At 42.5% G+C, this 71,827-nt stretch overlaps 3 protein-coding genes and 1 long non-coding RNA gene across 6 annotated transcripts in view; 3 read left to right on the top strand and 1 right to left on the bottom strand.

Annotated features, from left to right (window-relative positions):
• Positions 1–14,625, top strand: part of LOC121714220 (sodium-dependent lysophosphatidylcholine symporter 1) — a 24,314-nt gene extending 9,689 nt beyond the window's left edge. Inside the window, exons 9-15 of the mRNA XM_042099492.1 lie at positions 2,311–2,394; positions 3,792–3,875; positions 5,451–5,563; positions 6,756–6,899; positions 7,567–7,743; positions 12,884–13,740; positions 14,322–14,625. Coding sequence (XP_041955426.1) covers positions 2,311–2,394; positions 3,792–3,875; positions 5,451–5,563; positions 6,756–6,899; positions 7,567–7,743; positions 12,884–12,920 — 639 coding nt within the window. The 3' untranslated portion in view covers positions 12,921–13,740; positions 14,322–14,625. The remainder of the gene's footprint in view (positions 1–2,310; positions 2,395–3,791; positions 3,876–5,450; positions 5,564–6,755; positions 6,900–7,566; positions 7,744–12,883; positions 13,741–14,321) is intronic.
• Positions 14,626–30,622: 15,997 nt separating this feature from the next.
• Positions 30,623–41,913, bottom strand: LOC121714251. 2 transcript variants are annotated; one of them, XR_006033061.1, is made up of 3 exons: positions 41,571–41,913; positions 33,506–33,602; positions 30,623–30,672 (listed from the first exon to the last, which is right to left on the bottom strand). It is a non-coding gene; the product is annotated as an uncharacterized LOC121714251 (long non-coding RNA). The 2 variants fall into 2 exon arrangements; XR_006033060.1 differs by lacking the exon at positions 41,571–41,913 and adding an exon at positions 33,849–33,940.
• On the top strand, positions 33,887–40,565 carry fkbp1ab (FKBP prolyl isomerase 1Ab). Its single transcript, XM_042099529.1, has 5 exons — positions 33,887–34,042; positions 34,187–34,234; positions 37,534–37,646; positions 38,631–38,800; positions 38,917–40,565. Exons 1-4 carry the CDS (start codon positions 34,006–34,008, stop codon positions 38,757–38,759), a joined length of 327 nt encoding a protein of 108 aa, XP_041955463.1. The 5' UTR covers positions 33,887–34,005; the 3' UTR covers positions 38,760–38,800; positions 38,917–40,565.
• A 124-nt stretch (positions 41,914–42,037) lies between the features above and the next one.
• sdcbp2 (syndecan binding protein (syntenin) 2) lies at positions 42,038–71,183 on the top strand. 2 transcript variants are annotated; one of them, XM_042099511.1, is made up of 10 exons: positions 42,038–42,203; positions 55,879–55,930; positions 56,893–56,989; positions 63,333–63,433; positions 65,787–65,951; positions 66,554–66,729; positions 69,639–69,810; positions 70,033–70,124; positions 70,311–70,369; positions 70,410–71,183. In XM_042099511.1, the coding sequence occupies exons 2-9, from the start codon at positions 55,880–55,882 to the stop codon at positions 70,363–70,365; spliced, it is 909 nt and encodes a 302-aa protein (XP_041955445.1). In that variant the 5' UTR covers positions 42,038–42,203; position 55,879; the 3' UTR covers positions 70,366–70,369; positions 70,410–71,183. The 2 variants fall into 2 exon arrangements, with proteins under 2 accessions (XP_041955445.1, XP_041955446.1); XM_042099512.1 differs by having other exon boundaries at positions 65,790–65,951; positions 70,311–71,183.
• Positions 71,184–71,827: the final 644 nt, after the last annotated feature.

Below are 71,827 nucleotides of genomic sequence, written 5' to 3'. Positions count from 1 at the left end.
GTTATGCTAACTAACATGCTAACTATGCTAACATGCTAACTATGCTAACCATGTGACTTAGCTAACCTAGCTAATCATTTTTAGCAGTTTTGCTAAAAATTCTAACAATGCTAGGAATGCTAACCATGCTAACTAGCTACAGTGGGTAGGAGTCATAGTTGATGAAAAGTGTTGACGTAGTTGATGACAAGTTAAAAGTTGTTGATAGACAGCTAGTGAATGTATATAGTTTAAAAGTTTAAAAGTTGAATGTAGATAGTTTAAAAGTTGTTGATAGACAGCTAGTTTAATAGATAGATAGTTTAATGATAGTTTAAAAGTAGACCGTTTAAAAGTTGAATGTAAAAAGTTCAGTAGTTTAATGGGTTACATTGTTTAACAGTGGATTATTGTAGTGAGGACTTTTATTTTGAAACAGTTTTTGGCAGAGGAAACAGTTGAATAGGATGTGTAGTCTTAATTGACCCAGATTGTATGCTTAAAGCCTGAGGCTGCAGGTGGCCTGAACACCTGCCATAGGATTCTAATTGCTTAATGGCCGTATTATGATGTCACAATCGGCAATGTTAAGTCTATGGGGATTTTTAAAAAGTTTTTCTTTAATAGTTTAAAAAGTATAAAAGTTTCAAAGTTGAAAAGACATAGCAGCTTGGTCCGTTTGAAGACCTACGTTACAAAGTTTGAACGAAGTTCCTAAGTTAAACTGCTCAAGAGAAATTGCGTACGGAAAAAGTGGTAAGTGGAATAATAATAAGAAGTTGTTGTTGATGTTGTTGCCTTGGAAGAACAGTACAGTGCATTTTCATTCTCCGGATGAAGTCTCCGGATTTCAATAGAGGGGATGCATCCCCTCTAATGATAATTACATTACATTACATTACATTACATTTGGCTGATGCTTTTTTAACCAAAGCGACTAACAACATTGTAAACAGTAAGTGTTAGAACAATTCTCACAATTTTAGGACAGTTTAAAAAAAACATTAGAGTACAGTAAGAATCGGTGAGTGCTGTTTTTAACAGTTACTTGTCAGTTTAAAACGGCTGGTGAGTGCTAGGATCAGTAAGACTTGTTGTAAGTGTTGCTATGAGAGTAGATGTTCTCTAAAGAGCTGGGTCTTCAGGAGTTTTTTGAAAATGATTAACTAATTATGATAAAAGAAGATACGTTTATTAAAACTACTACTACTATAGGCCCAGATCAAAATGTACAGTAAAGTTAAATATGGCAGTTCATATTTTGCTGAAAAGAAATATAAATGAGATAAATAAACAAACAAGGGGGGAATTAATGGACATCAAAGGCCAAAGAAAATAGATAGAAAGAAAAAAGCCACTGATGGTGGGATAGGACTTCATGTCTATAAGGATGGATTCCACGCATGTGGTTAGAGCTCCGGACTGTCATGCTGGAGACCTGGGTTCATTCCCCAGGTTGGCCAATGACAAAAATGGCTTACTGAATTTTTCTTGAATTTCCCCTTGGGGATCAATAAAGTATCTATCTATCTATCTATCTTCCAGAATCAAGGGGTAGCAACAGAAAAAGCCCTATAACTGCTCTTTGTTTTGGGAAGTATTTCTCATGCAAGCATCATGCAAACATGCTGAGTAAAGCAATGACACAATTGTAATTATATTTTACTTTATTAGTAAAGCAGTCCTCTGAGTCTGATGTGAAACTATTGTAATAGTCCCTTACCCATGTTGCTAGTGAAAATAAATCAGCGAGAAAAAAAGATTTTTTACAGTGTTGTGCATGCAAATATGACACTATGGACGTGCATACCATACACCATCTGATGACAATCGATGTATTTGATGTTCACTTTGATAGACACTAAAAATGATCGCAGTCTAGATTACGCTATCGCTCATTAATGCAGAAGTAATTGTGTTTTAATATAGGTGGTCAAGTGCGTCTCCACGTTTCACGATTGGCCAACATCCCAACACCGAGAACGTGCACAGATCTGAGCTGAAAGCCTAATTTGTCAAATATATCACATAACTGCTATCGTAATATCACTTAACAGTTATACATATACCCCTGTCAAGGCTTTGTGTAGCCTCGATATGTGTAGATAGCCTAGATATGTCTAACGTGCTTGGTAGTATACCCCAAAGGTCTCATTTGGTGATTAGTCATAAGGAAGATCAATGTGATGGCAGAGCAAGTTAATGTGGTGAACTGTTGGTTGAACTGTTGTTGCAGCATTATGCTAAATCCCCAAAACAAAGAATGTCAATAGCAGGGGCTGTGGCATAATGAAACTGCATTATTGGCGTCTGTCTGTTTTTGATGTGCAGCTGTCTCAGGGTAACCTTGCTCTCTTCTGCACCCATGCTGCCGGGATGGGCAGGTACTTCCAGCACCTCGTACTCATTCTCCTGGTGAGTGGGCAGGTACTTCCAGCACCTCGTACTCATTCTCCTGGTGAGTGGGCAGGTACTTCCAGCACCTCGTACTCATTCTCCTGGTGAGTGGGCAGGTATTTCCAGCACCTCGTACTCATTCTCCTGGTGAGTGGGCAGGTATTTCCAGCACCTCACTCATTCTCCTGGTGAGTGGGCAGGTATTTCCAGCACCTCGTACTCATTCTCCTGGTGAGTGGGCAGGTATTTCCAGCACCTCGTACTCATCCTCCTGGTGAGTGATCTGTTTTGCTGTGATGTCAGTGGCAGGCGCTGGACTAGGGCAGATATTGGTTTTGTGGTGTAGAGTCCAGTATGTTTGAGTTGTGTGAAGATAATGATGGACAAGACAGGTGAACAGACGTCATTCTCACTGGCTTTTCACTGTGTACTTCTGTAAAAACAGCAAAGCAAGTACAAAGCCAACGAAATGCAGTTTAAACCAGAAGTGCAAAAAAATGCAGAAAAGTGCAATGTGATATAATATATAAAGTATAGACAGGTGGTGCATAGACAGGTCAAGAAATATAGTGCAGTGTAGACAGTAGTATACAGTTGATTTACAGAAGGAGGTTTAGAGTAATATAAGTTACATATAAATATGTGCAGTGTATTAGCAATTACCTTATAAGAGCAGAATAAATATGGCTATGTAATATGAGTAATGTATGAACGCATGATGCCTGTATGACATGGCCAAATAAATCACCAGAATGTTTGTAAGCAAGCGACTGGACCTTTCATCAGCGTCTGCTCTTGTGCTGCTGTTGCCTGGTCAGATGAGCCTGTGAGCTAGTTTACATAAAACCAAAATATGCCACAAGCATGGAAATGAGGTGCATACAAAACACAGCTAAACAGACCAGAGAAATCCATGTTTCAGTGGTTTCCAGAAATGCTAGTCATAGCTGCCTTAATCCCCGTCTGGGAAATCATTCAGCTGGATTTGAGACACATACCAACAGCAAGTCTCTGTTAATATCACCACTGCATGGTGGATAGTCTGACAGCTGCACGGCAGTTTATTGTGAAAATACAAAACAACTCACTGATATGTTCTGGCAGCAAGTAAATCAATGACAGCATGCTTGTTCAACATCTATATGAGATCTTAATGCGCTCTCTCACACTGCTTCCAGACCAATATCTATATGAGATCTTAATGCCAATATCTATATGAGATCTTAATGCTTCCAGACCAATATCTATATTAGATCTTAATGCTTCCAGACCAATATCTACATGAGATCTTAATGCTTCCAGACCAATATCTACATGAGATCTTAATGCTTCCAGACCAATATCTACTGTATATGAGATCTTAATGCTTCCAGACCAATATCTACATGAGATCTTAATGCTCTTCCTGCTTCCAGACCTCGGCCACGCTGGCCATCCCTCTGTGGCAGTTGGTGCTGGTGAGAGTTGGCAAGAAGACGACCATATTCATCGGCCTATCTGTGAGTCTCTGCCCTCCCAATTGAGTGATGTATTCATCAGCCTATCTGTGAGTCTCTGCCCTCCCAATTGAGTGATGTATTCATCAGCCTATCTGTGAGTCTCTGCCCTCCCAATTGAGTGATGTAAAAGAGTACAGGCCCTATTCAGGACTCCATCATCACGCTGGGTCTTAGCGGCTCACTGATGTTGGTGTGGGCTGAGAGGTGCAGGGACAGCAATGAAAACGATCCCTTTGTTAAGAACATTGGTGTGGGAATATTCAGATTAGTTTGAAATCATCATCACCTGGCCAGAGGAGGCCCTGGCCTCCATTGTGTGTCATTGTAATTGCTAGGACTTCATAGGACGTTTGTTTCAGGGTTGTGGTTCTGGAACTTTTGTTAAGGAAGCAAATGAGAGAGAGAGATGGGGTGGCACTGGGACATGACGGTGGGTAGGACTCGAGTCATGGGTCTCCCTGGTAACTTGGACCTGACTGTGGTGCACCCGTAGATATCTAGGCTTTTATATCTATGGGCTTTTATATCTATGGGCTTTTATATCTATGGGCTTTTATATCTAAGAGCTTTTATATCTAAGAGCTTTTATATCTATGGGCTTTTATATCTATGGGTTTTTATATCTATGGGTTTTCATATCTAAGAGCTTTTATATCTAAGAGCTTTTATATCTAATGGCTTTTATATCTATGGGTTTTTATATCTATGGGTTTTCATATCTAAGAGCTTTTATATCTAAGAGCTTTTATATCTAATGGCTTTTATATCTATGGGTTTTTATATCTATGGGTTTTCATATCTAAGAGCTTTTATATCTAAGAGCTTTTATATCTATGGGCTTTTATATCTATGGGCTTTTATATCTATGGGTTTTTATATCTATGGGTTTTTATATCTATGGCTTTTATATCTAAGAGCTTTTATATCTATGGGCTTTTATATCTATGGGCTTTTATATCTATGGGTTTTTATATCTATGGGTTTTTATATCTATGGGTTTTTATATCTAAGGGTTTTTATATCTATGGCTTTTATATCTAAGAGCTTTTATATCTATGGGCTTTTATATCTATGGGTTTTATATCTATGGGCTTTCATATCTATGGGTTTTTATATCTATGGGTTTTCTATCTATGGGTTTTTATGGGCTTTTATATCTATGGGTTTTATATCTATGGGTTTTTATATCTATGGGTTTTTATATCTAAGGGTTTTTATATCTATGGGTTTTATATCTATGGGTTTTTATGGGCTTTTATATCTATGGGTTTTATATCTATGGGTTTTTATATCTATGGGTTTTTATGGGTTTTCATATCTATGGGCTTTTATGGGTTTTTATATCTATGGGTTTTTATATCTATGGGCTTTTATATCTATGAGTGCTCCCCCAGGGAGTGTACAAGTATTGTATTGTGAAGGAGCACAAATATGTTTCACTACCACTATAATCTTTTCACCACTTTGTATAAATACTGTATTGGTGGCGTCTTAACAACATACTACTACTAATCAGCTCATTTCTTTAGTGACATCATTTCTTAATCTTATCTGCTCTCTCTCCCCCTGTTCCAGTTTTACATGCCAGCCCTGGCGGTGATCGGCACTGTAAACAGTCAGCTGGTGGTCTTCATTCTGATGTCCATGTTGGCTGGCTCTAGTCTTGCTGCACTCTACCTGTTGCCATGGTGAGTAGGTGTGTAGAAGCTTTTTGAGTTGTGCAAGTTCATGGTGCTCACTAAAGGGATAACCTTTGTAGGATAGTTCCTAATATAAATAGTCCCACCTAGAGATTGGCATGGTGTGTTTTTCAGTTAGCCTATTAGCTGGTTTGATGCTCATTGAGTTCAATGCAAATCATGTGGGGCTATTTTAATTCCAAAGGCCAAGGGAACTTTATCAGGATGCATAGTATCCTGGATCCATGAATTAAGTGGCCTTTAAAATGCCTCTATGGGAATTTAACATAGGGGTCAAATACTTATTGCCCCTGTAATTTAATTAAGGCAGATTAGTGAGATGTTGAGCGTGAAGGCAGATTAGTGAGATGTGATACCTTGAGCATGAGGGCAGATTAGTGAGATGTTGAGCATGAAGGCAGATTAGTGAGATGTTGAGCATGAAGCCTGAAGTGTGTTCAAATTCGACAGAGACAAACGTTCCTTTCAGACATTTTTTCTTTGAACTTTTCAATCTGAATATTGTTGTGTAAAAATGTTAAAACTAAAGTCATTATCTTTTGTCACTGATTGGCCTGCCATACTGGTGGCTCAGGGAAAAGCACACACATGCCAGACTAGTGTCTCAGTGAGATGAACACATGCCAGACGAGTGTCTCAGTGAGATGAACACATGCCAGACTAGTGTCTCAGTGAGATGAACACATGCCAGACGAGTATCTCAGTGAGATGAACACATGCCAGACTAGTGTCTCAGTGAGATGAACACGTCAGACGAGTATCTCAGTGAGATGAACACATGCCAGACGAGTGTCTCAGTGAGATGAACATGAGCTGAACAGGAGCTGAGGTCCAGGCTCGTAGGTCCAGCCTCCTCTTATTCCAGCACTACGTAACAGTTCTGAGGATTGGGGACAGTCTCCTTGCAAATATGTGCATATTGAGATAAAAGCGTGACACCAATGCAGTTTTAGTGACCACTCAAGTACATGCATGTGTCTGGGCAAAGCAAGAGGAAAAACGCCGGTTCCCTATTAGCTTGTTTTCTGGCATGAGGGAGAGCTCAAGAGAGCTTCAATATGCTTTTCATTAGACACTTGTCACTTGTCACATTTGTCATGAGTCATCACATTGCGATGTGATGCTTTCCTTTGGTCACAGGTCAGTGCATTGCATTCCAATTTGTTTCTGTTTTCACCAGGTCAATGCTGCCAGATGTGGTGGACGACTTTAAGCTGAAAAACCCGTCCTGCTCAGACCTGGAACCCATGTTCTATTCCTTCTTCGTCTTCTTCAACAAGTTTGGAGGAGGCATGGCGGCAGGAGTCTCCACGCTGGCTCTTTAGTGAGTACTGCACACAGCACTGACTGGCTCTTTAGTGAGTACTGCACACAGCACTGACTGGCTCTTTAGTGAGTATTGCACACAGCAGCTCTTTAGTGAGTACTGCACACAGCACTGACTGGTTCTTTAGTGAGTACTACATGCAGCACTGACTGGCTCTTTAGTGAGTACTGCACAAGCTAGCTCTTTAGTGAGTACTGCACACAGCACTGACTGGTTCTTTAGTGAGTACTACAGGCAGCACTGACTTCAATATGTGGTGTTATTTTGATACACATACGTTTCTTTTTATTTATAAAACGTATGTTTACTGCAGATGTTCCTTTTTATTTATAAAACGTATGTGTACTGCAAATGTTTCTCATTTTGAATCATGGTCTGTTAGAACAAACATACACAGAGTTCAAATAAGACTTAAATTGAGTTTAACCCGTAGAGTTCCACCCTATTAGTTAATAAAGTTAAACCGTAGACTGTATAAAATAGATTCACCCCTATTAGTTAATAAAGTTAAACCAAAAACACCAACAAAAATGACAAACAGGTTTTTGATTGTGTGAAATGGCTTTGTTTGCTACCATGGTTACCACCATTCATGATCAGTCTTCTGTGACTCTAAGCCTCTCTGTCAGCTTCATCGTTTCACAGTGTTGTTCCTCATGCTTAGTTTTGCAGGCTACAAGCCGGGGGCGTGCAAACACAATGAGGTGGTGATCACCACACTGCGGGTGCTCTCTGCCCCCGTGCCCATTGCTCTGATCGTGGTGGGCATGGGACTCTTCTACTTTTACCCCATCAACGAGAAACGGCGGCAGGAAATACAATGTGCCCTCAAGCAGGCTGTGTGAGTACATTTCATATCATATGATACTTTATTATGGCAGAACAGACAGTTAAATATATTACTATGGCAGAACAGACAGTAAAATATATTTATGTTAAATATATTACTATGGCAGAACACACAGTTAAATATATTAATATGGCAGAACACACAGTTAAATATATTACTATGGCAGACACACAGCACTGACTCTTTAGTGAGTGGAAGCAGGCTGTGTGAGTAAGTGCATTACGCAAGTTGCGTCTTCATTACAGACACAGGTCTGTTTTTAATACAGCGCCATCTAATTTGATTTGATTTGATTTATTTGGAATAAAGACATATCCAAGGGATAGAAAAAACATGATAAAGTGCAAGCACTTATTTCCATCATGGTGCCTGATGTTACAAGACAGGACATAAATCCACATAAAACAAAACAATTAAACATCATAGAAAATAGACTATGAGAGGCTTAAAGTGCAACGTGCATACATAGACAACACCAACAGACAACAACTCACATGGAGGACGACATGTTAGTGTCACTAGGGATTTAAATTGTCCATGAGCCAGGATTTTACCTTTTTCCTGAAACGATTGTCAATGCTCTTAATTTCCAAAGGTAATTTATTCCAGGTCACCACACCACTATATTTGAGAGTACACTTCCCAATGTTTGTTTTGAACTTAGGCAAGTACAAGTCTGCATTACTAGCTCTGGTGTGGTACGCATGGGCATCCCTACTCCTTGTGAAGTGATTTTTAAGGTATGCCGGTGCCTTATGATTGCAAACATTATGGACCACCCTGAGCTGGAGCTGTACTGGCCTAGCCTCCAGGGGGAGCCAGCCCAGCTGTTGGAACTGGAGCTTACCCACATGATCGCTTGGTGTGAGCCCCAGCACTACCCTGACTAACCTTAGTTAGACCACCATACCATGAGCCAAGTTCGTAATCAAAGCAGCAGAAGGCCAGTGAATTAGCTAGCAGTCTGAGGCTCACTGCATCAAGGAAAGGAGCTTTCCTAGCTAGGAGTCTGGATCGGCCATTAACCTTGCTCATGACCTTAGAGGCCATGCTCCCCCTATCTAGGTTGCTGTCTAAACAGCATCCTAAATAGGTCACTGAGGGCTTGGCAGGGAAGAGCTGCCCACCAAGGCTGATACTGGACAACTCTTTCTTATACAGTCTTGGCTTAGAGCCAAACACTATGAATTCAGTTTTGGCCACATGAAGAGACAATTTATTGTCTAATAGCACTAAAGATCACCATCATCAGGTCTGTTTTTACAGTTAGAGTTAGGGTTAGGGCCATCTGAAGCACGTCATTTTCTATATTTTTGATATGTTGCTGAGTAGATCATAAACAGCAAAGAAAAGTGATTGATAATGACTGACTGACTATTATTGTGTTACATGCTTCAAATGTAAAGCACTTTGAGCTGCATTCTGTGTATGAAAGGTGCTATACAAATAAAGCTTATTATTATTATTATTATTATTATTAAAGATCCTCGTCATCAAATATTGTTTTCAGCCCTGTGCCTTTCATACAATGATTTCTCTAGATTCTCTGAATATTTTAATCATATTATGAACTATAGATGGTGAAATCACAAAATTCAATTCAATGACTTCTCTAGATTCTCTGAATATTTAAATCATATTATGAACTATAGATGGTGAAAACACAAAATGCAATTAAATGATTTCTCTAGATTCTAGATTCTAGATTCTCTCTCTTTCTAGATTGAGGAGAGTAATTCTTATATTGTTGCATTATTTGCCACAGTTTTTGACAGTGGCAAAGACTAGCTTCTCTGAGATGTTCTTTTTACTTGTATGTTATGTGAGTGGCAGACTATCACATTCTGTATTTATTTACATTTTACACAATGTCCCACCATGTCTGGAAATAAGGTTATAGGTCTAGGGCCATTTTTGACTCCAAAATCTTCACAATCCTCTCGTTAGTCTTCTCCCTCCAGCTAAATGCAAAATATCAACTCTGAAAATGGATCTAAGCCAGAACAAGGAAGAGGCTTGTGACAGGTTGATGTACCACCCATGAATGTGAGGGTATGGAACTTGGGAGAAAATGCCCCATATTTGTGAATGTGACTTGGGAGAAAATGCCCCATATCTGTGAATGTGAGGGTATGGGACTTAGGAGAAAATGCCCCATGTTTGTATACATATATCAAAACAAGAGGAGCTATTTTTGTTTATGTCGACATCTGAACATGTGTTGGCCTTCAGTAGGAATCCTTAGAGGCTGGGAACCACAAATATCTCAATAGATATTCAAAATATCTTCCCCTGGTAGTTTCTGTTTGGTGTAATGACAAGATCTTTGTTTGAACCCATGTGGTCATGGTTACTGTCTCTGTGGTTTTGATATGGAATGTGCGGCTGATTCCACCCGCACCCAAAACAGAGAAATGACCCTTCTTCCTCCCAGCATTCCTTGCATCACAACTTGGGCCTAGGGGCTGCGTTAACTTTGTACTTTTAACAGCTGTGTGTGTGTGTTATATTTGTCATGAAAAATGTCATGTGTCTAAAAACATGGCATGATATGTGTGAAAAGACCACACTAAGAGTAAAGACGCATCCTGCCTGCCCCATGACTGTAGACTGAAAAGGTGCTGTTTCCCGACTCGTGCATTCATGATGAGGTCAAGGGAAATGTGCCAACCATGGAGGGAGATGTGTGCTGGGCAGGGGCGCAGCTACCCATTTTTTGAGGGGTATGTAACAACAAATTGGTGCCCCATAAAAAAATAAAAAAAACGCTATTAGTGTAAATCATTATTTTTTTAAGAAATTCTGCCAATTTGAACTTGAAGTATTGTTAAATGGTGCATTGTCACTTTAAGAGAGTCTAAACGGTTCTCCTAACGTCCTTTTGCCAGCTGTTGCTCACAAAGGATAGGCTGGCCAACTCTAGTCTTTGTTTGCCACATTATCAGCACAATATTAAGCTATTAATATTAGGATTGTTAGGAAATGGAAACATGTAATGAGTTGTTGCTAGCGTGACATTTCTGTTTGCAGTTTGCCATTAAAAGTTCAGTATGAGCATGATAGCCACCTAGCTATCTTACTGTAATGGAATAGGTTATGTTTCAATCGGCATATGCTTAGCAAACGCTAGTTAGTCTGTTAACATGAATATTTGCAAGCCTCCAAGCACAGACGTCACACTTTAAATCCTACCTGTTGCTTTTCACCGTCCACTTATTTAACTACTGTTGCATCCCTTGACATGTCATCTCATTTTCCCTCTTTCTTTTTTTATGTTTAGCCCCCGACAGCTTTTTTGCTGTATCCATCTTTTTCCACAGACGAAAACTCACTACTCGTACCTGCTCACTCAGCGCTCACGGCGCCCCCACTCCCTCTTCTATGTCAAAATTCTATGGAATCTTATGAGATAGGGCGCCTACTCTAGCCTGTTAGTCCTCTAAAATGTTATAGAACATTGAGGAAATGCAGAAATGATTTAGAAACGTACAACAGTAGCTACATATAGAATATACCAAATATATTATCATTATTATTTGGAGCCCCCATGGTGCTGCGCCCCTATGCGCCGCATATAGCGCATACCCACTTTTTGCGCCACTGGTGCTGGGGGAGATGTGTGCCGAGCGATTGATTGGTACTCCCATGTGATTAAGCTCACCTCTGATTGGTACTCCCATGTGATTAAGCTCACCTCTGATTGGTACTCCCATGTGATTAAGCGCACATCTGTTTTGCAATGAAAAATGCCCACTTTTTAAAAGCATGAGTAACCCAGATTCCGGTTGAATAGGTGAACAGGAGGAAGCCAGAAACACTCTGAGCATCTGTAACATGTTAGAAGCCTCATTAAACCTACTTACTGACTGCCTGCTACACTACTGCATTTGTTTGCTATAGTACTGTTTTTTGAGTAGTGTAAAATGAACCCTGTCTACATTCTCTTGGTTTAATGACACATTTTCAGACTGCATATCTGTTTCCTGATTGCAAAACCTCTGGTTCCTTGGTGTCCTTTATTTCACATGATGAAATTATTTCAATTGTTGGCACCGCAAATTACAGTTAGAGTGTGGAGATGTGTACTTGAAATGAAAAGGTAAAACATATACACTCTGCAGACTAGTCACGTTGTGCTTACAGCATGCATTCTCTGCAGACTAGTCAAGGCAATGTTTACGTTGCTCACTAATACAAATATTCAGGTCCATCTGCTCCAGTAATTCTCTGAGAACTTCACTATTAGACATGCAAAAAATGACCCCAGAATCAAACTAGTTTGTTGAAGACTCGTCAAGTATTTCATTACTTTAGCGTATTTTGTCATTTGTATTTTGCAATAAGATGTAGTTTGCAGCAAAAGACTTTGAGGGATTGTATTTTGAGTATTTCTGTAAATCTCAAATAAACCAAAATGCATCAGTTAAATATACTACTTATAACCATGACAACCGTAAGGCTATGCTTATCACCATAGTCAAATATTTTGCCATATTTTCTGATGTTGACAATGGCAATGTCCAGGTTAGATGCATGAAAATCATGTAACACACCCTGTAGACCGACCTCAGTGTTTATAAAAAACAAATGTACCTGCTCCTCCCTTGTGAGTTCATAGTTAGTATTATAGGGTAATGGCACAGTTGGTGCTATGGTGTTGGCACAGGTGGTGCTATGGGGTAATGCGGCCATATTGTAATGCTTATCGGGCATCTATTTCGGTAGAAATGCGTGTGCGCAAGGCTTCACGACACCAACCTTGCGAGATCACAACACATGATTGGCACAATGTCTTCACAACACACCACATGATTGGCTCAGTGTATTCACAACACACCACATGATTGGCTCAATGTATTTACATGTCAACGTTTTGCCGCGGAAGGGGTGGGATATGTGTAGACAACTGCCATATTGACGTTACAAACTAACCCCGTGCATTTCTATGGAGGATTTTTTGAGTGCTGTGGCTCCTCAGTAGAAAGTCTCCTGTTGTGCTGACAGTATGAGCAGCAGCGGAAGAAAAGTCTCAACACTGCTTTACTGGAGGGACATCTAGTGGACATGTGCAAACGAAGGCGCTATCCGATCTACTCCTAATGTAATGAGAATGTTGCTCTTTGTTGCCTAGGAACGGGGACACGGTGAGAGAAGACTTTCCCCTCTGAAGACCAACGAGGAGTATGGACAACACATGGACATTTTCATTAATTAACCTCTTATATACCTTTTGATGAAGTTTCCATTATTTAATCTTTTTCATCTCTTTTTTTTACACTGTAACAGTCAATTAATAGTGACAGCTGGTGTTAGCCCAGTGTTGGCATTGTTAACATTGTCCCATATTTAAGATATCCATGGCTCTCTTTAGATCAGCGTTGGTCTAACGTTGTCCCAGTGTTGGTCTAACGTTGTCCCAGTGTTAGTCTAATGTTGTCCCATATTTAAGATATCCATGACTCTCTTTAGATTAGTGTTTCTCAACCTTTTTTCAATCGTGGCATCCTTTACATGAATGAAACATCTCAATCGCGGCACCCTTTACATGAATAAAACATCTCAAGGTAACCCAAACTTTTTTTTAAAATGTTTTATGTGGATTATCATTAGAATACACACACTGTCTCTGAAGACCAACAAATGCATAACGCATGTAGCATACTACAACACACACACACGCACACAGGAGTGTGACTTGGGCCTGGGATGATGCACATAACCGCTCTATTCTCGCAGGAATGGATGACTGACACACGTAGCTCCTGGTCCACAGCTCTCATATATAGAGTAGTAGTGTAGTAGTAGTGGTAGTGTAGTGTAGTAGTAGTGTAGTAGTAGTGGTAGTGTAGTAGTAGTGGTAGTGTAGTAGTAGAGTAGTAGTAGTGGTAGTGTAGTAGTAGTGGTAGTAGTAGTGGTAGTGTAGTAGTAGAGTAGTAGTAGTGGTAGTGTAGTAGGCTGCTACAACATGGTCAGGCCAGTAGTGTAGTAGTAGTTTAGTGGTTGTAGTGTAGTAGTAGTGGTAGTGTAGTGGTAGTGTAGTAGTAGTAGATAGATAGATAGATAGATAGATAGATACTTTATTGATCCCCAGGGGAAATTCAAGGTCTCAGCAGCATACATACAAGACAAACACATTCTTTAACAGCAGAAGAGTAATTAAAGTATATAATATAAAAACACAACTAAGCAGTAAGGACAGTAGAAGATAAAGAATATGCTAAATATACTAAAATACAAATTATACTAACACTTAATACAATATATACAAATTTACTAAAATACAAATAACAAAATTACAAATTATACTAACACTTAATCTAAATCAATTCTAAACCACATACTGGTGATTAATAAATCAGAGGCGCTTGCAATGACTGAGGCAGGGACTGAGCCTGAGTAGTATAGTAGTAGTGTAGTAGTAGTAGTAGTGTAGTAGTAGTGGTAGTGTAGTAGTAGTGGTAGTGTAGTAGTAGTGTAGTGGTAGTGTAGTAGTAGTGGTAGTAGTAGTGTAGTAGTAGTAGTGTAGTAGCAGTAGTGTAGTTGTAGTGGTAGTGTAGTTGTAGTAGTAGTGGTAGTGTAGTGGTAGTGTAGTAGTAGTGTAGTAGGCGGCTACAACATGGTCAGGCCAGTCATTACTTTTATAATCATGGGGCATCGTAACAATGCAACTGGCATCCTGGTTGAGAAACACTGCTTTAGATGATGGTAAAAAAAGGTATTATTGTGGTCTATTGTGTTCACTAAATGCACAATATAATTTTATATACAAATTACAGTGGCGCATATTCACAGCAGTGCTCAGAGGTGAATGAGAAGGAAAAAACATTGAAATGTTTAAGAATATGAAATTAAAATATAAATTTATTATTTGAATGAGAATCCTGTTTTTTATTCATGTGCTCAGAAAGACGAGCTGAACTCTCTTCTGATTTTCTCTTCTGATTTTCTCAGGCTGTTCGTCAGATCCTGCGTCATTGGCGCCCTACTTATTCCTGTTGAACGCTCTCTCTCCACCTCCTATCTGTTCTCCCCTCATGTGGTGGACGCACCACTTGTACTGAGGTCAGGGGGGGCAGTGAGTGGACGCACCACTTGTACTGAGGTCAGGGGGGGCAGTGAGTACTGAGGTCAGGGGGGGCAGTGAGTACTGAGGTCAGGGGGGCAGTGAGCCACCACAATAACAACATGTACTAGGGCTGGTGACATTCCACCAGAGGTAAAAGTCCCAATACTTTGATGAAATATTACTCAAATACAAGTTAAATTAGCCATCTGAAAATATACTTTAATGAACTCCAGGTTCGCTAACTACGTTGTTGGTGCTTCATTTTATGTGTAGGGACCCTGAGCAAGCTACTGACGAGGTTTGATGCTGTTTTGAATAATATTACTGGTTAAAAAAATGCTATTTGGGAAGCGTTTCGCTCATGGCCCTTAGTTAATTTGCGATTTGGGGCTATAGTGTATACCGGAGTAAGCTCTGTAGTGGTTGATCAACGAAAAATACTGTCTCCACGGCTTATTTGATATGTTTTAATGCAGAAAAACACCATTGGGTCAATTTTCGCTGGAATTACACTTTGAAGACAAGTGTCTAGCCTAATAATTTAAATATCATGATGTATTCAAATGACTAAATATGTTTAGCTATTAGTAATTATGCAGATCATAAAAATACTATAAATAATTAAAACTAGAAAGTTTATATGAATTCAAAAATATGAAATAGAAACCTATGACAACCATCACTTTCTATGTGTGTGTGTGTGTGTGTGGAGGGTAAATCGAATTCTATGGTTGCCACTGATGTGAATGATCACACCAAAGATTATAGAACAGAGCAAGATGGATTACTGGCAGGAGAATACGTTGGATATGTTGAAGTACGTTCTATGACTCTATGGGCGCCATTTTGGTAAGCTCAGGTGTCGTCACAGACGCTGGCTACCGTGGGAATCCTATGGCGCTGATCCTAACATGTTAACAATATTTATTCTGTAAAGCTGTATGTTGAAATTACGTGAAATCCAATAGACCACACCATGTCTAGACCAGTTAAATATATTGTATAAAGACAATGTAGAATTATTTCCGAGGGTAAATTAGGCTAGGGCACTGACATCTGTCCATCATCCACCAAAGTTCAATAGGCCAGTGTTGGGGGTAACGTGTTACTGTAATTTCGTTACTTTATTGGGAAACGAAGTAGTCTAAAGGTAACACATTACAATTTAAATTTCAGTAATTCGTTATAGTTACTAACTGTAACGTCCATTCCTGCATTAGGCCTACTCACAATATCTGTCTCGCCTATTGACATTGTTTCCATGATTGTTTTTAAAATATTTAAAATATGGATTAGTCTAGGCTACATTATTTCATAGAGATGTGCGTTGTGTAGAGCACCCATTCTCTCCCTGCACCTCTCTCCCTCAAGCGGGTTCAGCCCGCATCTCCCCTACGGAAATCAAAACGGTGGCTTGTGCAAGAACTTCATGCAGACTACAACTGGCGCGGTGTAGCCTACACAACTTTGTTCAAAATTGATGCATTCAAGTTGACTTTGCAAAAGTTAGAATGCCTATTTATCACAACGTTGTCAGTCGCGTTGTCAATCGCAAACTTATTCAAACGACTACGGAATTAACTGTAGCTTAATTTGTGGAGGTCGAAGAGAAAGCACCTGTTTGACATAGGCTACGCGTAGCCACGGGCTGGCCTCCTTGTCAGTCTTGCCCGTCCGATTAGAGGGCTTTCCTTCGTATACGCTCATCAAAGACGCGCAAGTCAGCACTGCGCTGAGAGCTCAATAAATCAGTCAAATCGCGGCCACAGCCCTGTTTATTTGTCAGGTGTGATGAAATGCGTTCATATTCCACTTTTTATGTCATAAACGTTCCATGCCTATGGAAAGGTTTTGTGGTAGGATTGTCCAATGGTCAAGCTGTGCGGCTTCAATTTGTGTTTTAATTTATGCGACGCACCGATGCTGGGTTCATCAGTTTTGCGCAAGTTTAAAACGTTTAGCCGACTGCGCAATTTCTCATTTTCGTTCTATAAGTTCCACTTTTCATGTCATGAATATAACATGCCTATGATAAGGCGTTGCAGTTGTACAATATGGTCAATCTATTGTCTCAATTGTGTTTCATGTGACGCGCGCACCGATGCTGGGTTCATGCACTTGGCCAGCCTAGAACAGGAACATTTTAGAGAGGGAATGAGAGAATGAACGCACGCAAGAAACACTTTTTAATTAAACGTAGCCTAATTTACAAAGCCATTTACAAAGACATGTTTTAATTCGGCTCCAGCCTGTATATAGGCTAATGATTTTTGAAAACGAACTTCTGTGGTCATATGCATTTCACATAGGCAAGCAGGACAATTTGGGAGTTTTTGACTGCATGGAAACGATAATAATTATAGTGTCAAGCACGGTTGTGTTTAGCCTAGGCCAACTATTTGCATTTATTTAAGTTACACCAGACGCTTGAGTGAAATCTTGACCTTATTAGTGATTGATAATAATAGCCTAGGCTATGCCTATGCGCTGTGTTTAAGCAGGCCGTGAACAAAGGGTTAACGTATAGCCTACAGGTAGAAAAAAAACAATGGTGATAATATAACGTTAGCTAAGTTAGTTTGCCTGCTAGCTAGCTTATCAGTAGGCTATACAGTCTCTCAATGGGAATTTATGTGATCTATTTACCAGTGCAATAGCTACTTCTGTCTAAATAATAGGCCTATTTACCTCTCCTTATTCAGTGTAAACTTGGAAAAAGATAAATCAGGCCTTTCACATTGTCAGTTCTTGCAGTTCATTACCGAGTAAAAAAAAAACAGCTGGCAACGTTAAAAACAGCTGTTCAGGCATGGGCTCATAGAATTGGAACTGTATATGAAATGTTGCGTTGAGCTTACCAAAATGGCGCCCTGTCGGGCTCAGAGCGTACTTCATGCCTATGACGTAACTGATCTATCTTGCTCTGTTCTAGAATCTTTGGATCACACAAACCAAATCAAATTTTAATAAATCGCAAAAGTATCGAAATCAAGATTCTTCACTTGCTATTGGTATTGAAACAATAATGATGGTATTGTGACAACAGGAGTTGGGGATGTGTCCCCACAAAAGCGGAGACCAAACCTACGCCCTTGGAAAAACAAAAAGGCAAAAACAGGAAAAAGAAAGAGATCAAAATGAGGGAAAGCAAACAACCAGAGAGGGTTAAAGCGGAGCGAGAGGCGCAAACGTTCGACAATTTCCGCGTTCGATTATTGCAAGGGGGAGGGGGGAAAATCCCCCTTTATGCAGACCAGAGTAAACCCTCGCTGCACTAATGTCAATGGAGACTTGTGGAATTTTACCAATAAATTGGTCATTATGTCTTTCTGGATTTGTTGAGGTTTTTTTGGAAAATTTTGTCATAATCTGTAAGTGTTTGGGATCATTTCAAGCCTAAAAGTGTAATTTTTTAGTGTTCGGATTTGTAATAAAATAACCTAATATCAGACCATGCTGCTGCCAGTTACTGTCCAGTTGTTAGCATGCTAGCTAGCCTCTTAGCTAAGGTAACATTTTAAACGGAGAAGTGTAATTTCTTTGCAATGACAACTAGCTGAATAACATTACTGACATTAGTTAAAGTGGATAGTTTATACTCAAGTGAATTTGCAACAGTATATTAAGTTTAAGCGAAGTCCTTCAACTAGTCACTTGTTAGCGCATAGCTGTACTATTGCCATAGCTACTCCCATCCACTTGTATAGCATTTTAAGCTAGCGTTAGCTAGCAAGCTAGCTCGGTTCACATGACTAATTAAATTATTCATATCATGTCCTAAAGAATGATTCATTGGTATCATACACGATTATATACAATAATACTGTGAACACAATTATGTTTATTTGTTCTTATTGCTTATTAAGAGAGAAAGTTTATTTAGTGACGTAGGGTGACACTCCCACTTATGCAGACCAGAACTGTCCCTTTTGCTCCCATAGTAACGAATTACGTTGCTCTATCTTGCTAGTAATCAAGGATCTTTGAAACAACTGCTAATAAACGTCTTTCTAACGTTAAAACAACTGCTAATAAACGTCTTTCTAACGTTAAAACAACTGCTAATAAACGTCTTTCTAACGTTACAACTAGGGCTGTCAACCAATTTAAAAAACATAATTGAATTAATTACATTCTCTGTGATTAATTAATCTAAATTAATCACATGCATCAATGTTTGCCATGAACATCTTAAAAACAAGTTTGGCTGATGAGTGAATCAATGAAGAGCCAAACCAACATTATAGACTTCAACGTCATAAAGTTCAACATCTCTCTTTTATTATCATTTTCCCTTTGGCTCAGGCATCAGCGTAGTGTCTGGTGTCAGATCTTTAGCATGATGAAAACAAATGACTGAAGTTACCACTCACTATCAATGACATGTGCAGAGTAGGCTACCCTAACACCAAGCTAATGTGCAGAGTAGGCTACCCTAACACCAAGGTAATGTGCAGAGTAGGCTACCCTAACACCAAGCTAATGTGCAGAGTATGCTACCCTAACAAGCTAATGTGTGGCCCCCTATGATTTATCCTTTTTTGACCATTCAAACATGTAGATTTTTATTCACATAATCACTAGGTTGTTGCCTTTTCTATCCAGTAGGTGGCAGTCCAGGATAAGAAATAGAGCAGTTCAATAAATTAAACTAAACAGTAGAAAAAACAAGTGCGAACGGAAATGCAGTGTGTGAAGTTATTGGAATGGAAATAATTGTAACCACTTTCAACAAATGTAGGGAAGTACGGTTTAAGTTTAAATTAAGTTGTGCGTAGTGCCGGTGTCATTCATTTCTTTCTGTAGTCAGATATGAGCTACACGTCACTTAGAAATCATGTGAAGCCTACAGTAGATGCGCACTAAATGCAAATGTGCGATTTGATGCAGGCAAAAGAACCGGGACGAATGAAATAGTTTTTAATTAAACATAATTTACAGAGACATTGTAAAACACTGAAAGCTAATATTATGTCACTAGCAACCTATCTGTCGTCTGTCAAATACAGTTGCATTTTTGGCTCTGAACGAAACCGTTTAGGAGTTATTTAAGCAGAAGTAAGCTATGTACACTTCCCACAACTTACTAACAATATTTGACAACATATCATGAATTACGATTACCAATTAGATTAGATTCAACGTTATTTAGCAGAGTACAGGTAAGTAAGTAAGTATATACTCCTATATTCCTTGAGGGAAATTTGGTCTCTGCATTTATGCCAATCCGTGAAACACACTCAGCACACAGTGAAAACACAGTGAGGTGAAGCACACACTAATCCTGGCGCATAAGCTGCCTGCATCAACAGCGGCGCTCGGGGAGCAGTGAGGGGTTAGGTGCCTTGCTCAAGGGCACTTCAGCCGTGGCCTACTGGTCGGGGTTCGAATCGGCATCCCTCCAGTTACAAGTCCGAAGTGCTAACCAGTAGGCCACGGCTGCCCCAATAGGTACATAGCCAATGAAATGCAGTTGACATCCAACCAGAAGTGCAAAAGCAGCATTAAATACCGTGCAGGTTGAGTACAGTATTCTGTGGAGTTATGTAGACGATAGAGATTAATTATGTACAATAGTGTATATTTAGATAAATACAGGTTTTCCAGATGACATGTCATATATATATCTGTTATTTTAATTCAATGATCAAGATGTATATCCCCAACCGCGCACTGCGGTCTTCTGATGAGCGTCTGTTGTGTCGACCAGTCATAAACGCTAGGTCAAATTCAAGACTCTTTTCCTCAGTGGTTTCCATGTTGGTGGAATGAGTTACCCAGTGCTCTCCATTCCTGTTAGGCTCAGGAATACATTAAGACTAATTGTCAAAACAGTTTTGTTTATGGATGAATGCCGTGCAACCCTAGACGGTCCAGGGCCCAGTTTCCCGAAAGCATCTTATGCCTAAGAGCTTCGTGAAGTCCCTCTTACGAACGTCTTAAGATTTGCCGACTGTTTCCCGAAACCATCGTAGCTTAAGAACATTGTGAAAACACTCGTAGATCTACGAGTGCTCCAGAGTTCTCGTTACCGGCTAAGAGCGTCTTAACAGTACTTCTCACTGAGGTCACCAACAGGACATACAGAGGAATTACAACTTAGAATATATAATCCAATTTACGTTCCCTTTCTTTATTGTGTTTACCTGATGAATCAGATTTTAGCGTGCAAAGTAGCATAGCCTACATTTAATGGTCATAATAATGTGAGGAAAAGCGGACCAAAATCCAATCCAGTTATGAAACGAGACGTTGCCAGAATAGTTTGCCATTATCTTTGCTAAGTGAAGGCTATAATTTATTAGGCCTATGAAGTAAAAGCAGAGAAAGGAACATGTGGTTTAGTCTGTACTGCATCAAAATCTAAGCCTACACATTTCCTCACTTTCTTACTCGACTTCTTTCTTATCTTCAAACGTGTTCTTAAGTGACACCGTGGAAAATTATTGCATGGTGCAACAATCTAATCTTAAATAATTACAATTATTTATGTCTGTGGTAACCTAGCCTTGGGTGGTACTTGTGTGGTAACCTAGCCTTGGGATACTTACATGCAGATGTTAAAGTGTTTCTATTTTCGTATTGATGTGAATTAATGTGTAGATACGAAGTTTAAACGGTAGGCCTATAGCTGTGACGTGCAGTCACCTGACATCACCATCAAATTAGAGGACATTTATTAGCTCCCCTTAAGAGCATCTTAAGACCAGTGCACACGCGTTCATGCTACGAGCATGTTCTGGAAACAGTCGGGAAAACCAAACGAACGATCGTAAGATGAATCGTAGAAAACCCTCTTAGGAGTGTGTCTCCGTTATCGGAAAACTGGGCCCTGATGGATGGAGTAATGGATAGTTGGTGAATGGGGTCCTATGTTAACAAGTAACTTGGCCTGTTAAGATGTTTTTGATTGAAATAACTTTTGATTTAATTTCTATGACCTCGTAATGCTGCAAATTCAACAAATGACCAATTTTAGTTCTTTACAACCGATAAAATGTCTTGAAACTCTGTTGTGCATAATAATTTGGAACAGTGCATTTTGAGTTTTTTATTTTTGAAAAAAAAATAAATACTGTTATCATTGGAAGGTTTGTTCAATAAAATTCGAATTATACTCTAATGGTTGTTGACTTGAAAATTATACTGACTGTCATTTACATCAACTATTTAGGAAAATCTGAGAAAAATGTAATTTGCATAATAATTTGGAACGCAGTGTATACAGTGCGTACGGACAGTACTCACAGTGCTTCACTTTTTCCACATTTTATGTTGCAGCCTTTTTCCAAAATGGATTCAATTGATTTTTTTCTCTCAGAATTCTACAGCTAATACCCCATAATGACCACTTTAAAAAGTTGTTTGAGATTTTTGGAAATTTATTAAAAATGAAAAACAAAGAATCACTTACATTTTGTTTCCATTGATCAGGAATATAAAAAATAAATATATTGTGTAGTTTTGGGTGTTACCAGTATTACAATATGCTTGGATACTGCAATAATGTTGAAAGACACCGGGCGTTTCAAGATCAGAACAATGAGTTTTGAGAATTGGCTACTACAGTTCTCAAGACAGTCATGTAACGCCGCTCAAAGTAATCTCTCCCCCAGACCACGGGAGAGCCCTTTTTGTTCAGCCCGGCACACCTCCTACAGGGACTCAACAGGACCAATTAGGGACGGCAGCGTCTGAGGGAAACTGAAAAACAAAACAACCACCAGGGGAAGCAGACGAACCTGCAGAGTTCGCCACACCAGTGCAAAGGCAGTGATGAAACAGCGCAGGACCAAATGTAAACAGGTAAACAGTGCAGTGCAGGACCAAATGTAAAACAGTGCAGTTCAGGACCAAATGTAAACAGGTAAACAGCACAGGACCAAAGGTAAACAGTGCAGCGCAGGACCAAATGTAAACAGGTAAACAGTGCAGTGCAGTCAATGTAGTTGTAACGGGAGTGTTTTGACCCCTTAAATATACTCTGCGTTGTGTTTTGTTGTTAAATTCATACATATCCATACAAGTCCATGTGACAACTGAATTGGATCTTATTTACAGAATTTATTGCTCAGTGTAACATGCGTGCAAGATGCACCATCCAAGGGGGGGGGGGGGGGCCTGAGCCCCACGTCACTTTTACTCTAACCCTAACACAACTGTGGGAAAAATTAACAGAACAGAGAGACACAGATTATCATGGGGGGAAATTCAGGGAAACGCAATCACTCCTGCTACACTCTGCTCCACTGATTTCACTGAATTTTGTAAAAAAAAAAAAAAAAATACAGGAAGGAAAAAAAAAATAAAAAAGGTAAACCCTCAATGACAAGTAGCACAGGTAAGTGCAACGCAAAATCAGGACCACAGGTCCACCAGCTAAAAAGAGCTGTCCGGTGACGGACTAGAGAGGTAAGGGGCTTGCTAGTCCCCAAACTAATCCTGGGTAAGGTGCCATCTACACCTCATAAACAGGGATACACTAAAACTGTGAACACAAAGTCTAGTACAATAGACTGAAAATACTGAAACTTCTCCCCCTTAAAGGGACACCAGGCAACGTTTTCGTGTTAATTAATCATCTTCGTAAGTCGGTATATGGTTAAATGACTCATTACGGGGCGAATAAAGGCTCTCTCGCCCACCCCTACTGCCTGTAGGAAGAATATCCCACTTGCAAGTTCGGTGTATCCTACCCGCCGACCGAAGCAGGATCAGTTTACAGCACAGAGGCAGGCTAACGAAACGCTAGAGATTGTTGCAAACGTGTGTATAATGGCAGAGCCGGCGAAGAAGCATCGAAAACCCTTGACGGAAGACGCAAAGAAAAGGAAAAGAGCTTCAGACCGGAGTTTCGTAGAGAATAAGCATCAGGCTTGCCTGGTGTCCCTTTAAAGGGAAGTAACCAGTGTGATGAGGGATATACTTGTAGAAATGAAACTTATCAAACAGACTGTATAAAGAGATTTTACTGATTAAACATCAAAATTGCCTACACAGTAAATATAAGTAATATACAAAAAAATATCTGAATTTGCCATGTAACACACATTGAATGACCTCAAATGCGCTATATAAATAAACTTGACTTGACTTGAATGTACTCTAGTGACCTCCTCTAAAAAGACTCCGCACCCACTGAGCAGACATAGTCTGTATGAGCCTTCTACCACACCTTGTGCGTACGCCACCCCTATGGCGACCAGGAGAGACAGGAGATGCAGCAATACCAGTGTGGGAGGAAGAATTGAAAATCGAATGGGGATCAACAGGCAGAGACTCGCCAGCACACATGTCCAACACAGCACACGCAGGACTGTCACTGAGGACGCTGAGGCACCCTCTAATTCCACTCTGACCGAGTCTGGAATTATTACATTCCCTCCGTCTACAGTCAGTCAAATCCCCTGAGTCACCACTATGAGTGTCAGAGCAACCAGGAAGACCAACCCAGAGCAACCCATCTAACCGTCCTGTCATCAGTGTCATCGTCCAGGCTAGACTGTAGGCTGTCAGCCACACTAACCTAGCGTTCATGGGCTTCGGAAAACCCTTTTTCCGAGGCAAAACATCATCATTCCACGTCATTCACGTCACGTAATGTGCGAGTCAGAGGTCAGAAACTGGGGCTAGATTTTGCTAACAGAGTTGCCCAGTTAGGGGCTCGTCATCACTTTTGTCGTCACGTTGTAGTTCGTTTGTAGTCGATGTGGCCTTTCATGTCCAACAGTTTTAATGTGAACTTGGGAATTTGCCGTTTTTGTCACTTGAAAGCTGCATATCTTTCTTTCACAAGCGTCTTACACTATATTTTAAGCAAATACAGTTGTTTATTTAGGATTAGTGAGTGTATGTTTTCACCTTTGTTGTGGCATCCTTGTTTGTCACACACTCTGACGGCAAAGCACATGAACACTTGCTGTGGGAAAAACAAAGTAGCCACGGGGGCGGTCCTTGTCATTCCGAAGTGCCTTGAATGCACCCTAATACTGTCTCCAGAGAAAGACAGGTGCTCGTCAGTGTCATTTCTGTCATCAACTGGCAAAAAATTCACTGGCATGATGAGGTTTCTGTGCAATTTTTTTATACGACCAGCTGCTTCAACGGGAGTGTTGACAGGTATGTGTTGGCCCCTATCACCAACATTAACAGGTAGACCCTTTTGCTCTCCTGTTATAGACCTCTGTCTGCCTACGCTGCCGTCTCTCAGTGGTCGACTGCGCTAAACATTTAGCTTTCCAAAAACGGGAGATTTGTTTTTTTCGTCAGTGTTTATACCGGATCTGTGTTTGCATATTTAATACGTTTCATACACGTGTTTCAACACTGCATTTCGGTCGTTGCTTTTACCTTACCGTTACCTTACGCATGCCAGTTATGTATCCACCAGCTGCCTGCCTGCAGCCTACTTGCAAAACTCCAAAGCTGCTTGCTGTCAGATTTGGTTCCGAGGGTACAAGTTCAGTGTATCAACAACACTCAATAACAGTTTATGTGATGTGTTAATCAATTAAATAAATTCCCAACAATTTCACAACAGCTAGTTCTGGAGTAGGCCATTCAACTAGCCCGCTTGCTTACGACGAGACTTAGGCTGCGCAGTCGGCACCCGCTACCTTATTTGGGTTTTGGGTTGCCAGGTTTTAGCCTATGACAAAACGGTTGAAATTGAAACTAAGTGATTGTGTATGTGTAGGGTGTATTTCATACAGAATCTGGCAACCTGAATGGATCAATGATTTTAAAATTAAGTTTGATGGCCATGCAAATTACGGGAGTTTTCCGGGAGAAATAACAAAACGGGAGGGTGCTGGGAGATGACCTTGAAATACGGGAAAAACGGGAGTGTTGACAGGTATGTGTTGGCCACTATCACCAACATTAACAGGTAGACCCTTTTGCTCTCCTGTTATAGACCTCTGTCTGCCTACGCTGCCGTCTCTCAGTGGTCGACTGCGCTAAGGCCATGGCTTCTCTTAAGTCCCTCCCCAAAGACTCAACATATGTGATGAGAAAAAGTCCAAAGGTCTCAGGAATTGCAGAAAAAATTGAAGAATACAAACGTCATTTGAAAAAAGGAGGAAATCCAAGGCACTCTTCGTATCCAAAAATGTATAAAAAGCCTTTATTTTACATGGCTGTCACATTTAAAAAACATAAACTGGGCAGCACCCCACGCGTAGCGGCACAGAACGCCTTTTTCAGGGTATGGTGCTCAAACAAACAATTTTCTCTTAAAAGGTTAGCTAATCACAAACACCTGGATAACACAGGTAATGACTTCACAATAGGTAATTAATTCCCAGGTAAACAATACAAGAAAAGGCCACTAGGTGGTCATATCTCTTAGGCTAAGGACACCAATACAAGAATCCCATTAAACAAAAGAACTATGGTTGCAAAATCCACATTTGTACCCAATATCTGTCTGTGGAGCCAAGTGGTCTTTTTGCTCACGCTGAGATGGCTTGGTACTAGTTTGTATCGAAGGGTGGGGGCCCCCCTAAAAGTAATTTTTGGGGGGACCAGAAACACTTCTCTAAGAATAGGGTCACTTTTCAATAGATTCAAATTCGACAGTATTATCCGTTTTATGGGATTGGCTAGACTGCTATATTTAGTAACAAAATAAACTTGCTCTTGACTGGGTGATTCTTTTTTCGTAATCTTAAAGTGGAGTGGGCTTTTTTCGCTAGCTTTTTTCGGGCTTTTTTGTTAGCAGTCTGTACTATCTATGTTTTGTAGCCCCTCAGTGTAAATCAATTGACATGATTTTGGCCTGCTTTTCATACTCTTGATTTTTTTTTATCACAAATTGGTTCAATTTTATCAAATTGGTGTCTTTAAAAAGAAGGGATCATGGAGAGTGAAGGAAACAATATAAAAATCTTTGTATATTCCCACAAGGTGTTAAGGCGCTCTAAAAATGAGAACCAAAATTATTTTTCAGACTTGTGAGGTCTGCTGTTCAGACCCTGAAGGAATTTATGTTCTGTTCATTGCTTTTTGTGAGAGTGTTTCTACTTATCTCAATAAGGGAAATAAATCAAGAGCCTATGTTGAGTACAAATATGTCTTCTCAAGGCCTAAACAGAGCCCAGCCAAGAACTCCAATAAAATGTTGATCAACTTTGAGGGACAGCTATGACCAAGCAGGATCATCTAGACCAAATGTGACAATTTTGATACCTACTATTCCTATTTATGTACCAGCATGCAAAATTTCAGCCTACATGGTTTAGTTCTTGTGCTATGGGCTTGTGAACTTTGACAAAAAAAAGGCCGAACAAAATCGACACCAACCTCCCCCTGTAAAACTGGCTGTATCTGGGAAAGTATTGATCTTACATAAAAGTAATTTTACAGTGTGTCCTAGATAACATAGGTACACCTGGTAATTTTTTCAGAATTTTTTGAGACCTAAGTGCGTGGCCCTGGTTGAATTGACGTGGAATGACCCAGTTTAAAACGGCCTGACTCCATAAAAAAAACTGATTTCCAGCAGGTTCCTGTTCTGCAGCACATATAACAAGTAACAGGGACAGGGCACATCACACATCACATTTACATACAACACTAGGCAAACATATAGACATCAGACTTAGCACAGACAGTGATATATAGAGGTCAGTGTTTGCAAGTGTATGTATTGAGGAGTAGCAGTTTATAGTTTTTTTTAAATTGTGTGATGAATTGTAATTCTCTGATGTGTTGAGGAATGCCACTCCAAACTCTAGTAGCAGTATGTATGAAGGACCTCTGGCCAAAGCCATTGTTGTATGAGGGCACTGGGTGGAGATCTGTGGAAACTGACCTAGTGGCACGCACTTGAGGCATGTTATGTGTTGGCTAGAGAGAGATGAGTGTTTGTGACGTGCTGTGTTGGAGTTGAAAATAAAAAGAAATCACAGGACTGTAGATAAAATTTTGAAAGGACAGAGCATGCGATTGAGTGAGCGCAGTGCAGTGGTATGTCCATTTGGGAAGATTACCGTGGATTACTGTCAGTAATATAACCGTGCGATGGGTTCAGTAACTTCCTTTGTGGTGAGGGACCATATTGGTAGACCGTATGAGATGGTTGAGAATATAATCGCTTGCAGATAGGTTTTGGAGACAGTAAAGGATAGGTATGATCTGATCTTGTTGTATACATATTGTTTCTGATTTAAATTTTTAGTTAGCTTGGAAGCGTGTTCACGGTATGTAAGGTTTGAGTCAAGTAGTACTCCCAAATACTTATATGATTTGGTGATGACAAGAGTTTGATTTGAAAAGATTACAGAACTGGTGATGGACAGATGCTTTCTGGGTGAGTGGAAATACATGCATTCAGTTTGATTGATTGTTAAGTGATTGTCATTCAACTACTTATGTAAAAATTGAAGGTCAGATGACAGTTTGGAGTTTATCATATCAGAGTTGGGGTCAGATAGAAAGAGCACAGTGTCATCAGCATACATTAGGCATTTAGAGTATTTACACACAGCTGGGAGATCATTAATATAGAAGAAAGAGTAAAGGCCCCAGAATGCTTCCCTGTGGGACACCCATACCACATCCCAAGGGCTGAGATATTGCATGGTCAGTTTTGACAACTTGTTATCTATCAGTTAAATAAGAGGAGATCATGTCTAATACTGAGGGTAATAGGTTAAAAGAGTGAAGTTTGGATAATAAAATCAGGTGGTCTACTGTGTCGGAGCTGGCCATCCCGACCTTTAGAGATGGTTAGGTCTAAGAAGTTAATCGTAGTATTAGAATATTCCATAGACAATTTTACATTCCTATCATTATTATTCAAGAAATCATAGAAAAATAACAATTCATCATGAGAACCAGTCCAAATCAGAAATACATTTTCAATGTACCTCCCCCACCATTTTATCTTGTCACTGTAGATATTACCCTGGATAAAATCCTTCTCCCATAGACCTAGAAAAAGATTGGCATAATTTGGGGCGAAACATGCCCCCATAGCAGTACCACGTATCTGAATACAAATGGTCTTGGAACAGAAAAATATTATTCTTTTATATTATATTTTATATTATATAATATATTTCATTCAGTGAGTTGGATAATAAAATCAGAGGGAGGTAAAGAGTCTGTAGACCTGTTTGTTAAAAATAATGTAAAGCTTTTAGTCCATCATCATGAGCAATATTACATCCATTGTGACTAAAAAGGAATCATCAGAAATGGTCATATAATTTAAGATCTTTAATACACGAGTGTCCTGTAAGAAAGGAGCTGCTGAGCGAGAGGCTGGATATGAAAGTCTGAATTGGGAGGTTCTGTAAGAGGCCTGTTGGAGGATATAATTGGCCTCCGTGGAGGAGATTTGAAATCCATCCAGCCTCCTTAGCTGTGGACAACAGTTCCTTTAGACCCGGTCCGTGTAACGCTTTGCAGTGCTATATTCTATTTGCAGAATTCACATGAAAAAAAATATATATATAAAAATCGGCATAAAAATCTGTTATCCATTCTTTAGGACGGCACAGTAAATGGGTTATTGTTGCTTATTTTGATTTTCAATTGAGCACAGTTACGGTTTTCTGTTCAGAAGTTAAAAATTTAAATGATGCTTCAATTTTCTAATTTTCCTTTTTTGCACTTGTGGTAGGACTGAACCACGAGCAGCGGGGGGAGAACACCATCTAGCTGGGCCAGGCTAGATGGAAGAGAGCGCCGCCTGAAGTTGTTTGTGATTTTGACTCATTACTTTAGAGATTAATAACTAAAACTTTTTTGGAGAAGGCACATTAAACATAACTTTCAGCCTATGTTGAACATATACAGTATTTGAATACCATGGCCATGCCATACCATAGCAAATATTTCCCCAAAGCAGAATGCTTTGCCATCGACGTCAGTCTTGGCTATACCGGATACAGGCTACCCCAAGCACTGTTTGACATGGCATTTTTACTTATTTAACGCTTTACGCTAGACTAGGTTTCATTAGGCTAAACGAAGACACAACCTAAAGTGAGCCTAATTTATCAGTTTATCCATTTATTAATTTCAACAGCAAATTATAGCCTAAATTGGCCTGTAGGCGGCTCAAGTCCATTGGTAATGCTCATGTAGGTCTTCAAAGCCTCCCAGAACATAGGCTAAAACACGTAGGCCTACTCATAAATGTCAGGACGCAGCAATGTCTGGATTATTGAACACATTTTTTATTTGGATCAGATGGATGGAGCGAATAGAACAAAGCACTGCAAAGCGTTACACGGGCCCGTCTCTCTTTTGTGCTGTTTTTCATAGAAATCCGAGTTGTTCAATTGTCGTAAAGCTTCTTCAATGTATTTTTCTTTATCCATCACCACAACTGCTCCTCCTTTATCAGCTGGTTTTATAATTATAGACTTATTTAGCAAAAAATGAGTCTATACCCAGACGGCACACATAAATCTTACCGATGTCGGGCCGAATGCCGTTACAGTCTAGAAGACATTGCATAGGAAGCGTTTGCTCATTGGCAAGACATCGCCGGGATGTCGGCAAATCATCAAAAACGACAATGAGCCAATGTTTCAATGACTCATCGTTTGCTCATTGGCAAGACATCGCCGGGATGTCGGCAAATCATCGAAAACGACAATGAGCCAATGTTTCAACGACTCATCAAAGCTATGCCCACCCCCGGCTTATACGACCTTTATTTATTTAAGTCGGAACTTGAGATTGCACATTTTACACTAGGCTATAAATGATTAGATCTATAAAGACACAAGAAAGATGCCAGAAATATTTTCAATTCATTTTATTTAATGTTTAAAAAAGTCTGATGATGATGAAAAAATGCTGTTAGAAAATGTTCCCCCAAAAATCAGGTTCTTCTCCTGCAAGAGACAAAAACAACAATTAATTCACCGCAACACTTTCATCTTTAAAGTCTAGTGAAGGCCTTCTACACTTCAGCGGTTGAGAGTGTTCTAACTGGTAGCATCATCACCTGGTATGGGAACTCCACAGTTAGAGATTGTAGTACTCTGCAGAGAGTAGTGCGCTCAGCTGAACGTACTATAAGAACTCAACTCCCTGCTCTACAAGATATCTATTCCAGAAGAGTACTCCTAAGAGCCCAAAAGATTCTGAAGGACTCTTCTCATCCTAACAATGGATTATTCCTACCGCTGAAATCAAGAAGACGCCTATGTAGTCACAAAGCCAGAACTGAGAGACTCAGGAGAAGTTTTTATCCCCAGGCCATCCGAACTCTGAACTCACACTATACTGACTTTGCACACATTCACTCCTCAGCACTCTCAAACATTTCCCAACTCTGAACTCACACTATACTGACTTTGCACTCATTCACTCCTCAGCACTCATGACCCCCCCCCCCCCCCACACACACACACACACCCACACACACCTACAAGACTTTTAGCACTTTTACATCCCTCTCCCTATGCTACAGACCTTTTATTTATTTTCTTATTTCATCACACGTCAAAACACACACACACACACACACACACACACACACACACACACACACACACACATATCTGACTTTCTCCAACTTTTGCACACTTTTTATTTATTATTTTTGATTTCTCCTCCATCTACCCATGTCCTTGATTGCCTAGCCTTTCTGCCCCCCCACCCCCATCCCCAACACACACACTTACATCATCACTGTCATCACTTCACATACATACAGCACTCCTCTACATACTTGCTGCACACTGCCCCCCCCCCCCCCCCACATACACAGCACATTGTCTTCAGGATCTTCTCCAACACACATCCTCTACATACTTACAGCACACTGCCCCCACCTACCCACACACACACACTACACACACACACACAGTCACTGCTCCACTCCCGCCCACACACACATCTTCACTGTCATCACTCACATACATTACATACAGTACTCTGCTTGCAATAGTAAGTCCCTGACCCCCCCCCCCCCCAACACACACACTTACATCATCACTGTCATCACTTCACATACATACAGCACACTGCTTGCTACAGTAAGCCTCCTCTACATACTTGCTGCACACTGCCCCCCCCCCCCCCACCCCACATACACAGCACATTGTCTTCAGGATCTTCTCCAACACACATCCTCTACATACTTACAGCACACTGCCCCCACCTACCCACCTACACACTACACACACACACACACACACACAGTCACTGCCCCACTCCCGCCCACACACACATCTTCACTGTCATCACTCACATACATTACATACAGTACTCTGCTTGCAATAGTAAGTCCCTGCCCCCCCCCCCCCCCCCTACATACACAGCACATTATTTCATCAGGAAGCTTCTCCAACACACATCCCCAACATACTTACAGCACACTGCCCCCCCCCCCCCCCCCAATACACAGCACATTGTCTCATGAGGAAGCTTCTCCAACACACATATTGCACACTGCCCTCTCCCCACATACACAGCACACTATCCCATCTCCCCTGTCATCCCCCCAACACACACACCAAGACCCCTGGCAGTTGGGTTAGCCCCTTGAGCCGTGGATCTGCCCAAGGTTTCTTCCTTGGTAAGGGAGTTTTTCCTTGCCCCTGTTGCTCTTGGGTGCTCCTTGTTGGTGCCCCCCACCCAATCCCAATCCTCCCCCACCTTTTTTATGCAGCCCTTGCCACTTAATCTACTAAACCCCTCTTCTACTGCACTTTTTACCCCCCCCCATTAATGCACAAATAGGCTGACACCAGACATAATTTCACTGCATTTCTTACTTCCAGTAACTATATGCATGTGACAATAAACTTCCTTGTATCCTTGTATCCTTGTACCCTTACCGATTGCTGTTAAGGAATTTTCATAGATGCAGAGAACCACTACCGAGCTCGGAGAAATAGATTTCAAACCCATTAGCATTACCTCAGCTGATTTTTCAATCAAGCAGAGGCGAGCTAATGCCGTTACTTGGCTAACGCGCTAACGCCGGCCAAAACACGAACTCTGGAAGTGACTAGAGAAAGTTGGGACTGAAAAGTAGCCTACAGTACATTTGCTTTGGGACCTTCAGCTGATTTATTGCTGATTTATCTGTGCATTTCCTCTGTGCAAAGGCGTTATGATGACACGACCAGCAGGTTAGCTCAGCCAAAGACAGTAACGTTAGCTAATAGCCTAGCTCCCACTCCTCTCCATACAAAAACGACAGCCTTTCCTGGGTTAAGTCTCACGGTCAAATAATAACTTGCTATTCTTACACCCAAGCATATTGCTGTCCTTGTACCGGTAATCATGGATGCTGTTAACATTTCGCCATAGCCGCTAGCTAGGTTTAACATATTTTCCAGTGTTAGCTCAACTAGCTAACGTGAATTAGTTCACAACGAAGTTGTAATTACCCCAAAACAGCTCTTTATAAAGTAATGTACACCAAGTTATGGCTAAGTCTAGCAGGCAAATATATAAACAGTCATACAATTGACACAATGCCTATTTTCTGACAATTTACATGAGTGAATTTACCAACCTGAAAATCGCTGCTCCAGGAGGCTGATCTGACGTGCCTGGCTGCCTGCTACACACGCAGAAAAAGAACAGATAGAGCGGGATCTGCGTCTGGTAGTAGGAACGATCAAAAGCCAACATACATGGAAGCTGGGGTAAAAAAAACAGATAGCGGGATCTGCTTTGGGTAGTAGGAACGATCAAAAGCCAACATACATGGAAGCGACTTCAGGCCGATACCCCTGCGACATTATTATATGGGAGGATTCCATGCTGATCTGAAACCGACATCGGGCAGATGTATGTGTGCTGTCTGGGTATGATGGATAAAGAAAAATACATAAGGATATTACAACACAAAAAGAAAACACAAGAGGCTATTAAAAGAGATTTCCATTTCCTTTTAAAAAAATTCAATAACAAAGACGAAAACATGTCAATAGGGGACTCAATGAGTTTTACATAAAGAGAGAGCCTTGGGTTTTATACATAGATATAGGACTAGGTTATCTTTGCTTCAAACAGATGCATTTTTGTGTTATTTCCTTTTTCGTCTCACCATTTCCGGCGTCGAAGGCCGTACAAGCGTAAACCACACGCTTTGGTACGTCGGTGTCACGTGGTCTTCAACGCTGCATAGAGACAGCTTGGAACAGCCGCCGAGGGAGCAGATTGCGGGAGGGTGTCGTTTTTGGACGGAGATACTGTCGAACAAAATGGGAGTCGAGATTGAGACAATAACCCCGGGCGATGGTAACATAAAACATCTAATATCCATTATGAAAATTTAGTATTTAAATGTTTATATATTTTGATATTATTTGTCTCCTTTTGATCTCATTTTTTTAACCGCGGGCTCTTGCCTGTTTTCCTGTTTTTCTCTGCGCGCTCTAACAGGAAGGACTTTCCCCAAAAAAGGACAGACGTGTGTGGTGCATTATGTCGGTGAGTCTTAAATAGGTTTGAAGTGAATTAGTAGCTTTATTGTTTTCCGATTGAGTACCTTCTATGAAACTGGGCGTTAACTTGGTGTTATATATTCAAGATATCGGTATATCGACCATTTTAGCTATACAAGCAACCTCTATTACGAATCGTATCAAACAAGCCTAGCTGATGGCCCCAGCAATGCCAGTGTGTAGTTAGCTATCTGCTAACTGGGTATGCACCCAACACGGTTTCCCTGTAAAATGACAATAAATGGAAAGGTTTTCTCTGTAAAGATCAGCATGCTTTCGTGTATGTAAGATTGGTCAGTGTAAAGCTGAAACCATGCATATCTTAACGTTATTCGTTAACGTTACACAATCGTGTCAATCTATTATACGAACAGATAGACGTTAACGTTTGTTGCGCTAGGCACTGTTAGCTATAACACACGACACCCCGGCACAACCTCAATGAAACTGGGTGCACTGTATATAGCCATCTTGTACTCTACGCTGGTGTTAAATTAAAACGCAGATTTTTTTTATATTTTATTTTAATCGTGCATCGTTATTGCATGTAGCTCCACTTGAAGTTAATTGAAAAATATTTTTTTTTACTCACGATGTCCAGCCGTCGACAGCCTATTGCATCTGTCTCATTCAGACAAGACAGCTCTGTTTTTAAACCCCGTCTGATTTTTTGCCTTTGTTGGAGCTCGAAGGATTGGCGGCGTTGGATAGAGCGGATTATCAGCGTCTGGGGTGATTGACTCCATGGGATATTGTGACTCGGTGTATTGGCTGTAAGTTAGTGCATTAAGGAGTTCTGAGTGGATAAGTCTTTAATTAAGTTACCGATCAGGTGCACAAGGAATTGTTTTAATTTTCTTAAGATAATGCTTCTACGACGAGCTTCTCACTTCCAAAGCGCTAGACAGTTGCGATCAAGGCAGTGAGGCTGGTGTTTGATTATGTAACTTTGAAATACTACCCACATTCTTTATTAACATTACTATTTTTTTGTGTGGAAAATAAAGGGATTTTATTACAGTTATTATGAATGGGGGGAAACGGGTATTTTAATTTATTATTGATGTTATTTATTATTATTAGGCCTACTATTAATTGTTTTTGTTGTTGTTATTTTACCAATGAATGGACTATATAACACCATAACTAGCCATGCTGACCCATTTGGAAAACTGAGCAAGCGATTCATTTAGTCAGGTTATGTGTGAAGTCAGTTTTGATTTGTGATTAAGTGATATATACTGACACATCCATAGAACGCGTGTCAATGAGTCTTTGCAGCTGTTGAGGTACTTTCAGTACATGTTAAGTGTGCTTGTATGGTCACATCCTAGGCCTATACAGATACTGTTATGGTCACATCCTAGGCCTATACAGATACTGTTATGGTCACATCCTAGCCCTATACAGATACTGCTGAGTGTGAGGATAAGGGGATAGCAGTACGATGCAGGCTTTACCTTGTAGAGGTGATCTGGATAAGGGGATAGCAGTACGATGCAGGCTTTACCTTGTAGAGGTGATCTGTGTGGACAGCAGGTTTTGGCCCCGTTTCCTCTCACTTGAGTACAGGCTAGAGACGAGTGCTGTGGCTGTCTCTGCTGAACGGAGAATCCTCTCCTTGACACAGAAACCTCAGTGCTCCCTCAGGAAGGAATCACAGCAGGAAAACTAAGATGTGGTCGATTTCTTGTGTGTTTGTCACGTATGATTCTCCATCATTTGCCCTACGTGTCACATAAGCACATAGTGTTGCGCGCCCTCACTACTTAGTACACTACATAGTGTTGCGCGCCCTCACTACTTAGTACACTACATAGTGTTGCGCTCCCTTAGTGCACTACATAGTGTTGCGCTCCCTTAGTGCACTACATAGTGTTGCGCTCCCTTAGTGCACTACATAGTGTTGCGCTCCCTCACTACTTAGTGCACTACATAGTGTTGCGCTCCCTTAGTACACTACATAGTGTTGCGCTCCCTTAGTGCACTACATAGTGTTGCGCTCCCTTAGTGCACTACATAGTGTTGCGCTCCCTCACTACTTAGTACACTACATAGTGTTGCGCTCCCTTAGTACACTACATAGTGTTGCGCTCCCTTAGTGCACTACATAGTGTTGCGCTCCCTTAGTGCACTACATAGTGTTGCGCTCCCTTAGTGCACTACACATAGGGTGTGTTCGAAACGGGTAAAGTTGCTGCCTTTTAAGATATCTAACTGGGGAGCAAGGCAGCAAGTGCGTTTCGAAACCGAAAAAACAAATTCTGCTGCCTTTTAAGATATCTTAGAATTCCCAAATAACGGGAATAACATTTTTGGAGGCAGCACCGATGCACACTTCATGCTCCCTCCTACCCATAATCCCTTGCGGCAACGTCAAACAGCTGTAAAAGGTAAACAAACATGGCGGATGACCTCGGTAATGGCTGCTGAATGTGTTTAAAATGTCATTTTTGCTTAGATTTGTAGATCAGAGATGAGAAATAAACAATTTACTATCTGATTATGCCATTGTTGTAACCATTAATAGCGTCTGGTCTGATATATCTGCCGGCCGTAAAACTAATAGTGCTAAAAACAATAGTGTTGCGCTCCCTTAGTACACTACACATAGTGTTGCGCTCCCTTAGTACACTACACATAATGTTGTGCTCCCTTAGTGCACTACACATAGTGTTGCGCTCCCACACCACTTGGCCTACATGTTCCTTTGCAGTGTGGGCTTCTCATGCGTCCCTGTCTGTCTGTAGTTGTGGGCTTCTCATGCGTCCCTGTCTGTCTGTAGTTGTGGGCTTCTCATGCGTCCCTGTCTGTCTGTAGTTGTGGGCTTCTCATGCGTCCCTGTCTGTCTGTAGTTGTGGGCTTCTCATGCGTCCCTGTCTGTCTGTAGTTGTGGGCTTCTCATGTGTCCCTGTCTGTAGTTGTGGGCTTCTCATGCGTCCCTGTCTGTCTGTAGTTGTGGGCTTCTCATGCGTCCCTGTCTGTCTGTAGTTGTGGGCTTCTCATGCGTCCCTGTCTGTCTGTAGTTGTGGGCTTCTCATGCGTCTCTGTCTGTAGTTGTGGGCTTCTCATGTGTCTCTGTCTGTCTAGTTGTGGGCTTCTCATGCGTCTCTGTCTGTAGTTGTGGGCTTCTCATGCGTCTCTGTCTGTAGTTGTGTGCCTCAGAGTGTGAATGTTAAGTGGTGGGGGTGGCGACAGAGACCCATCTGGTGGTCTGCAAGGGCTTCCGGGGAAATGACCGCTCTCTTTCTCTCTCCTCTCTCTCTCTATCTCCCTCCCTTCTAGGCTCCCTCACCGATGGACGCAAGTTTGACTCTTCCCGCGACCGTGAAAAGCCCTTCAGGTTCAAGATTGGCAAACAGGAAGTGATCCGTGGCTGGGAGGAAGGGGTAGTGCAGGTATGCAATGCCGTACGCCTTGTGTGCGTGTGGTAATGAAGGGCGTGTGGTAATGAAGGGCGTGTGGTAATGCGTGTGGTAATGAAGGGCGTGTGGTAATGAAGGCGGAACACAGCGGTTCAGATGCCGGAACCAACAACGGGGCAAAGCAGAGTTGCCTGTCTATGGCGTTACTCTTTGCTTTATGACGCGTGGAGCTGTCTATGGCGTTACTCTTTGCTTTATGACGCGTGGAGCTGTCTATGGCGTTACTCTTTGCTTTATGACGTGTGGAGCTGTCTATGGCGTTACTCTTTGCTTTATGACGTGTGGAGCTTGCCCCAACAAATGATACGGCGCACAGCAGTTTTAACTTGCCTGCCATGTCAGACCTATCTGATGTATCCTGGTCACTGGTTTCCTCCAGCAGTCTCCCTGGGATGTGTTATGTCATTTACTAAAGATGGGTAGAGACTCTATCTGATAAAAGGAAAAATGTGCAACACTTGTGGTGGATGGGGAATAAAATTCAATTATCTTTTCTTTTGCTGGCAAGCAGCTAGATGTCAGCTTCTCAGTCAAAGAGAGACAGTGGCAGGAAACTGAGTTCAACTCAATTATTGCAAAATGTTATTCACTCACAGGTGTTTCAGATCTGGTCACTGACTACACACCACTGTATATCACTGTGGATCATTTTGTCTAAATTAGGATTGTTAGTGACATGTAGCTGGAGGGGGGGGTAGTGGACTGTTCCTGGTGTTGGTGTGCATACATTTGAACAGTCTTTACAACAATTTGTGTTATTTCTCAGTTTAGATGTATAAATATAATGTGTGTATAAATAATGGCTTCTATCAAACACAATCCATCTGCTGCAGTCTGCTGCTACCTTACCTATGAAACACAATCTAGTTTAGGGTTTAGTGAGGAGTCCCTTTCAGGTTTTCTGCACCTGAAACGGCAACTGAATGCGACTCCTTTTGTGCTCTAATGTCCGTTTAGATGAGCGTGGGGCAGCGGGCAAAGCTGACCTGCACTGCTGACTACGCGTATGGCAACAAGGGGCATCCAGGGATCATCCCGCCCAACGCAACCCTAATCTTCGATGTGGAGCTGCTCAGCCTGGAGTGAAAGCGCTTCTCTTCAGCCTCTCTTTTTGTTTGTATTTTTTGGTGGGTGAACATGTGTATGCAATATGCATGTGCAATGTTACATGTTACTGTGGTGTATTGTGTGCAAGTTTGCTCATGTAAAGATGTAATTATTTACCCCTTTCTCTCCTCTGCAGTTGTCTCCTACCTTGGACACTTGTAAAGAAGCTAGGGGAGTCTGCACTTGATTCTTTAAGAGTCCCGAGTCTAATCTTCCACCACTTGGGTCACTATTTTATCCGTATAGATCTGTGTTTTTGTCAGTGACTGTTATTATCCTCCCTCCACACTCTTCCTATAAAACTATGGGCCATAACCTAACAAACCTCGTGATGTTCTTAATCTTAAATACTTAAATTGTGGATTTTTTTATTTTTTTCTGTTCTAGTTTGTGCATGATCAAGTGTAACTACAACATACCAATGAACCATTGAGCAGAGATCTCGTTTACACAGCAATGCACATTCACTCACTGATTTTTCCACTGAAAGGGTTGTCCATGTGCAAGCAACCATGTTTGACTTTGAGTTCAAGATGTAAGGGTAACGAAAAGCACACGTTGGCATTCATACCTCCTCCCATCTGGAGAATAGAACAAAATATGAATTTAGCGTAGGAGCGTGAAGGTCTAGCTTGTACTGTTAGCTTGCATAGAGGTGTAGCTTTGAATCATCATGGTCTATCCTTTATGATGTCAATCAGGAACTCCTTTACAATGTTAATTAGAAATGAAGTTGTATTTTCTTTTTTAATTCTGCCCCTCCTATCTGAATTAGGTAGTTGTGATTAGTGTCTGTCCATACACTCATGGTTTAGTTTGGTAGCGAGTCCCAGCATCCCTGACCCTAGTGCCTCTTCATAAAACAGCCCAATGACAATGATGTCACAGAGGAACAGTCTTGCTGCAAAATGTGTCTAATGTCGTGTTGCCTCAAATTGAGAAAATGAATCCAAATAGGTCAGATAGCAATTTGTTTTGTTTCTCCTTCTGTCTTTTTGGTGGATATAACTTCGCTTTGTATTAATCAAATAAATCAAGGTTTTGAAAATGGAAACGATATCAATATACTTGCTAATAAAAACAACTGTTTAGTGATACTTGGACTTGGACATTTTAACACTGAAATCAGACTAATTTTGCAGCCACTCATTGAACGGACGGGCTGTGCATGTTCCATAGTCACGTCCTCTCCTGAGTTGACTTTCACTGTGCTCAACGTTTTCCAAGACATTTTAGCGACTTTAGTATTCATCTGGGTATGTGTGCACAATGGTACACACTAAATTGTGTTTTTTTCCTGCAGAAATGTTTTTGCTAAAGTGGGGAAGTATCTTGCAATTGTGACCTCCCCCACCTCATTTACTTTAACTACTTGCCATCATTTATATATCTCAAATGCCAACTTTCTAACACAAAGAAATACTATTCTAAAGTTGGACTTTAAATTATACATTTGTTTTTTTGAAAGCTGCCACTATCAATACTGATGTGGGACACATTGCCTAAACAAGTTGTTTGTAAACAAATTGTTTGTTTAGTCCAAATGACCGCTAGGGCAACAATGTTTTGTATGAACAATAAATGTTTTAATGAAGAGTTAACATAAAAATATAGCTTAAGGAGATGCTGGCCTTTGCTACTGTTGAAATTCAAGCTATCTGGATATGTGGCTTCAAGGGTCCTTTGCTGCACTGTTCATTCGTGTGCTCAGTAACTAGCGCAGGCAAAAACCAATGATGAAATCAAAATGTGCTGTTGCAATAAAGTGCTTTCTACCTGCTTTGAGAAATTAGCCTTTTTTCAGATGTCTTCACCAGACTGCGTTTTTAGCTGTGTTTTGTTTTTGCGATCCCCATAACCATATAGCTCAGGGGGGGGGGGGGGGGGCAACTAATTTCCCCAAGGGGCCACATGACAAAGGGACTGTTGAGGAGGGCCGGACCCAAAATACCGAACTCAAGTCTGAACTCTATTCTGTTCTTGTATAACATTAAGTAAATCATATGGTTTTGTTTAATACTCGTAAGAACAGATGAAAATGTGAGGGAGACCAAGGAAAAACAGCAATAGGCTATTTAATCTATGTCCAGTATTTAATCCTCATTCTCGAAAAAGATTTTTTGACATCGACATTTTTTTTTTTTTTTTTTTTTTTCAGTTTTCAAAGACTGATATAAAAAAGAACTACAATATCTATATAATTAGGCTAGGCCATGAAAATGTGAATGAGTCAGTACAACCATAGGCCTGTGCCACCATTTCATCAACACTCAGCAATATTTCATCATTAAATCATTACCATCATTAAATTAACTCTATGCACATCGCACAAATGGTATGGGCGTACAAATATCAGTCGCTTTCAAAATAAAAGCAACGATATTGATTTGCGTGCATTATCTCTATGCTAGGCTCTTGACTATTGTTCTTATGCGGGCCGGTCAGGGAAAGCCCACGGGCCGGATGTTGCCCATATATGTTATAGCTTATTTACAAGCAAGACTTTGCCACCATGAATGACTGAAAATCACTATACTTCTCTATCACCCTTCTATCATGCTGACATTTTTTCACCATAACCATTAACTTACAATGGCACATTTGGAAACAGACACACGAGGGGTCAGTTCATTTGACAATAGGCCAACTGTCTTGTTTAAGAAGGTGGACGGAACCCTCAAGACTGCGCTTCTCGAATGCAGATAAAAGGAAACAAGCAAAACAACACCACTAACCCAAACTCAACCAACTCTGTAGGACTTCGGAAATAGAAAGAAATATATTACTTACCTCAACAGTCTGCCACAGTACGACCCAGGGTGCCTATGCCACTGTTTCTCAGTCAGTGCAGACCATATTTGAGTTGAAATGTGCGATCGTTCAGGATGGGCTACTGTTTAATTTCGGATATAGTTTACCTGTCAGGCCTTGAGAATGACTAATGGCCTAGTCTACTTGTGGTCCAACGTAATTCATTGAAACTATGACTCATATAAGTCATATGATTGGCAGCCATAAAGTCGCAACATTACCATTGTCGTTTTGATAGGGGAGCTGCAACAGCTGTTGCCACTTTTGACCGTAGGCCTAGGCTATCTGTTATGACATGTCAACATCCTTTTTCCAGAGCAGTATACTATAGTATATATGTTCCCGACCTACAGTCGAAATTCAACTTTGTATGACAAGTAAACGAGGGTTAAACAGCACAGCACAGAAAAGTCTTCAGAAGCTGGTTAAAAGGCGGTCTGAAATACGTCATGCAAGCCCTTGCCTACCAGGAAGTTTAGCAAAGAAGTTCCAGTAACAGCGCAAAGCGAGAAGTACCTCGGCTCGGACGTGTCTGGTTTTGTTAGCTCGCTAGGACTAGCTACATACATCTGACCGTATTTGCGCTTGGGTTTCAGTACAGTAAATTACAAGGTAAGAACACTTCTCATGAACAAGTTTTGAGTACGGACACATAGGTATGGTAATTCGATGAATGGTCAATTGCGCTAGAGCTGTTATGGTTTTAATTTTGTTCTCGCTGTTGATCAGCTAGTTTCTAGCTCCGTGGCTTGAGTTGCATCTTTATCCTAGTAGCTAACGTTACCTTAGCTAGCTCACAAAGTGGTAACTATCGCTAGCTGCCCAGAAGCTAGCGGTTTCTCGAAAGAACAAAGACAAACCAGTTAGGTAAACATTTGACTTTATCTAACTGTTGTGTTTTATGAGGTCATTACATAACGCACCTTAAACATGGAGGTAACATCTATGAGGAAAGCTTATAAGTTGGACATCGACATAATTGCAAAAGTTCACTGGCAAGTAGTTAAATCAGTGGTAATAACAGCTTAAAGTAACACCTGGGATCCCACCCCGTTAGCTAACTTAACGTTAGCGCGATGGCTGTGATGGCGCAGTTCATCTTGCCATCACTAATAAGTTAACCGTTTTCTTAATAATTCGTCAAAGCAACGTGTCTTACGTTCGTTTCAGCAGTCTAATATCACTTCTCTCTGGAATCCATGAACGTTGGCTTGCCGTTAACGTTGTGATACGTAATGATTTGACCTAATCATATGAGTCAGTTTGGGGACACAACGTTAACCAAAACATCTAGCAGCTACCGTTAACGTTATTTATCATCGGCGTGATGACGACAGTTAAGTGCTAGGCCTTTATATATGGTGCTAGGTAAATTGATGTGTTTGAGGCACTTATGTCGGAGGCCTCTTCTCTGCTGTGGCCAACATTTACTTTTAACTTATTTAGCCAGTATGAACTGTCTCCAAGCCATGTTACTTTGATAGTTAACTCATAAGTAAGTTTAGTGACGCTAACTTGCTTCCCCACTCATGTGAATGAAACTGTTTCTCACAATTTTTTGTCAGACCAAACATCTTAACCTTAGCAAGGCCATTTGGTTGAAGGAGGTAGAACGGGGGATTCCAGAATGACATCAGCTTCAGGATTATGTTAGCCACTCATTTCAGACTGGCTGGACATTGGTACCAGTGTTGTAAGTTTCACGTGATGGTGGATATGCGTAGCGCAATATTGGTTTCTCTTTCCTTAAACTAACAAAGTAAGATATCACAACAAATACAACTCCGGTAATGCGAAATAATATAATGAAAAACAGTCATGTGTGATTTGTCAGTTTAAAGTTAGAACACCCGTCACTCGTCACCTGTCACCCACCTCTTATAAAATCACAGATTCAGGCCAGTCTCAATGGTTTCGTTTTCAAGGCTGAGAATGATCGTTTTCTTTACCTCCCCAGACCTCACACTCTGGAGTTTTGGAGATTTCAGCTGGTGCTGCTATCTATGACCATAACTGTTTTCAGACATGTCCTCCGCACTATGCGGATCTTCAAACGGATGTCCGACCCTTCAGGCGATTCAGATAATTTTATGATGCTTACATGAAGACATTATGCAACTTAGTTTCTCTGACCTCTGTGTCAATAGGGCAAGAATCCTTTTCCCAGAGTGACTCATTTGTGTTTCCAGTTCCCTTCAAAAAACCTCTCGTGACTGTTTTGCTTTGTTTGATTAGAGATAATTTTTTGAGGATTTTGTCTAGAGATTCCAAAATCTAACGATTTATTCCAGAACAGAGAAAGTTGTTGATGTTTGTTTTGGCAAAGTAATGTAAAATGTAATAAATTATCTTTGTTTGAGGTTAGCTGTTTTAAGAACTGTCCAGAAGTGTGAGAGCTCTTTAGCTAGTCTGGTTGTCCAGACTTTCCTGTTCTCTACCTCCGTACATCTTCTGAAGTATAGTCTTTTTACCTCATGTTGTGGCCTCTTGTTTTGTGTTTGCCGCCATAAGTTTTATAAATAGCATCGCTGTCTTCTGTTTCGGACCGAGCTGGCCTTGATAATAGCTCGCTTATGAACGGCTGAAGGAGGTTCTGGGGAAGACAATGAAGGCACAGCGACCTCGGAGTGATGGACTGGAGTCCTCTGACTCAATTATGTTGTTGCTAAAAGCACTCAGCCAGTGCAGAGAGCCCATCACTGGCCAACAGTGATTTGCACTTTTTCCTATTCCCCAGCGAACCACTTCCAGTAGACAGCAGTCATGAAGGCCTCTAAGTTTGTGGAGGCAGGTTACGTTGCCAGAAAGCCCAAAGTATTTTAAGGTCCCTTGTTTTAGCCAACATACTGCGAGAATGCCCCACCCTTCTCATAGCCCAGAGCAAATATTGGAGGGGGCTTTACAGCCTCTAATGACATAATGGAGGGATTGTATGACATCCTCAAGAAGTGCTCTGCTGTGCTGTGTCCCATTGGAAGTAGAGTGGTTCAATCTTGAGTCTCGTGTTCTGCTGTGAAATATGAAAAGGCTTGTAGATCTGCCATTGGGGGAAACCCCCTTCTCCTGTCTGAAAGGCATCCCGTTTCCTGTGAGTGGGCATTGGACCGTAGTTTGATCCTGACTGGCCATCTCTGTGGCCTACAGGAGTGTTTTCCTGAATGCTCAAAATGTTCGGGTAGGGAAGGTGAACTAGGAGCTGATTATGATAGTTAGCGGTCATGCTCTTGGCCTCAGTGGATGAAAACAAGGTGAAAGTTGGCCCTACTTCTGACTAGTGTCTGAACCTCAGGGGCCGTATTCACAAAGAATCTGGCGAATTTAGGAGAAACTCCTAAAAACTAGATGTACCGCATAGCGGTACAAAATATGACCGCCGCTCAGTCCTGTACATCCGTTCCGCGAAAAGAAATCACACTTCAATTTGTCTCCATATTTTACTCCATCCCCACACTCTTGAAACTTTTGTGTGTGCTTGTTTGGCATGCCTGAGTGTGTGTGTGCGGCTGCACAGAAAGTAGCCTACTGGTGCTGAAAAGGTCAATAGATTGTAGAATAGCCAAAGAAGTTGTAGCATTGTAAAACCTTTAAAATCTCTAAACAATCACAACTAGGGCAGTTCATCACAGTTCATCCATTGCAACTGGATTGATGAAGGTCACTTACACCTGTAGGCTACATTGTATTTGGGAAAAGCAAAAGGTATCAGCATGTTATTTATTTATAAACAAAAAGCATCTCTGTCAGTTCCATGCCGTTTTCAACAGCTATCAAAAACAAAGGTCATTTTTGGATGGATGGATTTTTTGTGAATGTTTCTTCTTCTACATAAGATTTTAGTCATCTTTAGTTCATGTGATACTTTATTGTCAATGCACAAATTAAGTAACAGTAGTCTGAAACGAAATGCTGTTTTACATCTAACCAGTGATGCAAATAACTGACATGTCCAAATGGGCCTTGATGAAATGCGTCGCTATGTTCATACATTTCTGTTCATACACATTTTAACGGGCCAAAGTTGAAGAGCTGTTGTCTGTTATTGTTCGTGCAAATATAGGCTGATTCATGTTCCCTTGCATTGTGTAACTGAGGTCCATGGCTAGTCTGGCTTTCACCAGACCAAGCTCAATCTTTTAAGAAATCAAAAAATAAATAGCGGGCAGATCAGGCTGGGTTCACAAAACTGTAACTAACAAACTCCTAATAGAAAGCTGTTAGCTTCCCTAAGCTACAGGTAGGCTTATAAGGTAGGCCTATTTACAACATAAATTGTCAATAGGCTATGCTGGCGACACAAATAAAATCTCCTTTGGAAACCAATGGCTCACGCCTTACAGTATCAAGCGGCCTTAAACTGCCATATCGTGGCGGAAAGTTGTAATAAAATTCACGCAGCTCCATGAGTCAAGGAAAGCGCGAATGAAGTAGCCACTTCTAAATGGAACCCACTACACAGTAGCTTAAGGTGTGTTGCTAAAGCCGCCATAATGAAATGAAGGTGTCATTGTTTGGATACTTCACACACATGTGCTTTTTAATTTCACAGACTACAACTACCAAGCTGGAATCAAAGCACATCGATTCCCCTCACACCCTGCACGCACTTAAAACAAAATAAACAGGCGTCTCAGTCTCACGCATGTAGAGGCAAAACTGTATCAGACCGGTGTAACGTTGGTAAATCTTCCATTGCACAGAATGATTTTTGTAGCACGTGCAACAAATGACAGTCAAAAGATACAATTACAGTGCTGCTATCAATTTGCTTGGTATAACCGCATTTATAGTTTTCTACAAATGCAATCAATGAAATTGGCCTCCATCACTCAACCAACGCTAACGGTAACATTACCTAGGTCCTTATTGATATTATAAGATTAATGTACTTGCAGTAAAAACCAAGCATGTCCGATAAACATCCTCAGATTTATTTCGGCTTCAAGAAGAAATGGGAATTACATTTCATGTGAACATCGTCCTATCCTTATTAGACGTTCTCTGCGGTAGCCTAAACTACAGTCCTTGTAGGAAGCGTCCATTGATTTTCCAACCCACTTTTAACTTCCAACAAAATTACGTCTCACTACAACGATGCGCCATCTAGTGGACAAACGACTACTTATCGCCAATACTGGAAATGCAGCCATGATGAATATTTATTTTGGCTTTCTTTTAATCCTACTGAATTTGTAATTATGTATCGGCTGTTCTAATAACGATAGTATGTGGGTGCCTGTGTGTGCATGTGTATATGTGTGCACTGCCATCTACAGGCCAATGAGTGTACAGTCACTAAATGTACACATAACCTAATTTTTTTTTAGACCCCCCCCATGGATGAAATTCTACGAAACTTGGCATACCCCCAGAGAATGCCAGGTCAATCATACACATAAAATTTGGTGCAGTTCTGAACATCTTAACTGAACATAGGGGCGATCAAAGCAATCCATATCAATCCCTATCCCTAACACAATAATGGGCATGTCACTCTTAACTTTAGGACCCCTAATTTGTTTGGCTAAGAGTAATTCACAAAGCATTTGAGCCCTAAGAGTAGCACCTGAGTCTGGGACAGCTTAGAAGTAGTCGAAAGGACTCCTAACTCACTAAGACCTATGCACAAACAATCCTAAGCTGCTTTTTGTGACATTTCATGTTGCAATGTTTTGAAATGTACATATGCGGCTAGGAGCTCTCAATGAATGATTTTGGTTGTTGTTAGTGGCGTTATTGCATCCCTTAGTTACAATGTGCAGTTATTCCCTCGCGATTGTCAACTTGTAAACTAAATGTAACATTTCATTGTAAATCAAGTTAAGTTGTTTCTCCTCTTTGCAAATGTACGTGTCTTCATACCATTGTTTAAAACATGTTGCATGCATGCTGCATGGTGCATCAAGTCGTAGTGTATTTTATTATGCTACTGGGCTATTTGCTTTGTCTTACTCTTTATTTATTTAGGCTATTTGTCATCATCTTCCATCTTTCATGGCATTCAAGGCCGTAGCCATGATGCCATTGGCTATATCTCGAAATGGATTTTGTGTATGAAAGGTGTGAAAATGGCATGAAAATATGCCTGTCGTTTTCGTGTAGACGTGGCCAAAGAAGCACACCTGGGAATAAACAAAAGGTCTCTAGATAGGCTCCTATTGCATTCTAACCATTCAAGGATAAACAAAGGATACTAAACACAAGTACATGCACAGGTGTAATGTTGATTTCACAATGCTTTCATCACACACCAGAGGACTTGGTACATGTCTACACACACTTTACGTATTCACTTAGTAATTGCGTTTAGCTCAGCGCGGGCTCATAGCGGCTTATAGCGTTGGCACAATGTCTTTGTGAAAGGAGGTCGTTGTGAGGTTGACCACCAAAAACTAGTGCTTCCTGTTTTGATGGGATTAGACTGACACACGTGATGTCTGTGTGTGTACGCAAGAGAGCATCTATGCTGAAGAAGGATCTCTATAGGGAAGTAAACCATCCATGATAAGTGTCAGGGGAGACTGGCGTACCTACAGGCTCTGGTTGAACAACATCTGCAAATGGGCTACCACACTAGGATGCAGAATATAGGATACGTACGTAGATGTTCTACCACACTAGGATGCAGAATATAGGATACGTACGTAGATGTTCTACCACACTAGGATGCAGAATATAGGCATACGGAACATACGTACATGTTCTACCACACTAGGATGCAGAATATAGGATACATACGTAGATGTTCTACCACACTAGGATGCATAATATAGGCATACGGAACATACATAGATGTTCTACTACACTAGGATGCAGAATATAAGCATACGGAACATACATAGATGTTCTACCACACTAGGATGCAGAATATAAGCATACGGAACATACGTGGATGTTCTACCACACTAGGATGCAGAATATAGGCATACGGAACATATGTTGATGTTGCGCTCTATACGCTCTTAGCCTCTCTCTTGTCACCTAACTATATGTATACTCTTAGCATCTCACTTGTCACCTAACTATATGTATACTCTTAGCCTCTCGCTTGTCACCTAACTATATGTATATACTCTTTTGATCCCGTGAGGGAAATTTGGTCTCGGCATTTTCCCAATCCGTGAATTAGTGAAACACACTCAGCACACAGTGAACACACAGTGAGGTGAAGCACACACTAATCCCGGCGCAGTGAGCTGCCTGCATCAACAGCGGCGCTCGGGGAGCAGTGAGGGTTTAGGTGCTTTGCTCAAGGGCACTTCAGCCATGCCTACTGGTCGGGATTTGAACCGGCAACCCTCCAGTTACAAGTCCGAAGTGCTAACCAGTACTGAGTTTCTTGAACATTCCATGGTCTGTCATTGCTAGTGGCTTCCTGTCTGAATGCAGCTGTAGTGAGAGTTGGTTGCTCTGAGCAGTAGATCCTGGATGTGGAGATGGCTCTGTTCCCATTCACCAAGTGCACTCCCACTCAGCTCTGCCACACACTCACTTGCTTTCTCAAGCCTGCTGAGTCCCACATGTCAAGTCAATTCTGTAGGCTAATCGTTCCTGTATCTAAATTAATACTTGTAGTAGAAAGACTAGCTCATTTTGGTACATATTTCTAGATGTCTGCCAGCAAAGTGCAACTGACTAGATTAGTCCCCTCTGGAACAGGGTAGACTAAGTCATATGACTTCCTGGCAGAAGATGCCCTTCTCCCCAACCCAGCTCTAATGATTTTCGGTGAGCTCACTGCTGCTCATTAGTTTTCCATTTCCTGGGAAATAAATCATCAGAGTGCACCATCATAAACCAAACAAATCCACCTAGGTCAGGGTTTTCCTACGCTTTAATGTGCTCTTTTCTTGTGTAAAAGAGCACATTAAAGCATATTATTTTTGTATAGGCTATCAACCCAAACATGCTCTGTAATTTAGTAGGGATGCATGATATTGAATTTCAGCCGATATCCGATATGCCGATATTTACAAGCTCATTTTGGCCGATTACCGATATTCACGTCTAATTTTTATTAATTGAAAAGTTTCTCCTGTACTACAATTAACCTGTTATGATGGTGTAGGCTAGGCCTACTTGCTGTCGATACGGGACATTAAAAACTTTACTTTGATTCAACCCTGTATCATTTTAGAAATGGACATTCACTCATGAAAAAATATTTAAATTATTTCAAATAACACATTATAATATAATATTATAATAAGACAGTTCCCCAAGAGTTGTTGACAATACGACACATTGTTCTCAAATGAACAGAAATGCAGCTGTAACCCTGTAAACTTAAAATGTCAATCTGTAGAGTAAAGTGAATGAGACCTACAACACGTAGGCTAGTAAATTTACAGCTAGCCTTTATTCTGGACTGATTGCATTGTAAACAAAAATGTTTCCGCGGGCCGCCATTGGCCCCCGGGCCGCACTTTGAGAACCTATGCATTAAACTATCCATCAACATCCATTTAACAATCTGCCTATCAACATCCATTCAACTTTCTGTCTATCAACATCCATTACACTATCTACATTTTTTAAACTATATACTCTGTCTCAGGCTTTAAGCATACAATATGGCTCTATTAAGACTGCCGTTAAGCAATTAGAATCCTAGGCCAGGTGGCCAGGCTATATTAAACCTCATCTACCTAGTTCAGTCATTCCAACTATTAAACCTCATCTACCTAGCAAATAATTTAACCTTTTAAACTATCCACCTATTTAACTGTTCAGTCATTCCAACTATATTAAACCTTATCTACCTAGTTCAGTCATTCCAACTATATTAAACCTCATCTACCTAGTTCAGTCATTCCAACTATATTAAAGGAACCGTATGTAGGATTTTGGCCAAAACTGGTACTACAATCACTTTCAAAATACTGTAGAGCGGTGTACACCGCATATGTGGTAACTAGAGCAGAGCTGGCAACCCAGATGCCGAAACACTACTGACTTTGTGATTACTAGATAGGTGGAGGGTGGCGGATCAGGCTAAAACACAAATATGTAAACATCAACATCAGTTGAGGGCTGCAACTTCACTTTTTGAAATGACGATATCCTGGCCGGACTACTGTTGTCAGTGATATAAGTATTTGAAATTAGCATGATTTCCTAATGTCTAGTGACAAATCAGGGCCATTTTATGATGAATTGAATTTCATTTCTTACATACGGTTCCTTTAAATCTCATCTACCTAGCAAATAATTTAACCGTTTAAACTATCCACCTATTTAACTGTCCAGTCATTCCAACTATATTAAACCTCGTCTACCTAGCAAATAATTTAACCTTTTAAACTATCCACCTATCTGTTCAGTCATTTCAACTATATTAAACCTCATCATGTTGGTTGCCAATTAGCACATCATCTGTTTTAACAATATATTTCACACCATATGTTTTGCATTTTCATGCACTGGTAATTCCCTGGAATTGCGTTTTCTAGTTATTATTCTTCTTCCGACCAAATTCGACGTTTAATAACAGTAAAACCACTGAACCGTCTGACGTCATTCAAACACTCCTACAAAGGTCTTGTAACGGACAATTGTACAATATAATTTTTACATTTGTAAACTTTATACTTTTTGAGATATTTACGATAAAAGAGCAATAAATTCCCATTCACTTAACATTGACCACCTTGGCGGCAACTTTTAGCATTATGACGTGACCTGCAGCTGAAAGAAATAAGCAATCAACAGCTGAACGCGAGCTATCACTGGAGCTGTGAATCTGCTGAACGTCTTCGCCTGCTGTGCAGTGGTCACTTTGTAAAACTCTCCTTCAGAGGCACATTTCTCTAATTACAGACAAGGTAAGTGTTCCGGTTTTTGGTATTTGAGTAATTTATGTCGTCAAACATTATGTAACGTTAGCGTTATATGTATGAAATGATGGGTCACACATAACTAAACTAACGTTATAACGTTAGGTAACGTTAACGTTAGTGAAATAGTTGACATTAGCACCTTGCTACGTTGATATGTATTATGAAAGGAAACCCACTGTTAATCAACGTTAATATGTCGTCAACTTTACAGATAGATAGATAGATACTTTATTGATCCCCAGGGGAAATTCAAGACAGTGACTGATTAGGTTTCCGTAGCTAACGACAATCAAACGTAATGCACTAACGTTACATTTGTTCATTAGGCCTAACCAGCAGCGTTTTAACTAGCTGCTGGAACGTTAACGTAAACCAGAGAAGTAGGCCTAGAGATACTAGGCTCTGGTTCTATCAGGTCACTTTCCACAGGTGTATAGAATCAAGCACCTAGAATAGCTTATGAATGCAGACTACGTGGTGCTTGATTATAGCCTAGGCTACTGTGTGAAGGGACCTGATGGGTTTCAAACACCTAGATTATGAATGCATTGGTGCTTTATTAATACTCCTGTGGAAAGGGACCTTATGAAAGCCATGAATAGGCTACTGTTAAGAAATGGACCATACGACTAAAGTCTTGTTAAAACACACTACATAAGTTGAGCTATAATGTTTGTGTTGTCAACATAGGCTACAATGTTTACTTGGCCTACTCATTTCTGCATTGTTCTGGTCTATAAATTAAAGTGTAGCCTGGCACGTGAATTAAGCCTTCAAGTTGTAGTACATCGTAATCTGTAGGAAAAAATGTGGCTGACAGACCTAGCAAGCTGTTTAAGTTATAGCAGTTGGTTATCAAGATACTTAGTATCAGAATGATCTGTCCTTACTCGTATGATTATCATAAGCAACACCAAACACTTTGCCAGCAAAGTTTTCTAAGCTGTTTACGTTTTATATTTAAAGAAAATGATTAGCTATCACCTATACTAAAACTAAAAACAATAAAACACAGAATTCTGCTTTGTTTACAATTTAATATTATAGGCTACTATTTAACTACCAGTAGCTTGATGGTGCACCAATTGTATTGTAGGCCTACTCTACGTTGTTTTTTTTGTTTTTTTAAATTGTCCTAGAATTGTTGAGAGAATTGTTTAAAAAGCTTAAACTGTTTACCATGTTAGTCGTTAGGTTATAATGTGTCAGCCTAATGTAATGTAACAACTTCACTTAAATACCTTAGTTGTATTGAACAATTGTACAATTGCAGACATTCCTTGTTTTGGTATAACTGTTTGCTTTTGCCTTTTAGGTTCCAGACCAGACCAGTGGTGCTGACCGTGTATGACATTACGTGTGTGCCTGTCTGTGTGCACACCTGTCAACCATACATCTCTGACAATGTTGCTAGCAACATACTAACATACATTCTTACAAACATGTAACCATATCTGTGCACATACCATTTAACCATACTGGGACTTATCTGAGATCTACACTGAGACATTCTGAGAACTATATTGTTGTGTGAGGACTATACTCACTAACTATATGGAACATGTATACCTGTGAATCATATTTGTCAACCATTCATACCTTTGAATCATACCTGTGCTGTAACATCTGTGAAACATAGCTGTGCTGTTAGACCTCTCTTTTTAGATCTGAGCTGTGCTGTGTGAAAATTAAGATTCTAACCTAAGTTATGTCTAAAACTGATCATCTGAAGGGCTGACTCTTTTATTCTTCAGTGTATATATCACCATATAATTATATGTGTGTATATATAATGATATGTATTTATCACCATCAAATTTGACCTAATACCATTAACTGAGGCCTCTAGCTGTTGCTGCCACTGATAGTTACCACTGCTAAATAGGTCTGTCTTAGGATAATTATGATTGGCATTATCAAGTTCTGTGTGTGTGTATATATATATATATATATATATATATATATATATATATATATATATATATATATATATATTATACACACACACACACACAGAACTGTGATTTTTACTTTACTATTTTCAAGCTTACATTGGTAAGTGTTCATTACTGTATTCTAAGGTATCATTCTGCTGTATTAAAACAAAGAATGTTGATCAATATTGAATTTACCATTTATTTTTACTGGCTGTCATACTCTAAGCTAACATCTAACCAAGTAAGTGGTTTTCAAGAATACTGTAAGACTGTAATTTGAATAATCATACTGTAAGTAATATAATGTTATACACAGCAGCTTTTTTGCATTTACATGCAATGGTCATTCCCTGGAATTGCATTTTCTATTTTTTATTTATTTTTTAACAGGTTTTATGTAACGCACTCGACACTCTCTGCAGGCAGAATGTCTGGAGGCGTCCGTGTGAATGATGACTCATTCCACACTGCTGCTCCTTTATGTGTTTTTTTTATTTATTATTATTTATTTATTTATTATTTATTTATTTCATTGTGCTGCTGTGATATTTGTGCTAGTTTGTTTGCTAAATCCACTCGTGCCACAACAAGAGCGGACTGGTGCCTTGGCCAGCCCTGACTGCATCCTGAGAGAGAAGGGCATGCAAGGGCATGAGCCATCACCGTGGTTTCCGTCTAGTTAGGGTGGGGACGCTCCGCTACCCAGGCTGCCGAAAGGACTTATGTAGGCGGGAGAAGTATGGAGGAAGTGCTCCTGTTGGGGCAGCCGTGGAGAAGTATGGAGGAAGTGCTCCTGTTGGGCGGGAGAAGTATGGAGGAAGTGCTCCTGTTAGGCGGGAGAAGTATGGAGGAAGTGCTTGTGTTGCTGAAAATCCTGTCAACAAAAAAAAAATCCTGTTGGGGCAGCCGTGGCCCACTGGTTAGCACACCGGACCTGTAACCGGAGGGTTGCCGGGTTGCCAGTAGGCACGGCTGAAGGGCCCTTGAGCAAGGCACCTAATCCCTCACTGCTCCCCGAGTGCCGCTCTTGTAGCAGGCAGCTTACTGCGTCGGGATTAGTGTGTGTTTCACCTCACTGTGTGCACTGTGTGCTGAGTGTGTTTCACTAATTCACGGATTGGGATAAATGCAGAGACCAAATTTCCCTCACGGGATCAAAAGAGTATATACTTACTTATACTTAACAGTATGCCGAATGAAAGAGTATATACTTATACTTAAGCTTAACAGTATGCCGAATGATGTGTCCTGTCTAGGGGTGTCACAATTTTATATTGAAATCGATCGAAATTACATCTCAATCTCGAACTTTGAACTCAAAAGTAGAATCGATGATGCAGCCACACCCCCAATGTCACGTCCAGCATGTATGCCAAGATGCACAAACACACATGCATGTGCTGAACCTCGCGGTTGGAACGGTTTAAAAATAAAAGCCCCCCCCCCCCAAAAAAAAAAAAAACAGAAAAGGAAAAGGCCAAAAAAAAATAAGTAGCATATAAGGAATGCATTAATAGTAATATTTAAAAAAGTTTGAAAATCGAATCAAATCGTGGCACCCCTAGTCCTGTCAACAGTGTGTAGAATGAAAGGTTCCTGTGTTGGTTTGTTTGTTTTTTTTTATGTATTTTGACCACACGTCAAAGACTAAGCTATTTGTAGCATGTGGTTAGTATTCTGAGTTTCTTCCAGAGATTTCTGTTCCCTGTAAAAAAATTATTGAGTGAGTGCACACACCTTCCCTCTTCACATCCTACTTCACTCTTCACATCCTACCTTCACTAATAACTAATAACAATTTACTTACTGATAAGTAAATTGTGTTGCGTTAAAACACGCACCTATTTCCAAGACTACAGTGGAGTATCATGGAGGATTAGAACAGAACTCCGTTCAAAAGCTGCAATCTCATTAGAGCAGCTGGGCTACATGCCAGTCAATCACACAGCTTTACTCCCGCTTTGACTCGACTGTCTGCTGTGCTCTGTGTTGTGTTCTGTGCTCTGTGTTCTGTGCTCTGTGTTCAGTGTTGTGTTCTGTGCTCTGTGTTGTGCTCTGTGCTGTGCTGTGTTCTGTGCTCTGTGTTCTGTGCTCTCTACTTTGTGTTCTGTGCTCTGTGTTCAGTCTTGTGCTCTCTACTCTGTGTTCTGTGCTCTGTGTTCAGTCTTGTGCTCTCTACTCTGTGTTCTGTGCTCTGTGTTCAGTCTTGTGCTCTCTACTCTGTGTTCTGTGCTCTGTGTTCAGTCTTGTGCTCGGTGTTCTGTGCTCTCTACTCTGTGTTCTGTGCTCTGTGTTCAGTCTTGTGCTCTGTACTCTGTGTTCTGTGCTCTGTGTTCAGTCTTGTGCTCTGTGTTCAGTGTTGTGCTCTGTGTTCAGTGTTGTGCTCTGTGTTCAGTGTTGTGTTGTGTTCTGTGCTCTGTGTTGTGCTCTGTGCTGTGCTGTGTTCTGTGCTCTGTGTTCTGTACAGCTTTTATATTGTTATTTATCAGTTTTGTTTGTGTTTGTGTTTTGCAGAATGTCGCTCTATCCATCCCTTGAGGACCTTAAGGTGGACAAGGTCATTAAGGTGAGTCATAAAGTCATTAGTGATTTTGAAGATGTTGCAAGTCATTCAAGAGGTACGGATCGCATGACTAACTTGTAGATGTGGTCAAGTGGCCTCTTTGGGAGAGGACGGCAAGTAACTGGGCTTCCTGCCTCCAGTCTGACCCAGCCGACAGCTTGAACGATGCCGCAGAGTTGCATTTAAATTCAGCACGTGGATAAGCGTGGATGCTTAAATGTTTCTGTCTGGGCAGTATGTATCAAATGAGATGGCAGGTGTTGCAAGTTAACAGACTGATAAACACTATTTTTAACTACTAGGAAGCTGAAGCAGTAACAACCTGATAAACACTATTCAGGCCCCATGCCTCAACACAGAAGATTGTCCTAACACATCAAGTAATAAATCTGACAGATCAAAATTCTCTTTTTTTTTATTGAAGCGTAACTCCGGAGTAAAAAGAACTTGGGGTCTATTTATGGTAGTTAACAAATTCAAACAAATTTTGAGCAACACGTTTTTTTGCATCAACTTTGACTGGGCTTATAGTCTAAGCTAAGGGGGCCAGCTAGCATGTTAAAAAAACAAACACTATTTTATACCACTGACAATGCTCAAAATATAATTACACTTCTGTGGTAGTGTGGTGAGGGTCCCTACAGACAAACCAAAGTATTGTAAACTTTGAAAGTGTACAGAGAGGTTATAACAAGACCTGTATCTGAAGGAAGCAAATTGCCTAGCTTCGTGTTCTGGTAGCATCAAGTCAGTGGGTTCGACTTCTTCCAGCAATGTGTGACACACACTATCTTTATTTAAACTGAGTTACTATGACATTAACACTCACAACATTGCTACTAGTATAATTGCACTTGTTTACTTGCTGCTAGAGGAGCAATGCTCTTGACTGTTGAGTCTGGTGTCTCACTGCTGGTCCCCTGTCTCTGGTGTGAGCGCTCACCGCTGGTCTTGTGTCTCTGCAGGCTCAGTCTGAGTTTGTCCACACCACCACTCCGGCCCTCACAGAAGGGACCTACCAGCCAGCAGCCTCCGGCGCTGGCCTGGGGACACCTGGATCAAGTGAGTCCCACAAACCACACATTTCTCTCTTCCATAAAATGCAATAGGCAGGATAGTGGTGCTGAATATTTTGGACCAGATTTTAATTGGGATATAATTTTCTGAAAATGTATTTTTATAGCATAAAATGTACTTTGTGTGTCGTGTCTCTCTCTCTCTCTCTCTCTCTCTCTCTCTCTCTCTCTCTCTCTCTCTCTCTCTTTCTCTCTTTCTCTTGATGGGATGCCCTCTGAGCCTTAAGGCTTTTGTTTCTCTGTGTGCCAGTGGCTGGGGTCACCATGGAGATTCTGTCCTGGCAGCAGGGATGGGGGGGGGGGGGGGCTGGCCTGCTACCCAACAGTGATGTCAGGTTGTTTCCTCTGCGTCTTTCAGCCACAGTCATTCTGTCATTGAGTCTTTTCCATTGCTTGGCTCTGATTTCTTTCTTTCTTTCTTTCTTTCTTTCTTTCTTCTCTCTCTCTCTCTCTCTCTCTCTCTCTCTCTCTCTCTCTCTCGCGCTAGTTCTCCCTGTAACATTCCACAGCACATCTCTGCTGCATCTACCTTCTCTCTGCCATCTTGCTTTCTCTTTCATCCTCACTGCTGTGTGTTTTTTTCTCTCCTCTGTCTCTCTCCACTCTTCCTCTGGCCCCTTTCACCCCTCCCCCTCCTCCTCCTCCTCCTCCCCCCCCCCCCCCCCCTCCCCCTTCTCTGCATCCCTCCACCTTGGTCTCTCTGACTCACTCTCTCTTTCTGAACGCCCCTTTGGTTTCCTGTCGGACGCCTTGTCCTCGCTGCTAAGTGAGCAGTGCTGCAGTGGACCCTCTCGGTATACATGGGCACCACCACTCACTAGTACATGGGCACCACCACTCACTAGTACATGGGCACCACCACTCACTATGGGCACCGCCACTCACTAGTACATGGGCACCACCACTCACTATGGGCACCGCCACTCACTAGTACATGGGCACCACCACTCACTAGTACATGGGCACCGCCACTCACTAGTACATGGGCACCACCACTCACTATGGGCACCGCCACTCACTAGTACATGGGCACCACCACTCACTAGTACATGGGCACCGCCACTCACTAGTACATGGGCACCACCACTCACTAGTACATGGGCACCACCACTCACTATGGGCACCGCCCCTCACTAGTACATGGGCACGGCCACTCACTATGGGCACCACCACTCACTAGTACATGGGCACCACCACTCACTATGGGCACCGCCACTCACTAGTACATGGGCACGGCCACTCACTAGTACATGGTTGTGCATAGAATGGATGATATTTTATGTTCTTAAAATGGCTTCAGGCTTGGTGCTAAAGGTTGCTAAATCAGAAAAAATAAAGCTTAAAGGAACAACAAAGCAACTTTTTGAAAAATTAGCATATTTATTGTCTACCCCTGAGTTAGATAAGAATACACTACTACAACCCACTTCCAGTGAATTGTGCTAAGCTAGGCTAACAGTGTCAAGCTAACCCTAGCACACACAAAGAAGGGAAGGGGGGGTGTCTTGATTATAAAAACAATTTCCCAATCAATTGCCGTGTTCCTTTCCTTTAATTGTACATTAACCTGTCCTCCACCTTTGATATTGTTGTGTTGATTGTTTTTTCTGGTCACAATGGCCTGGCCTGGCCTAGCCTAACCCACATCATGGGTACTTACATGATGTGTGGCCTAGCCTACCCCACATCATGGGTACTTACATGATGTATGGCCTAGCCTATCCCACATCATGGGTATTTGCATTATGTAACTAGAAAGTGCTTTTCAGTGTGACGATGGCTTCAAGAATGCATTATGGATATTGCAAAGTGGCACTTTCATAAACTGTATAATTATCTTGGATATGTCCGCTGCTCTGCCATGGTTGGTAACCATATTTAGGGAATACAACACTGTGCAGTTATGGAAGTATGTAAAGGTAATGCAGTTCTGTCACCCTTCCCTGTAGTAAGCCAAGTGCTGTGCTGTGCTGTGCGGTGCGGTCAGGTGTGCTGTGCTGTGCGGTCAGGTGTGCTGTGCTGTGTCAGGTGTGCTGTGCTGTGTCAGGTGTGCTGTGCTGTGTCAGGTGTGCTGTGCTGTGTCAGGTGTGCTGTGCTGTGTCAGGTGTGCTGTGCTGTGCTGTCAGGTGTGCTGTGCTGTCAGGTGTGCTGTGCTGTCAGGTGTGCTGTGCTGTCAGGTGTGCTATGCTGTCAGGTGTGCTGTGCTGTCAGGTGTGCTGTGCGGTTAGGTGTGCTGTGCTGTGCTGTTAGGTGTGCTGTGCGGTGCGGTCAGGTGTGCTGTGCTGTGCGGTCAGCTGTGCTGTGCGGTCAGGTGTGCTGTGCGCGGGGCTGTGCTGTGCTGTGCGGTTAGGTGTAGAGATGCACCGATATGGAATTTTAGGGCCGATAACAATAACCGATATTTATTGGTTTGTTGTGACCGATACGATAACCGATAATATTACTCTTGAAGAAAAATTGTGAAAAGTGATTTGGGGAAAGCAATAAAATTATGCTTATTAAATGCAGTAATTTTACCTACCACCAAATAATGGACAGAACTCATAATAGTCCTCAATAGTACAGCAGTCAACATAACAGTAGCCTAGCCCTACAGTATGTGTGGCTCCTTTAAGTGAACATGACGTCAGTGAGTGGCTAGAGAGTATGAATCATTTTCATTTAGGACTAAACACTCATAAACGGCTAAGCTGGGAATAAGCTACAGTATAGCCACCAAATCAGAGTTTGTGAGGGGAAACTTAGGTTTAGTTTCAACTGCGGGTAACTGAATAAAGCTGCAACTCCTCAGACTGTATCTTATGTCCATCTACTCTGTTGCGCACAACCTGCTGCAGCAGAAATGAAAGGGGTTAGCCCCGAAGGTTTTAATAACTTATTATGATGACCTGTCTGGAACTGAAGCAGGAATGGTTAGCATATTTCTAGGTAATAATACAAAACCCAAGCTAAAGTAATGCAAATATAATACTAAAACACAACTTAGAACTAGGCGAAATTGAGGAAAAAGTATAGCCAACCAAGCTCAAGTAGCTCAGTGTAGCCAGACGGACCTTACGTAGGCCTAAATTAGGACTTTAAAAAATATCGGCGCAAATTATCGGCCAGAATTCTGTTATCGGACCAATAATAATATTTTCATTTTTTCACTTATCGGCCAATAATATATCGGCCGCCGATATATCGTGCATCCCTAGTTAGGTGTGCTGTCCTGTGCTGTGTGGTTAGGTGTGCGGTCCTGTGCTGTGCTGTGCGGTTAGGTGTGCTGTGCTGTGTGGTTAGGTGTGGTGTGCTGTGTGGTTAGGTGTGCGGTCCTGTGCTGTGCTGTGTGGTTAGGTGTGCTGTGCTGTGTGGTTAGGTGTGCGGTCCTGTGCTGTGTGGTTAGGTGTGCTGTGCGGTTAGGTGTGCTGTGCTGTGCTGTGCTGTGCTGTGCTGTGCTGTGCTGTGCTGTGCGGTTAGGTGTGCTGTGCTGTGCTGTGCTGTGCGGTTAGGTGTGCTGTGCTGTGCTGTGCTGTGCTGTGCTGTGCTGTGCTGTGCTGTGCGGTGTGCTGTGCTGTGCGGTTAGGTGTGCTGTGCTGTGCTGTGCTGTGCTGTGCTGTGCGGTTAGGTGTGCTGTGCTGTGCGGTTAGGTGTGCTGTGCTGTGCTGTGCTGTGCGGTTAGGTGTGCTGTGCTGTGTGGTTAGGTGTGCTGTGCTGTGTGGTTAGGTGTGCGGTCCTGTGCTGTGTGGTTAGGTGTGCTGTGCGGTTAGGTGTGCTGTGCTGTGCTGTGCTGTGCTGTGCTGTGCTGTGCTGTGCTGTGCTGTGCTGTGCTGTGCTGTGCTGTGCTGTGCGGTTAGGTGTGCTGTGCTGTGCTGTGCTGTGCGGTTAGGTGTGCTGTGCTGTGCTGTGCTGTGCTGTGCTGTGCTGTGCTGTGCGGTTAGGTGTGCTGTGCTGTGCTGTGCTGTGCTGTGCTGTGCTGTGCTGTGCGGTTAGGTGTGCTGTGCTGTGCGGTTAGGTGTGCTGTGCGGTTAGGTGTGCTGTGCTGTGCTGTGCTGTGCTGTGCTGTGCTGTGCTGTGCTGTGCTGTGCTGTGCTGTGCTGTGCGGTTAGGTGTGCTGTGCTGTGCTGTGCTGTGCTGTGCTGTGCTGTGCGGTTAGGTGTGCTGTGCTGTGCTGTGCTGTGCGGTTAGGTGTGCTGTGCTGTGCTGTGCTGTGCGGTTAGGTGTGCTGTGCTGTGCTGTGCTGTGCTGTGCTGTGCGGTTAGGTGTGCTGTGCTGTGCTGTGCTGTGCTGTGCTGTGCGGTGCGGTTAGGTGTGCTGTGCTGTGCTGTGCTGTGCGGTTAGGTGTGCTGTGCTGTGCTGTGCTGTGCGGTTAGGTGTGCTGTGCTGTGCTGTGCTGTGCTGTGCTGTGCTGTGCTGTGCTGTGCTGTGCTGTGCTGTGCTGTGCTGTGTGCTGTGCTGTGCGGTTAGGTGTGCTGTGCTGTGCGGTTAGGTGTGCTGTGCTGTGCTGTGCTGTGCTGTGCTGTGCTGTGCTGTGCTGTGCGGTTAGGTGTGCTGTGCTGTGCTGTGCTGTGCTGTGCGGTTAGGTGTGCTGTGCTGTGCTGTGCTGTGCTGTGCTGTGCTGTGCTGTGCTGTGCTGTGCTGTGCTGTGCTGTGCTGTGCTGTGCTGTGCTGTGCGGTTAGGTGTGCTGTGCTGTGCTGTGCTGTGCGGTTAGGTGTCCTGTGCTGTGCGGTTAGGTGTGCTGTGCTGTGCTGTGCTGTGCTGTCCTGTGCTGTGCGGTTAGGTGTGCTGTGCTGTGCTGTGCTGTGCTGTGCTGTGCTGTGCGGTTAGGTGTGCTGTGCTGTGCTGTGCTGTGCGGTTAGGTGTGCTGTGCTGTGCTGTGCTGTGCTGTGCTGTGCTGTGCTGTGCTGTGCTGTGCTGTCCTGTGCTGTGCGGTTAGGTGTGCTGTGCTGTGCTGTGCTGTGCTGTGCTGTGCTGTGCGGTTAGGTGTGCTGTGCTGTGCTGTGCTGTGCGGTTAGGTGTGCTGTGCTGTGCTGTGCTGTGCTGTGCTGTGCTGTGCTGTGCTGTGCGGTTAGGTGTGCTGTGCTGTGCTGTGCTGTGCTGTGCTGTGCTGTGCTGTGCTGTGCTGTGCTGTGCGGTTAGGTGTGCTGTGCTGTGCTGTGCTGTGCGGTTAGGTGTGCTGTGCTGTGCTGTGCTGTGCTGTGCGGTTAGGTGTGCTGTGCTGTGCGGTTAGGTGTGCTGTGCGGTTAGGTGTGCTGTGCTGTGCTGTGCTGTGCTGTGCTGTGCGGTTAGCTGTGCTGTGCTGTGCTGTGCTGTGCTGTGCTGTGCTGTGCTGTGCGGTTAGGTGTGCTGTGCTGTGCTGTGCTGTGCGGTTAGGTGTGCGGTTAGGTGTGCTGTGCTGTGCTGTGCTGTGCTGTGCTGTGCTGTGCGGTTAGGTGTGCTGTGCTGTGCTGTGCGGTTAGGTGTGCTGTGCGGTTAGGTGTGCTGTGCTGTGCGGTTAGGTGTGCGGTTAGGTGTGCTGTGCGGTTAGGTGTGCGGTGCTGTGCGGTTAGGTGTGCGGTTAGGTGTGCTGTGCTGTGCAGGTAAATGAGTCTCTATGGGGGCTGTGGAGGGATGCCTGATTGGGATCGGCCGAGTTACGACACCAGCCGCCCACTCCTGGGGAAGCACAAACCGTCCCATGTGCTTTATGTTCTCCTCATGCAAATACACCTCTATGTGGCCGCCGGTCTGAGGGGCCACGCAAGGGGGGGGGGGGGGTGTGTGTGTGTTTGTCTTGGGCCGTTTTGTTCTGAGAAACCACCCTGGGCGCTGAGTGAGAGGTGGGCATTTAAACCACCCTGGTCACTGAGTGAGAGCTGGGCATTTAAACCACCCTGGGCACTGGAGTGAGTGCTGGGCATTTAAACCACCCTGGGCACTGGAGTGAGTGCTGGGCATTTAAACCACCCTGGTCACTGAGTGAGAGCTGGGCATTGCTATGTGCTCATTACTCTGCTGCCATTACTCTGCTGCCATTACTCATTACTCTGCTGCCATTACTCATTACTCTGCTGCCATTACTCTGCTTGATGACCTCTGGTAACCTCTCCCCTCCTGTGGAAAGCAAATGGCAGAGGCGTCTAATCTGCTGTATGATGTAAACCACCCATTCATGGGGATGTAAATTGATATAAGGCAAATGGGTGAACAACTTCAACTTCAAACTATATGCCTGTCTGTTTTGCTCCAACAACATTTTGTTGTTATCCTCCTGTCGTGTCAGGCCTCTAACCTGACCTGCAGAAACGGGGGGACACATGTTTGATTTTGTGATATTTAGTAGCCCACTTTTCTCCTTGTCTTGTCGCAGGCCTCTACCCCAACCTGCAGGAGCTGGGGGACTACATGGGCCTGAACCTCAACAGCGATGAGGTGCAGAAGAACCTGGCGCTCGTGCCGCTGGCAGACAGCGTAAGTGTGTGGCCATCTGAGTCGCCTTTTCATAGTGTGTGTGTGTGTGTGTGTGTGCGCATGCGTGCGTGTGTGTGCGTGTGTGCATGAGTCGCCTTTTCATAGTGTGTGTGCGTTGGTGCCTGTGGGTGTGTGTGTGCATAAGTCGCCTTTTCATAGTGTGTGTGTGCGTTGGTGCCTGTGGGTGTGTGTGTGCATAAGTCGCCTTTTCATAGTGTGTGTGTGTGCGTTGGTGCCTGTGGGTGTGTGTGTGTGTGCATGAGTCGCCTTTTCAGTGTGCGTTGGTGCCTGTTGGTGGGTATGTGTGTGTGCGTTGGTGCGTGTGGGTGTGTGTGCGTGCCTGTGGGTGTGTGTGTGCGTGCCTGTGGGTGTGCGTTGGTGCCTGTGGGTGTGTGTGCGTGCCTGTGGGTGTGTGTGTGTTGGTGCCTGTGCAGGTGTGCGTGAGTGCGTGTGTGCCTAGGTGTGTGTGTGCGTGCCTGGGTGTGTGTGCGTCTGCGTCTGTGTGTGTGTGTGTGTGTGTGTGTGTGTGTGGGTGGCTGTGTGCGCAGGTGCCTGGATGTGTGTGCCTGGGGGTGTGTGTGTGTGTGAGCGCTTGCGTGCTTGGCTATGTGCCTGTCTGTGTGTTTGCATACATGTTTGTGTATTCGTATTTGTGCATCTGAGGGGGATTTCACAAAACCTAGATAAGGGATTAAGCTGGGATTTTTTTTCGTTATCCTGGGTAAATTTAACCTTGACTTGCTTTCACAAAAGAGAACGACGTCGCGTGCCGAGATAAGGAAGCATTCACACGTGGGTGCATGCATACGTAGATTTGCATTCAGTCGGTCCACCACACCTACTCTTGCTGTTTTACAGACATAGCCATGTTACCCCACTTTACTGCATTGTTAGTCTATCAAAAGCAGTTGGTCACTTTGTGTGAATGATTCTCTATGAACTCTATTTTCTGTATTTTTTTAAAATTCCAACCGTGGGCATGCGCACACATCCTGAATTACTTACACCTGGCTTGACATAGTTGCTCCTACTCATCCTGGTTTGGCATTAGTGAAACGAGTTGAGCTAGGTGTCTTAATTCTGCCTTTGTGAATTACCCCTCTGGGTGTGTTGGCTGTGCCCTTGTTTGTGTTCCAGTCAGGTGGGTGTGGTCAAGCGGTTGGAGGCGGGGTCATCTGATAGGCTAGTCCAGTGTGTTGTGTAATGGCTATTTTTAATGCAGTGTGTCCAGTCTACCGACACACTCTCGCCTGCTGCCACATCAGTCCACCATTATTTAATGGAAAGTGCTAGTATGCTTTCACCAAAAGACAAGGACCTTGACAACATGGCCGTTTAAATGACCCACGTGTTGGATGGTGACGTAGATGTTTACTGTAGGGGGGAGTTAGGGGTTTGTTTGTACACCAATGCACTCAGAAAGTGCATATAGAAAGAGGATTTTATGAATTTGGTGAATGTAAGCTTGCTGTATTATGTAATTCCACAAATGAGGTGAAGCAGATCACTGAACTGCATATTAGATGTAGATGTTCCTAAATAATGAAGGGCAGAGTATGGTAGGTTAAAACAGCACAGGCACAGTGGAGTGATCACATGGCTTATGCAGCCAGCGCTGCTGCTCTCTTCTCATCCATGTGAATGCACAGTGCAGGCAGTTAGGCAGGCAGGGCCCACAGTGTTGTGTAATACAGTGCAGGCAGGTAGGCAGGCAGGGCCCACAGTGTTGTGTAATACAGTGCAGGCAGGTAGGCAGGCAGGGCCCACAGTGTTGTGTAATGCAGTGCAGGCAGGGCCCACAGTGTTGTGTAATGCAGTGCAGGCAGGGCCCACAGTGTTGTGTAATACAGTGCAGGCAGGCAGGGCCCACAGTGCTGTGTAATACAGTGCAGGCAGGTAGGCAGGCAGGGCCCACAGTGTTGTGTAATACAGTGCAGGCAGGGCCCACAGTGCTGTGTAATACAGTGGAGGCAGGGCCCACAGTGTTGTGTAATGCAGGGCAGGAAGTGGCCGGAGTGAGTGGACCGGATACGCAAGACTGCAGCCTTGTGTTCTTGGAATCATCACAGGGCAAGACAGCACTGACTCACCAGCCAGCAGCAGTCTGGAGGTGTGTGTGTGGCGCGTGTGTGTGTGGCGCGTGTGTGTGTGGCGCGTGTGTGTGGTGGCGTGTGTGTGGGGTGGCGTGTGGGGTGGGGCGCGTCTGCTGCATCTCTCTGTTCTTGCTCTTTCTGTCTTGCTCTCTGCTGTTGACTGCTCAGCGATCTTTCCTGTTATTTTTTTGTTCATGTGTGTCGTCGTAGCTCTAAACTCTCCCTCGTCATCTTCCTGTTTTCTCTCTCTGTGCGTGCAGCAGGTGGCAGTGCCCGCGGGCATGGGCGTGGCTGGCATGGTGAGGCCAGTGACGGGCAACGACATTGGCATCAGGCGTGCGGAGATCCGCCAGGGTCTGCGTGAAATCATCCTCTGCAAGGACCAGGACAAGAAGGTCGGCCTGAGGCTCCGGGAGATCGACAACGTGAGTCATTATCACCATGGCGACCAGTCACTGCAGCAGGGCTGGTTGGTCTGCCCATCACACCCACCACATCCTTGTAGCTCACAAACCACTTCAGTCTGAACAACTCAACCCCAGCACCCCCAACTAAGTTCCATTACGGCATGACCGCCTGAATTTCAGCTCACTTAAGTCCTTCCTGTTTCAGATCACTTAGTCCTTCCTGTTTCAGATCACTTAGTCCTTCCTGTTTCTGGAAGGCTGAGTGCTAAGGCCAGTGGACCGACCACTGACCTCTCTCTCCCTCTCCATAAAGCCAGTCCACTGACCACTCTCTCTCACCTCAGTCCACTGACCACTCTCCCTCTCCATAAAGCCAGTCCACTGACCACTCTCCCTCTCCTCAGTCCACTGACCACTCTCTCCCTCTCCATAAAGCCAGTCCACTGACCACTCTCCCTCTCCTCGGTCCACTGACCACTCTTCCTCTCCTCAGTCCACTGACCGCTCTCTCCCACTCCTCAATCCACTGACTGCTCTCTCCCTCTCCATAAAGCCAGTCCACTGACCGCTCTCTTCCTCTCCTCAGTCCACTGACCACAACTCTCTCTTTCCATCCTCAGGGCATCTTCATCCAGCTGGTGCAGGCCAACTCTCCGGCCGCTCTGGCTGGCCTGCGCTTCGGAGACCAGGTGCTGCAGATCAACGGGCAGAACTGTGCTGGCTGGAGCACCGATAAGGCCCACAAGGCCCTGAAGTCCGCCGCCGAGACGCGCATCGAGCTCATCGTACGCGACAGGTCAGTTCACGTGAACGTGAGGGAGCACGACTGACGGGGGAAAAGTCTCTAGTTTGAGTGAACGTGAGGGAGCACGACTCGGCATCAAGAACACGTCAAGACGCGCCAAGAAAATGTTAGCCTTTACACTACAGAACATGTGGTCACATGTCTCCCTGACCCACACCAATGTGCCTGGTGATTGTTTACACTCTTAATTAGCGCTGTCCACTTGTGATCAGATCACCAAAGACCCTCTTAATTAGCGCTGATAGATAGATAGTCTTTGTCATTGACACTTTTTGCAAAGGTACAACAAGATTAAAAGTGCTGTCAACTCATGAGGTTTGCATAAGAACAATAAATAGTTTAAAAAATACACATATGAATATAAAAAGAATATAAACATATATTGCACTGCTTATGAACAGGAATGGTTCTGTACAGATTTCACTGGTAAAAAAACATTACTCCACAATAAAATTTGCACAATGGGTTAGGGGCCAAGAACAGACTATTTCAAATTCGAAGAGGTAAGGGCCATGATTGCCTTCGGATAGAAGCTATTTTTTAAACGGTTTGTCCTGGTTTTCATTGTTCTGTATCTCCTGCCTGAAGGCAAGAGCTGAAAGTGACAGTGACCTGGGTGTGAAGGGTCCTTTTGAAATGTCTATTGCCTTCTTACGGCATCTGGAGGCGTAGATCTCTTCCAGCGTGGAGAGGGGGCAGCATATGGTCTTCTCTGCTGCCCTGACGCAGTGGAGATGTTGGAACCCAGCCTGACCCTCTGGGAGCGGCCTGTTAAAAAGCTGTCACTTGTGATCAGATCACCAAAGACGCTCTTAATTAGCGCTGTCCAGATCACCAAAGACACTCTTATTTAGCGCTGTCCACTTGTGATCAGATCACCCAATCCACATTTTCAAAACATATGCAAACAGGTCAGGTGTGAATGATTCTTCTTATGATTTATCATCTTATGATCTTCATATGATTAGGGATCATTTATATGATGAGGTGATCTAAGGTCTCCAGGTAATTAGCATAGAAATGTGTTTGTGTGGCCATGTCTAGCTGAGGTGGGGTGTTTATATGTTCATGTCTAGCTGAGGTGGGGTGTTTATATGTTCATGTCTAGCTGAGGTGGGGTGTTTGTGTGACCATGTCTAGCTGAGGTGGGGTGTTTATATGTTCATGTCTAGCTGAGGTGGGGTGTTTATATGTTCATGTCTAGCTGAGGTGGGGTGTTTATATGTTCATGTCTAGCTGAGGTGGGGTGTTTGTGTGACCATGTCTAGCTGAGGTGGGGTGTTTATATGTTCATGTCTAGCTGAGGTGGGGTGTTTATATGTTCATGTCTAGCTGAGGTGGGGTGTTTATATGTTCATGTCTAGCTGAGGTGGGGTGTTTGTGTGGCTGGAGTCCAATCTGGGCTTCCACACGAGTTGGATGGGAAGTGGGGAGAACCAGCAGCTGCCACCAGCAGATTGTATCAATATTTCAAACCTGCTGTGCTCCGTCACCGAGCACTTGCTCTCGATATGGCCGTGCTGTGCTCCATCTCTATATGGCCGCTGTGAAGGTGCCGTGCACACGGGGCATATTATGTTGGAGGCTTTGAGCCGTTTGGACTACACTCACAAACACAGATGGGCGACACGCAAGGCAGTTAGGTGATGTCATTGTTTCCATTGTGGAATTATAGGGCAAAGTCCACACAGATAAAACAAGATTTTCCTTCCCCTGTGGTCGATTTGGTTCCCCCTGGTGGTCATAATTATGGTCACACCTAATCAGTGACACATTTTTGTCCAGGACCTCAACAAGCAGAGCAAACCAATCACCTCAAAGTTGCTTAGTTTATCTGCTATCGACCTCCTTTGCTCTGTTTGTCCTCCCTCCCTTCCCCTCCTTTGTGAAGTAAACCAGGAAGTAGGACTGCAAGGAGGATGGAGGAATGAAGGAGAGGCAGATATGAGAAACGAGACGTCCTCCTCACTCACGCATCACTTTTCTTTTAAGAGACGTTAACAGATCATTTTACACGCAAATTGCAGAGAATATTAACTTGTACCATAAAGCCTAAAACTATCATATGGGCATGGACTATTCCCACTTATTGAGCCTGATAATGAGGTAGTGTTTGATAGTTCTCGAGACATAAATTAAAACTTATACAACATGTGAACAAAAGGCATTAACTTTTTTTTTACAAAAGTGTGCATGATAGCTCATGATGATTCCAGCATATAACGGTGTTTTCTTGGTCTATCTACTTGGTTATTGTCGCTAATAAATCGCTACAAACGTGGGAGGGAACTTTTCACCTTTACAGCTTGGACCAATGATCACAATTCCGACTGAAAACATTTCCGCATAGGATGCTCGTGTTTCCTCGCGTATCGGCCCTGTTCTCATCTCCTCTGGTTGCAATTAGACAAATGAGACATCCTCGATGACGCCGAGCTATGAACGATTTCCGGGGCACAAACTCTAGGACCGATGAAAGAAGCAGCACGCAAATAAATGTTTGGGATCCACCCCTAGCCATAAGGGTCTCCTATTGGCCAGGCCAGAAGCATACCTAGTCATAAGGATCTCCTATTGGCCAGGCCAGAAGCATACTGTACCTAGTCATAAGGGTCTCCTATTCATGGGTTTCATCAGGTCCCTTTCCACAGGTGTATTAATCAAGCACCATGCAGTCTGCATTGATAATCAAGATGCTTGGTTTTATACACCTGTCTAAAGGGACCTGATGAAACCCATGAATTGGCCAGGCCAGAAGCATACCTAGTCATAAGGGTCTCCTATTGGCCACTGTTGTGATATGAATGATGATCCATATGAGTAGGTTTGGAGATGTTTCCTGTGTGTGCTCCCCTGATTGGCTGATTGCTGACCTGCTCTTCCTCCGCGTGTGTGTCCAGGCCTTTCCAGCGCGCCATCACCATGCACAAGGACAGCTCCGGTCACGTGGGCTTCATCTACAAGTCCGGCCGCATCACCTCGCTGGTCAAGGATGGCTCGGCCGCACGCAACGGCATGCTGACTGACCACTACATATGTGAGATCAACGGCCAGAACGTCATCGGCCTGAAGGTTTGATCTCGGGCCTGTCTGTGGCTTTTCACAATGTAGCTGCTATCTGGCATCTCAGTTTGTGTCTCTGATCATCATGTCAAATCCAGTTTGTGTCTCTGATCATCATGTCAAATCCAACTGAATTGCTAGTTTGTGTCTTTGATCATCATGCCAAATCCAACTGAATTGATCATCAAGCCAAATCAGTTTGTGTGTCTGAATTGCTTTGTGTGTTTGCAGGACACTCAGATTAAAGACATCCTGACCACCTCCCCCACCGCCATGACCATTACAATCATGCCCAAGTTCATCTACGAACACATGATTAAAAAGTGAGTATTTGCAGGCAGCGAACACCAGCTAGTATAAAGTCGAAGAGTGGACGTAGTGTGTTTTGCAAGACCAATATAATCCTCTGTTTTATGATCTAACAAAAATCTAATGCCTATCTCCGGCTGCAAAAAGGTGAACGTTTGTCATGTGTTTGGTTGTAATTGTGCATGGCTTGGTGCTCGTAGGATGTCTGGGGGTCTGCTGCGGTCTGCCATGGACCACTCTGTGCCTGAGGTCTGAAGCTCCGCACCGGCCCAACCTCTCCCACCGCCCCGCCCCCCGCCCCGCCCCCTGGCCCAACCTCTCCAGATGCCTACAATCTCTCCAGCCTGCCCACTGGCCACCGGGTCGGCTGCTCTATTGCTGAACTGAAAACGACTTCAAATCACATGCGTTTATTACATACACGTATATATGTATGTTACGAGATGCCTTCTTTTCTACTGTATTATATATAGTTCAGTACTTTTGACCTTAAGATCTGTCTAGTTCCTTTTTTTACCTTCTCCCCTTTCATATTGTTTTAATATTGTTGTCTTTTAAATGTACTTCCTAATAATGCATCACATCACATTTATCAAGTGTTAACGTTTTTAATTTGGCTCATGACGTGCACCTTTTTTACTGTATTTTTTTTTATAAAGGAGCAGAATAACGAAGCCATAGGTTTAAGTTGAGAGCTTCTGTAGTGGTAAAGCAAAAGGATCGTGGGCATTGACTAGCACCTGCACCTGACACCCTCCCCCCATTCGCATGCACAAGCAAGTGAACCCCCATCCCCCCTCCCCCGTTTATTTCTTAACTGATGTTATGTTAGTTTATGCCAAGAATGAATGATTGATTGATTGATTTACAGCTTTAGACTGAGTATGTGTTAAAAAAACAAAACATCACTTGATTTGTCATTCTGTTTTTTTAAGGAGTTTGTAACTTTTTGATAATCCTCACCACCACCATCCTGAACATGTTAGATCCTGTAAAAATATAAATATGAATGTAACCACAAGATGATTATTGTGCAAGGGAAAAAAAACAATAAATAACTCTGCTACAAAGTGGTCAGTCTGCTATGTGCAACACGTCTATTTCCCAGTGCTCTTTTGAGTTTGGTTTTCCAAGTCTGCAATGTAACACCCACCAACGTAATAACAATCTGCAACCTGGAGAGGTTCCGGGGAATAGAATAGACCTGAAGTTCGTCTACAAAAAAGCTGCCGTCTTTGGCATCCGGTATCTGGCGATTTACGGGGCCGTCCTACTGGTTAGGGACCGTTTGTTGGGTCGGCAACCTGTTTTGCCTGGAGAGCCACTTTTACCAAATTTATTACTTTTTCAGAAGAGCCACATAAAGACGTTACAAGAAGAAGTTTGGATATTTAACGTACAGTTATCGGTTCATTCAACAGAGGATTTTTAAATGGCCTACATTTTCTACTAGTTTTAATGTGCAAGTAACTTGAAATGTTGAATGACAGAAGTAGGCTTCCCATGCTAAACACCACCCCCTATTTTCCCAGTGTCCTTTAGTATGCAAAGTAACATCATAGTTAACACAACACTCAATTTTCATTGACATGTCATTGGCGAAATTGAACATTAGGCCTACCAGAGATTAGATTTGGTGATGGCCTTGGAGTCTCATCTTCAGTGAGGTGGTGAAGTTTCATGCAAGAATTGAGGCGGTCACCATTTAAGGGCAACT

This window comes from Alosa sapidissima, chromosome 7 (assembly GCF_018492685.1).
Source record: "Alosa sapidissima isolate fAloSap1 chromosome 7, fAloSap1.pri, whole genome shotgun sequence".
Classification (NCBI taxonomy): domain Eukaryota; kingdom Metazoa; phylum Chordata; class Actinopteri; order Clupeiformes; family Clupeidae; genus Alosa; species Alosa sapidissima.
This window is presented reverse-complemented; position numbering and strand designations above follow the sequence as displayed.

Excerpts from the sequence above, each read along its gene's own strand:
- fkbp1ab (XM_042099529.1), top strand. The coding sequence starts at position 34,006 with ATGGGAGTCGAGATTGAGACAATAACCCCGGGCGATG. Across the intron at positions 34,235-37,533 it reads GTGTGTGGTGCATTATGTCG|GCTCCCTCACCGATGGACGC; the intron begins GTGAGTCTTAAA and ends CCTCCCTTCTAG. Across the intron at positions 37,647-38,630 it reads GGGAGGAAGGGGTAGTGCAG|ATGAGCGTGGGGCAGCGGGC; the intron begins GTATGCAATGCC and ends ATGTCCGTTTAG.
- sdcbp2 (XM_042099511.1), top strand. The coding sequence starts at position 55,880 with ATGTCGCTCTATCCATCCCTTGAGGACCTTAAGGTGGACAAGGTCATT. Across the intron at positions 63,434-65,786 it reads TCGTGCCGCTGGCAGACAGC|CAGGTGGCAGTGCCCGCGGG; the intron begins GTAAGTGTGTGG and ends CTGTGCGTGCAG. Across the intron at positions 69,811-70,032 it reads AGAACGTCATCGGCCTGAAG|GACACTCAGATTAAAGACAT; the intron begins GTTTGATCTCGG and ends GTGTGTTTGCAG.